Genomic DNA, 72,089 nt, shown 5'->3' on the forward strand with positions numbered 1-72,089 from the left:
TGTAGGGTTTCTTCAGCAATGGGGGTCTTATCCTCCAGAACCGATGGACTTTGTGTTTATTTTAGCTCGATTTTCCTGGAACTGTAAAACTCTGAGCTTATGAGTCCTCAGAATATCAATTATTCCCAAACCTCCCTAGTAATCACTTTGGACAGTTTGAGAATGCATAAGTCTCCAAGTTTGGCTACAACTCTAGTCACTGAGACTTCTCAGAGGCGCTCACTGGTCACTGTTCATTTGAAAACATCCCTCGATAATTCAGATAACTAAGCCATTGGTCTGATGCTTGTTGAATCATCATGTGGGGTGTCCTCTTGGGGGATCAACCTCTATTTCCCTGTGAGCCTCCTTCAACAACCCTTTGTGAGAAAACCAAAGTAAACCAGAAGTTGCCTGCTGCTGTGAGCCAGTCAGACGGAAAGAAGCCTTTCAGAGTTTGTTATGTGTGGAATCTTATGAATTCACTGTGCTGGCCCTGAGAAGTAAGGAAAGAGAGCTCCAGGAGATGATCACAGTGCTGATTCATATTCTCTAACAAATTCATAAAATTGTATCTTGCTTTACACTGAAAAAAGCCCATGCAATGCTTTGAATTCGTGCTTCAGAATCAATGAGTGGGAAAGGCCCAGGGCTGAAACCTAAAGGGAGAAGTGATGGTTAACATTCATTGTCAACTGCGTTTAGAATTGCTGGGAGATGCATTCATGTCTGGGGGCATCTCCAAAGAGATTTAAGTGAGAAGAAAAAACCCTTCCCCGAACATGGGTGGAGCCATCTCGTGGATTGGAGCTTTCAAAGGTAAAAGGTAAAAAGAAGTCAGCAGTGTATCAGCCCTCACCACTCTGCTTGCTGACTCTGGATGTAATGCCATCAGCTGCCTGGCGCTCCTGATATAGCGTGCCTTCCTGCCATGACAGACTGTTTCCCAAACCACAAACCCAACAATCCATCCCTTCCCTTAGCAGCATTTTCCCTCAACAAGGGGAAACGTAGCCACTGCAGGAGGTATTGAGATAATGAGAAGCCTATGGATGGATCTATCTGCTCCGAAAGAGCTTCCATTTCTGAGTTTGCCCCTTGTGTCTTCGCCATATAAGGACACGGACTTCTCATTTCGAGGATGCAGCAATAAGGTGCCATCTTGGAACCAGAGGCAGAACTTGCCAGTGTCTCTATCTTGGATTTCGCTGCAACCAGAAGTACCGGAAATAAAAATCAGCTGGTGGTAAATTACCCAGCTTCTGGTATTCTGTTACGGCGGCCCAAAGTGGAGGAAGACAGGGGGCTTGAAATCATTAGCACTGGAGCTGCTATGCCCACGCTCTGCCTCGAGTTTCTCCAGCTGAATAAAAGTGCAGGGAGTGATGGACAGTGAATGTCAGAGCTTGAAAGTGGTTTATGGCCAGGCAATGGTGGCACACGCCTTTAATCCCAGCACTTGGGAGGCAGAGGCAGGCAGACTTCTGAGTTTGAGGCCAGCTGGTCTACAGAATGAGTTCCAGGACAGCCAGGGCTACACAGAGAGAAACCCTGTCTCAAACAAACAAACAAAATAAAAACAAGAAAAAAAGAAAGAAAGTGGCTTATGAAACCAGGAAGGGTGATAATATTCAAAATGTAAATAAATAAAGTAACCAATACAATTATTTTATTTATTTATTTATTTATTTATTTATTTATTTATTTATTTATTTGGTTTTTCGAGACAGGGTTTCTCTGTGTAGCCCTGGCTGTCCTGGAACTCACTCTGTAGACCAGGCTGGCCTCGAACTCAGAAATCCGCCTGCCTCTGCCTCCCAAGCGCTGGGATTAAAGGCATGTGCCACTACTGCCGGCCCAATACAAAATTTAAAAATAAAAATTAAAAAAAAACAAACAAAAAGAGGAACCGTGGGAGGGATGACTGTGAGTCAGGACAATTAATTGGATTATAAATAAATAAATAATAAAAAAAGAATATTTAAAAAAAAAAAGAAAGTGGCTTATGACATCTAAGACTTTGTCTTCCCAATTCAGACTTAATTTCATAGAACCTTTTTTTTTTTTTTCCTAAAAATTGCGTTTAAAAAACAAACCAGGATCCTGAGGACCAGATCCATGTCTTACAATGTCAGAATTTAGCTCTTGAGGATGGGCTAGGCAGGGTGATTGTGCCTAGTCAACTGGACCACAGACAAGAAATACTTCTGCATCCCACAGGGCCATGCTAGGCCAAGTGGACAAGGGACAAGGCAAGAGCAGCCTATAGGCAATATCATTACTTTGAGCATTTATCTTCGTGTGTGTATTGTTTTTGTGTAAGGTACCTGTCAGAGGATGACTTGCAGAAGTCGGTTCGCTCCTTCCTCCATGCAGGTTCCAGGGGAAGAACACAAGTTCCTTAGGCTTGTACAGTACATGTCCTTTACCTACTGAGCTGTCTCACCAGCCCCACGTTACTACTTAATATAAGATCTTGCTATATTTCCCCAGTTGACCTTAAATTTCGGTCCTCCCAAGTTCTGGGTTTACAGAGAGGCATCAACACAGTTACTTTGGAGTTACTTTTCAAAGAATTTTCACACACATCAAGGGCTATGTGTGAAATACATATGATCTGAATGCTGGCTCAAAGAAGTCCGGAAGCATGATCAGAGAGTCTTAACTTATATCTAGTCAGGGATTGTGGTCAACTGGCAAAGTCCGGCTTGCCCAAGATCCCTTATCTCTCAGGGGTAAGCCACTTGGATGCCAGGGAAATTCCTGAAAACAGCTGAGTACAGTACGTGCACGTTGTTTGTCCTTTGGAGTTTAAAACAGTTTCAGGTAGAAAGAAAAGTGCAGTTGGAAAACAAAAACCTGGGTGGTCCTAGCTAGTGAATAAAGGTCAGGTGACTGAGATACTGTGAGATATTTACAAATTTTTTTTTTTTTATTGCAGAGAAAAACATTGCTTGAAGATGATGTTAGAACACAAGACAGGAAGCTGAAAAAGGATTTCAGTTGACAAGACACAGGGGCCCGAATGCTGTGGTATAATTACTCTAGATTTCTCTTTACAAGATGAGCCTTTGAGCAAACTTCACACAAGACGGCTTGGATGTGTGAGGATAAGCCTGTATTATCTTAATGGATTTTTGATGGAATACCAAAATTTGGGAGCAACTGGGCTGTGCTTTAATCAAGAAGTAATTCTCTCTACAATTCATTTTTCATTTTAATGTGCAGTGTGGTGGCTTGCACATCACACTTTTCTTTCTTTTTTCTTCTTCATGATCATCTTGAGTGTATTTTTTTTTTCCCAAAGAGCATCGCTGACAGCCCCTGGAGGCCTGGTGCTGAGCACTTATTCCTACGACTGAGCGATTCAGGTGATATTGTTCTTAGAGCTGTGCCATCTTTCTCACGATTGCATCTACTTTCTCAGCTGCCAACAGCCCCCCATTTATCTGTCTGCTTCCTCTCGTGCCAGACCATTCTGAGAGGCCATTTTTTCATCTTGTCAGCTTCCTTATCCAAATGGCCCATTCATTTTCCTCAGCCTTGTTCCCTTCTTCCTGGCTCTCCCCTCTCGACAGCCTGGCTTGAGGGAAGTTTTAAAGTGTTCAAGAGTTGATAGCAGAAGATGGTGACTGGGCTGGAATGTAAAGATGGATTGATTTTAACAGCGGTGACAGGGTTTCAAATCAATCATGGCTCTTGGTAGTGAATGATACTCAGCTTACCTTAAGGAAAGGGGATATAGTGAAGGACTTACTAGGAAATGATTGTAGGGTGTCTGAGAGTTTCTATGGCTGGGATGAAACAAGGTGACCAAACGCAGCTTGAAGAGGAAAGGGTTTATTTGCCTTACACTTCCATATTACAGTGTAGTACCAAAGAAAATCAGGGCAGGAACTCAAACTGGGCTGGAATCTGGAGGCAGAAGCTGATGCAGAGGCCAGGGAGAGGTGCTGCTTATTAGAGCGCTGTTTGTGGCTTCCTTGATTTACTTTCTTTCAAAAACCCAAGGCCAACAGCTCAGGGATGGCAACACCCACCATGAGCTTGACCCTCCCACATCAATCAGTAATTAAGAAAATATCTTACGCCTATAGCCAGATCTTACAGGGGCATTTTCTCGATAGAGAGTCCCTACTCTGAAATGAATCTGATTTGGGTCAAGTTGACGTGGAAACTGGCTAGCTCATGGGGTAAGCAGAATAGAAGCAGCTGACAGAGGGATAATCATAAGCTAGCCCCAGCATACAGTGCTCCTATGTCTTGGTATATTACTTCTCTTGTTGCTGCAACAAAATAACCAATGAAAGCAGCTTAAGAGATGAAGGGTTTATTTGGGCTTACAGTTTGAAATACTACAGTCCATCATGGCGGGGAAGTCATGGCAGCAGGAGAGGAAGGTGGGCGGTTATACTGCATCCACAGTCGGGAAGCATAAAGTGATGCATGCTGGTTCTGCTTACATTTCCTTCCTTCCTTCCTTCCTTCCTTCCTTCCTTCCTTCCTTCCTTCCTTCTTTCCTTCCCTCCCTCCCTCCTTCTTTCCTTCCCTCCCCTCCCTCCTTCCCTCCTTCCCTCCTTCCCTCCCTCCCTCCCTCCCTCCCTCCTTCTTTCCTTCCCTCCCCTCCCTCCCTCCCTTCCTTCCTTCCTTCCTTCCTTCCTTCCTTCCTTCCTTCCTTCCTTCCTTCTTTTTCTTATTCAGTTTAGGACACCAGCACATAGAATATTGCCTCCTAAATAAATAAATATTGTATTTAGAATGGAACTTCCCACCTTAATTAATTTACTCTAGAAATTTTTCTCACATTATATGCCCAGAGGCTTTTCTTTTGGATTATTTTAGATCTTATTGACAATCATTATTAATCATACACAGTGAGAAGGCTAAGGTAATGCCATCCTGTCTTAACTTTGTTTTGTGCCAGCCTGGTCACTTCTCGGCATTCCACTCAACTCCCACCCCAACAGCTACATTTGCCTTAGCTGTGCTTCTGAGACCATCCATAACCTTGACCATGGTCCAGATATATAATGGAATGTCTGGAGAATACAATAAAGCTTTACAAAGAAAGCAAATATCACTGGGCCACCCCAAACTCCTAAGATAGCTTCCACAGCACTGGTATGAGTATGTATTTACCTCTAAAAAATGTTGTGCCACTGAGTGTGGGTACCAAAAGACTTCTCAGAGACATGATCCTGCTGTTGGTCTGTTCATTAATAAAAAGACTCAAAGCTTTAATTGGTTTAATCAGCATGGTTGTCAATAACTATCTCACATGGACCATTTTAGCATGCCTTGTTTTTTTTCCACCCAGCCGGTTTTATTCTGTAAGCAAGATGTCTCAGTGTCCTTTCTTGTTCCAGATTTAACTTCTTCCAGAATACAGCACCTCTCAACCTTGTTCTATAAATTACTGCCAGGGAAGACAGCTGATTGATTTCACTGGTCACCTGCACCTGACTCTGATTATCAACCAGCTCTGAGCCATACAGTGGAGTGGAAAGGGGGAAGATGTAGCCCGATGCCTCACACCGTATTGTAACCCTGTCCTGGAGAACAGTGGATCTCCACAGGAAAGAGTGATAGGGGGACAAAAATGGCACATGGCTATCACAGAATGTAAACTCTCTTTTAAAAATGTTTTCTGGGGCTGGAAAGATGGCTCAAATAACAAACATAATGCAAGGCAGACTCTTCATAGTCCTGCCAAGCCATGGTGAGACTGCTCAACCATAAAGTACATGTGGTGAAGTAGCGTCTGCCATCATTGAAAACTACCATTTTTTCAAAACAACCATGGATACATGAATGATACTTTCAACCACAGGCCACTACAACCATACAAGTGAGAGTTTAGCTGTCATCTCATAGATATGTAGCAAATTGTTAAATTCAGGGAGGCTGACTGGATATGAGTGGTGGGTCTGGGATTCTTTTACATTAGGGATTAAAACCCTAAGTAACAGTCAAAGGAATGACTGATTACACTGAGACTAGAGAACTATCTTCATGGTGTTGTGTGGGTAGCAGTGATTGGTCATGGGATTTGTATCCATGGAAACCATGGGAGAGGGGAGAAAAACCAAGTTATAGAATGCTCTACTAGCTAAAAATTTTTGTACAAACATTTGAAGGAACTGTGAATGTAAGATAACAAAAGTATTTGCTTGCATCTGACTTGTTTGACTTACAGAACGTCCATAAGGGCCATCCATGTTGTGACAAATGGTACTTCATTCTGAATACGAACTCCATTTTCTTCACCTATCCACCTGTTCGCAGATACTCAGGCTGATTAAGAGAAAGGCCAATGACTACATATTCTAAAAAAACTAACTGTAGGGGCAGCTGCTCTGCGCTCACCCTAGCCTAACCTGTTTGCTGGCACTTGCCATGATGCCTGTCAGCTGTCCAGTGGCTCCAGTATTCTCTGATACTGGCTGTCATTGGGAGACCCTGCTGTAGCCACAGATGTTACAGCTTGGGTTTCTGGCAGTAAGCTCCCAGCTAAAGAGAGCTGTTAACAGCACTTACCATGGAGCGCTACTCAAACAGAAAACTCGTCTCTGCTTTGCTGATGTAGATAACTCCATATAACCTGAACAAAAACTGATTGGGAAACGCAGAGGCCGCATTTGCCGGAATAACATGTAGTATTATAGGAAGGAGAAATGAAGAAAGGAGCCAACGGTCTCCTTTGTTTTAGTGCATTCTGTCCTCGTGATCATGTTGGCTTCGAATCCTTTTACTCAGGCGTCCACATCAACCCAGCTCTTCCTCATGTTCATGCCCTTCTTCCGAAGACCCTTCCCTCCCTCTTAGGTTCTGTTCAGTCTGTGAAAATCAAACTATGCTCTTTCTTCAAGGTCCTGTCGAAATTCTACTCGCAGCCTCGAGCGACGGTATGGTCATACGTCCGCAGCACTTAGCACAGCGTCTTCTCAGCAAATGTCTAGTTGCAGCATTGCCCCTTTCTCCACTGATTTCATCCTTTAGGGAATATTTTGGAGCACAGCTGTGCCAGAATTTCAGGGTGTCTGTGGGAAGCTGCTTCTGCTGGATTCCCTTTAAGAAAACCTTTAAATAAACTGAGTGGTGGTGGCGTCTTCTTTCTCTACCTTTCCTCTCCCTCTCAAGGCCCTCTTCAGATCCCCACCTACCTTTCTTCTGCACAGCTCTAGGCTGTCCACTCTTTATTCAATCAATAGTTTGAAACTAAGGAACAAGTTCACTTAACATTACCGCCCCAAGGGCAGCCAGGCCCAGTATTTAGCAGTACAATACACAGCAATAGAGCAAACCTCAAGAAAAGCTGATTCTTTTGTGCCTAACATTGTAAAGTGGGGAAGGGTCTGATTTGTCAGTCATTCTTCATTCAAAGAGAATTCATTCAGTATCTGTGGCCTATGAAGCACCTAATATGCTAGGGTTGCCGTGGGCCAAATGCCAGTGGTGGACCTCTTTCCTTGCGCTGTGCTAACCCGGGAGAAATGTTAAGTTGTCTAAGAGAACAAGATATAAGAAGGTAAGGTGTTCACAGTGGTTTCTAGTCAGAGGGAGAGGCCGCACTGGACGCTCGTCTCCCTTGAAGAGCTCAAATGGTCTACTGTTGTTACTAGCCATCCACTGGCACCCTTACTCATGTTCATAGCACACTTAGGGCACTGTCAGCAGCTGGGACAATCAGAAAGGGACATGAAAATCCGTTTGACCATATGTCTTCTGGAACTAACGCGGTGCCAGTTGCTCATCTTGGCAAGCCACACCACATTTGGCAGTTGTGGGCCAAATGAAAATGCATGAGTCTCTGAGCATCACTGAGAGCGGACCAAAGGACATGCTCCCAGCTGGAGCTCCTGCCAGTTGGCCAGGCGGTCTCACTTACGAATTGCCTGCCTCATTTTCAGGGGAGTGCTTGGTACCACTCTGGACCAACTCTTAGGACTCCAAGACCCAGGGCCTTGCACATGCTTACCAACACGAGGAATCCCTGTGCTGCTTGGCTTTGGAGATTTGAGTAGCGATTTCCTCTCTAGGTTCAAAGTCTTGCTTTCTCCTACGTTGGGAATGTTTGTACAAGAGTTAAGAAGATCATAGTGTGTGTGTGTGTGTGTGTCTAATATCAAAGCAAATACAAAATACGCTGAATCTGAGGGCGCATCTGCTTGAAACTCTAGAACTCTGAGAGACCATGGCAGCAGGAGGGCCCAGAGTTTGAGGTCAGTCAGTCTGGGATACATAGTTGAGACCCTGTCATAAACAACACGACATAGAGAGACACATGAGGCCTAAATTTACAGGTCTGTCTGCAGTATGGCTTACACGGCATTGAAAACAACTGTGATAGGAATTCATGTTTAAGTGGGAGTGTCCACTTTATTTGCCAAAAATAAACGCTGATTATGGCAAGATGTTTTAATACAGACATTTAACACATAGTGATCAGAACAACTGGCATGTCACCTCTGGTGTGTAGCATTTTAATCTGTAACGATCAAGATCCTGTTTTCTATTTATTTCAAACACCCAACTACTTACTGTCTGCTATAGCTAGCACACTGCTACAGAATCTTGGGCAGTATTCTTCCTACCCAACTGCATTCCTGTACCAAGAAACCATTCTCTCTCTAAATCCTCCCTCCATCCCAGTGTCCCCAGACCAGGCAATACCAGAGTCTATCAACTTTATAGCCTATGTATATGGAATATGTATTCGTGTCTGGCTTTAACTATGTATTTACCTATTTCAATATATGTATTTCATACAATGCTTACACATTCCCCAACTCCTCCCAGATCCATCCCTACCTCACCGTACCGCAACTTCATACTTTTTTTTTTTTTGATATCCCACACTCCCAATTGTGCGGCTCCTGCATATGGAGCCACTCACTAGAGTATGGTCCACCTACCAGAAACCACACCCTCTAAAAAAACCTGACTCTCCTCCTCCTAGAAGCCACCAATTGCCCAGTTTTTCAGCTGAGGGTGTGGGCTTATGAACCCCTTCCCACTTGAGGCTTATAAGATGAACCGACTGGGTTCATCTTATTCAGGTCTAGTGCGATGTGATGTGCCCCACTTACGTCACTCAGTTCTATCCACATTGCTTCACATGATTTCACCCCTTTTATGGTTCAATATTCTACCATGTACATATACATTTCTCGTTTATGCAGTGGCCTGTCAATGGACACTTACAGGTTGTTCTCTCTTTGGCTAGATGTGCTTTTGTAGACTTGTGCATCTCTTATTTAATACACTGACTTCAGCTCCTTCAGCATTGGATCACACTGAAGTTCCAGTTTTAGTTTTCTGAGGAACCCACGCCAGGCGCCTAGCAGCTTGACTTAGACTTTTATTTCTATCACCCATGACAGTGTTGTGTCCCCCAAGGCTCCTGTATTTTAACACTTACTTTCCCACTGCTTGGTGAGGTAGAGACTGGCTGGTGGAAGCTTCCTCACTTTCATTCAGCTTTCTGTCCTGGAACTCACTCTGTAGACCAAGCTGGTCCTGAACTTGGAAAATCTGCCTGCCTCTGCCTCCTCCCGAATGCTGCTGAGATTAAAGGCCTGTGTCACTGTGGCCTCAAAAGCCGTATTTTGAGAGGAGACATTGCCAGTTGACCCTTTTATGTGTTTCTATAAAGTGTGGATGGTTAACCTGCCTTTGGGGTAAGATTTTATCACAGATGACTGACTACTCAAGGGCCAACCCTGAGAATTCCGAGTGTTTGGGATATTTCACATATACTTAGTTTTTACATAGTCAAAACTAAGCAGAAGACTTTGAAAAGATCTTAAACTGCTTCAAGTATTTGTCAATTACGTAGTCATTTGCTATTGTTTTCCGGGAGCCTAAAGAGCATTCAACCAAAAAGCCTGACCTAGTGTCGCAACAGGGCGTGGATCAGCATTTCCCTTGAGGAATTTACCCTCAGCTGAAATCTGACAGGTAAGCGGCATTTACTGCCTGCATAGGCTATTCGCCCTGCAGACAGTGAAGGCCATATGCTCAAAGGAGGGAGTCCCAGCAGATAGAAACCTTTAGTCTTTCCAGTCTCCGTAACAGTCCACCATCATCAGTCCTGGGAGCAGCCTATTTCAGTTTCTTGTTTTAAACATTTTCTTGAGGGCTATCATTTATTGAATACCTAGTTGTAGACACTTCCCTATTCTTTATGTCATGTGCCAAAATGTATCATTGAGAAAACCAAGACCCAAGACCACACTAATGCTAAAAACCAGAGTGGAGTTTCAAATCCTGGTCCGTTTTATCTACAAATAAAGTTTCTTTCTTTCTAGTTGGCACTTTCTCAGATTCAGGCAATGGTGGCATGGTACCAAGGATTACTCACAATTTATTGCAAAAACACTTTCAGAAGTATTAATATTACTGCTAGATTGTGGCAGCAGACTCACAAGCATTAAAGCTCCTTTCATCCATTCAGTTATTACTGACTAGGAAGCAAGAGGCCAGAGAACACTTTGCAGGGAGTGTGCCATCTAGCCAGTCCGTCCTAAGGTTCACTGGGTGTGTGACTGAAATGGCAGCAATGTGAAACATACCATACAAAACCTGAGTCGTGGCAGCTTTTGCTCCACCTACTGATATTCCCTCTACATTTCCAGCTATATTGGTCTTTATCTGTCCCTAGCTCTGCCTTCTGCAATACTTTACAAATTACCTCCTTCCCTGGTCTAAGTCTTCAAATCTTTTATTGCTCAGAGAGTCACCTTCTCGAAGAGGTTTATTCTGACTACCCTACACTAATACTGCAGCCTATCCTACTATCTGAACCTATGACTTAAGCTTATTGTGACTTGTCTCCCTGTCAGAACATAAGCTCTAAGAAAGCACAGAAATTTATGTATGGACTCCAAGCACTTTGCCTAAGTTTAGAATTACTTTAAGACAGGGCTGCCTTAAACACAAGCTGTCAGACAATGGTCACTATTATTCATGTAACTGTTGAACGTTAAAAAAATTCACTTAATTAGTATGAAATATTCCTAGGTAAAGCAAATGAAATACTCAGCTGTGTTAACTTTTTCGGTCAACATTTCTCTTGTGATGTATCACCAACTACATTCTAAAAATGTACAGCTTGAAACACAACTTTTATTAGAAAAGTTATACATAACATAGCATTGACTATTTTCAAGAACAATATTAAACCCAATAAGCGACACAAACCGGACTAACAAAATGTGTAACAAGAAACTAATGACCTTTCTATAATCAAACATTCAATTATCTACAGTGTCTTTTTACAAAGGGGATATCCATGGTTTACAGGCACGTTCGTATTGAAAAGAAAACGGCAAGAGCAATTGTATACAATTACCATTCTCAGGAACTGAATCATTAAAATAGTAATTAGGAGTTCACAAATTTAAAATATTTCACATAATTTTAAATTACTGGGTATACATGGAAGTCTTAGTTTTAAAACTGATTTCCCCCCCATAAAAGTGCCAACACTTATGCTAGAACTTTCAACATGATTTTGTCCTACAAAGTGAACACGTTTTCATATTTATATAGTTCCATAATTTCTGGTGCTATCTGGTCTGTTAATAATAAAGCCTTTATTAGGATGTTTTTCTCCATTTAAATGATAGGAAACTGATACAGGATTACAGTTGCAAAGTTATTAAAATAAGTTTCAAATACAGGAGTGTGCAGCATCGGACAAAGATGAGTACTAACATTTATAATAAATATCAGAGAAGCCATCGGTTTTTACAGCACTGTTTGCTTAAGTCAATCTGCTGTAGTTTCTCATTGGTTTGCCCTTCGGCAGGCAGGGGAATTTCTATTTTCATGATCTCATTACTCAAGCAAACATCCAAACACTTTTGAGAAAGTGATCTGCAGCCCCCGAGGAGTCACGCCACTGTAGAAGTCTGATCATTCTGAGCTGCACTAGCGTCAGAGTTCCTAAGAATCACGGAATGATTTCAGAACGGAAGAGTAGAAGAGGATCAGTCAGCACAAACTTACAAATTCTTGCTCATTATGGACTTCCTTTAAAACATGATCAAGAAGACAAGCACGATGCTTCACACACTATCCCTAGGTACAGTGGTTAACCAGACTGTTGGTTTCACTGATGGGAAGACAGTTTTCTCTTCCTGTCAAGGGACTCAAACCACAGTTCTTAAAGTGTCAGGCATTTTCCTAGGCAAGTTTTCCTTTTCAACATAGTAATGGAAAACCAAGATAAAAATGGCGACTTTTGACTGTTACTCCATATTCTTACATGCACCAATATTGCACACATCTGTTCTGAACTGTTAAAAGTCTTCTGGGTTCTTGGGGTACTGTCTTCTCCAGGAATACAAACCCAACCCAAATAAGCAGTTTCCCTTAAAAGATGGTCGACAAAATTAGAAACACTGGGGGAAAAAAATGAAGAAAGAAAAGGCAAAGATTTTGTACAAACAAAAATCTAAAAACTTCCTTAAAGGGTTTCAGTGCCCGACACATGGGGGCAATTTGTATGTACTAGTGAGTTAACACTAGCTCTAACGCATCTAGCTCCTCAGATAATATGGAACCTTGGTCCCGGTGTTGCAATGATGTCACTGTACGGCTCTTCCTGTGTGAGCTCGATGGCTTGCTGCTTTTTAAGAACCAAAAAGCTGTAGAACTTTGCTGCTGCCTGCTTTCGGTTTGTGTTTCGACATAGCTCAAGCAAACTGATAGACTCTGCTCCAGTTTTAGCAAGAGCTCGCTGAAATAAAACAAAACAAAGCAGATGAATTCATGTAATTCACACAATACAGTAGTAACTGGATGATGCAATTCCGGCACTAGTAAAAGTAAGCCCCATTTAGCTGGAACGGGGACTGGACATTCATGTAGTCATGCAAGTAATCACCACGCTAGCTAATGAGGTAAAGGGCCACAACATTATCTAAAGACATAAAAAGTCCAAGAAGTAAGCGAAGTTGCTACAATATAGATGTGACATAGCAAAAGCCAAACACCTAGCAGATTTTAAAGTGAAAACAAAACCACAATCAAACTAGCCCTGGCTACATCCCAAACCCTAAGCATCAACCATTCCTTGAAGAAATAAAGGAAATTGCCAGAAATTTCATGGGTGCTTGAGCTGAGGTTACTGACATCTGGCACTCTATAACTTAGGACATTACCTTTGCTCATCAAACAGAAGATAGAAATGTCCATACACAGGTGTGCTCTGAACCACAGCACCACAGGTCTGTTTTATAGGATAACTATGGCTATGCACCCTAGATGCTCTAAGTTTACTTGTGGCTTACACTTCATGTATGTAATTAAGATACTTTAAAACAGTGTAGCCCTGGAGAAATGTGCACAAGGGCATGCTCCAAGGTGCTTTCTGGGAACGAACTCTGTGTAGACAATGCTAGCGTACCTGAAGACCATGCAGCATCTGCTGAGTCCTTTTGTTCCACCTCCTTTCTTCTTGATCCTGATCACCCCCTGAAGCATCTTCATCCTGAATAAATGGTCACCAGAATTGAAAAAACTGCCTGCTGAAATGACTACTTCCCCATATCCAGAAACCTTTGGATTAACAATCAGACTTGACAGAAAACTGCCATCTTGCTTTTTCAAAATCATTTGCCATCTGCTATGAACTTTGATCACAAAGGATAGCTCTTGTCAGCAAACACTTGTACATAATGACTCTGCAACAGTCTACAAGTTATAAAACACTGATTGTTGCAGGTCTCTTAGTTAAGAACCTTGTGTTAGGACTCAAACCACATTAAGCATAATGTTTCTTTCAATTATATACAGCTGTAAATAAAACACAGCAAAACACTATGATGGGCAACACTGGATAATGCCAATTTAGATACTGGGAAAGGTTAATTAATATTGGATGCTAACTTTGTAGTATGATATCCAATGTCATCACTGACTAGTACCAAAGAGTCTGCTTTCTATCTGAGCAACCTGGATTGTTTCCATATTAAACGATGCACACTGTTAACTATTCATATATGCTTTATCTTACCCTAACTGTCCAAATGGCTTTTTGAACCCTAAGGTATGGGATAGGAGCTATGTTGTCCAGAAACACTGCTATTACACAGCATGCTCTAAGAAAAGCTAGCAGTCAGCAGCTTCACCTAGAACAGCAATAGTGTTTTAATACTGATTCACAATAAAATCTGAGATAACAGCATAATCTAACAGTTGGGAAACTAAATTTCAGTTTAAAATAGTGTAACATTACATGAAAGGAAAGCATCTACTTCTGTCACTGATATGAAGATAACTAGAAGCAAGTGGCTGTTAGTAAAACTATATTCAATATATAAACAACAGGCTTGAGAAACAATTTTAACAATTTCATTTAGTTATCTGGAAAAAAATTTAAAGGCAAAGGTTTAAATAGATACATACACGATAAAAATGTCAAATGAGGAGTTAAGTTACTCTGTCTCAATGATTCAGAAATAAGCCAGATAAAAACTTTAGAAAAGGACCTTAACATAGCTCAGGGGGAAAAGGGGAGCAGTAAAGCATCTCCATTCTGTAAGAAGCACCAGTGCTCCAAGCTCCACTTCACACGAGCCAGCTCTTACTCTGGTTTAATTAAAACTAAACCAAAACTCAGACAAATGGAGTATGTCTGGCTATTTGATTTCCAGGCTACAGGCAGGTTAGACCAGAGGCTGGCTTTAATAGCAGTAAGAATTGACTACTGACCACAAGATAATAAGATGTAGCCATAAACAATTCAGACGCCTAGCAACAATCTGTATGGGCAGTCCTCACCTTTCTTTGGAGGGAAACATGGAATTACAACAGCACAAAATTTGATGATTCACTACACTAAGAATTTAGTCTAATTTTTATTTTTTTAAACTTTTATTTATTTTTAATAATTTACTTTATTCATTTTAAATCCTGGTCATAGCTACTCTCTCCTCCCAGTCCCCTCCCCCCACCCAGTCCCAACCCACCCTGGCTCATCAGTCACCGCAGGACCACTTTCCATTGACCAGATACCCAACATAGGCTTAGCTCAAATAGGAAGTCAGGCCCGGGAATTTTTATGACTGAAGATCTTTTCTTACCTCCTCCTCTTCCTCCTCTTCCTTCTCTTTCTCCTTCTCCTTCTCCTTCTCTGGTAGAAGCTCTAACTCGGGGATCAGCTGACAGATATTTGGAGGCTCTTCTGGGGGAAGTTCTACTGGTGGTATTTCCATTTGCTCTACCTGCTGTGGCTTAAACAATAAAAGAACAAAATTTGAGATGCAGGTTTAATGGTAGCTTCTCTAGAATGCAGGATCATGTCAGCTACTTTAAAGCTATTACAGTAACTTACTACCCACTCCACGCTCCTTCCTCACAGTAACTTACTACCCACTCCACGCTCCTTCATCACAGTAACTTACTACCCACTCCACGCTCCTTCATCACAGTAACTTACTACCCACTCCACGCTCCTTCATCACAGTAACTTACTATCCACTCCACGCTCCTTCATCACAGTAACTTACTATCCACTCCACACTCCTTCCTCACAGTAACTTACTATCCACTCCACGCTCCTTCAGTACAGTAACTTACTACCCACTCCACGCTCCTTCCTCACAGTAACTTACTACCCACTCCACGCTCCTTCCTCACAGTAACTTACTACCCACTCCACGCTCCTTCCTCACAGTAACTTACTACCCACTCCACGCTCCTTCCTCACAGTAACTTACTACCCACTCCACGCTCCTTCCTCACAGTAACTTACTACCCACTCCACGCTCCTTCAGAAAGACCTTTGGACTCAGCAGCAGGTAACATGGAAAGGACACTGTTGCCTGAGTTTGTTTGTACTATTTCATTTTGAGTTTTAGGTAAATATTCGAGAGCATTACAGTCTTTAAGAAGAACAGTGTTGCAGCTCCTGGTCCTGACCTGTCTAAGGAAGAGCTCTCACTCAAAGTCCTTTCTACCACAGGGCACAGAGAACTTCTCCAGGCTGGCCATCAGCTGTCCTGTCAGTAGCTTTTGATGAGGACTGAAACAGGACCCTAGTATCACAAAAGGCCCGCTTTCCCTTTACTCCACAGACTTAAAACTGGAAGTCCTAAACCAGATGCAATGGCTTCATTCTAAACTAGTTTTTCTATTTTATCAGGACTCATTGGTAGCCAAAGTCTGGTATTGCTTTACTGGTTATCAGTTAAGTATATATTAATCATTTAATAACTCGCCCAGTACTTGAGAGATGTAATACTTTTCATATAAACCAGCACAGTTTAGAACCACTGACCCCACAAATTAAGGTCACTCATTTTGGACCACTCTGAAGCGAGACTATTCACAAAAAGCCAAGAAGTATGCTGAGTGCATTAATATCCTTTCCCACATATGACAAAGACTGTGCTCCTAAATTCTATTGTTATTGTTCCAAACCCACTTCTTGCTATTCTCTGCCTAAACCAAGAACCTCCCAAATCATACTCCTTAAATGAATGCCTCTTGCAACCAACTGCATGACTCTCTTCCAATTTTTTTTTCACTTACAGGTATCGCAGGCTCTGGGTCTATTTGCCCGGCTTTTCGCTTAACTCCTTGAGGGGGTGGTGGGGGCATGGTGGACTCTTCTATGTTTGTTCTGCTGGTCTCCATCACTGAGTCCTGAAGACGGCTTGGCTCTTCTATAATGGGCTCATCTGCAATTATCACAAGAAAAGAATTTAGCTTTCAACAGTATTTTGGAACAATCTGCTTTTAAAATTGGTATATTAAGACCCAGCTAAAGTTACTTTCCCTAATGAAGAAAGCCGGTAAAGCACAAAGATACTGCAAGTATAGCAGCTGGGGAGAAGTATTAAGAGTGGTTCACTCTCCAGTCCTGTGCAGACATACATGCCTTTAATTATCAATCCAGTAAGCTGAGTCCTACAGCTTTCTGAAGAAGAGTTTCCAATCCAGCAAGGCGAGCAGACTCATGCATCACCATGCCTCCAAACAGAGCACACCCCTCCATCCCAGAGCACTGCTGCTCAGACAGCACAAAGGTGAAGTTTAAGACATTTCAAATTTCATCTAGGAGCCCCCAGGAGAACTAACCAATGACATCTCGCTGCGGCTGCGGCTGCTGCTGTTGCGGCTGCTGCTCCTCTCTGGGAACCTCTGGATTCTCAAACTCTTTGAGGAACTCATCCAGATTATCTGCCTCTCCTCCTTTCCTTCTTTTCCTAAGGTCTTCTGGTACAAGTGGAGTAAGGCAGCGTGTAAAGAGCTGCCAAAACATAAGGCCAGCATCAACTCTAGAGCCACGGAGCGGAAGACTCACCGTCTACTCTCTGTTCTCACTGAGGGATGCTTTAGCACAGCTTGTAATCAGTACGCAGCATATGCACATTTTACCATTTTTACCTCCCAGTCTCACATTTGTTTTGAAAAATAAGTGTTCAAATTGTAATTTCAGCCATTCAGAAAGTGGAAAACAGTATCTATTAAGCTTCAAGGTTTCCAATTTATTTGCCTGTAGTTATTTTCATTGATAAAATGAACACTCAACCTGTCACAGTACTCAATAGTTTACATCATACTTGTCTTCACATGGTTTAACCACTATGTGAAATCTTACACAACACCACATAACATATTCTTACTATTAACAAGCATGTCAAATACATGATTATTTCACGGATGAAGAGCACCTCATATTTTGAACTATAAACAGCTACATTTGCAGAACTGGTTTTCCTCAATTTTAAAATTTTTGCCTAGAAAAAGAATAATGAATCTACTGAAACAAAGACTAATTTTAGATTTTTATCAGCCTACATTCATATAAACAGGGTTTATCACGACATTTTAATATAGGTATATGAGCTAGTTCTTCTACATTCAAGTTTTTCTTTTTTCTTTTGTGAGACAAGCACAGTAAGTTTAGATGCGTATATGAGGGACTATTTATATAAACACAGGCATATGACCAGTGGTTGTGCCACTCATAAAATATATCTTTCCAAAGCATAAACATTTTTAGGGGCATTCTTCAAAACTATCTGACAGTGTTTCTATTAAAGAGCAGCCACCATAACCTTGCTGCTTTTGAGTATTGCAGAGGAAAACAGCTGTTTCTCTGCACATTTTAGCTCATAAATCTAACAGCACCATATCCAGGAGCAGGTGCCATGCAGTTTATAATAGTTTGGGACTCAAATGAGCTTAAAACTGCTAACTAGTATGTATTTAAGGGTGTGGTGGGCATTTCCATAGAGCCAGGATTCTACTGCAGGAGCAGCAGGGCTAACTGCTAGTGGAAGCACTGGAAGCACGCCGCCCTGAAGCTCTGAAGCCACCAGTGCACATCAAGACTGTAGAGCTGTGTAGTATTCTCCACAATGGCATTCTACAGCTGGGAAGCCATCCCATCAGTACCTACGTAAGGCAGCACCCAGCATGCTTGATGTAAGGAAGCAAAGAACCGCATATCTAAAACAAAAATGATCTAAGCAAAGGTTTTAGAAATCATTGTTTCTAGAAGACAAAATGCACACAAAAATAATCTCTGCCAACTGCACTACCTTCAGTAGTCGGTTATTCCATAGTGGCTGCGCTGGTAAGGAGAACAGCTTCTCCACTCCTCCCGTCTCTTTCCACATCATTAGCTTCTTGGTAGGAGGAGCCAGGTCCAGAGTAGTAACAATATCAGAATAATCACTAAGTTGGGCTCTAATTGTCTTACTATCCAATTCTTTGACACTGTCAACAATCAGTTTCCTCTTCCTCTTGGCTTTTGTTTCTTTGACTAGAATAAAAGAATATATCAGGTCATTTTCCTCAGAGGCCAACACAGAACACCTCATCTTGGGCTGGAGTTATCTATCCTCTGCCTTTCTAGACACAGAGCTGAGGAGCAAGCCCTTCATAAGGACAGTATGTATAAACTGATGTTTTTCAAGCATTATTTACAACAGAGATATTCAATAGAAATTTTGCTGAATGCATAAGTAAGTCCACAGATTTTTACTATAAAGTAGGTAAAATAATTCAAGGGTCAATACCTTGAAGTCCACATAACTTTATTCTGTAAACGGTACAAATAGCACACTTGTCAGACTCAAGTTCTGACATTCTTTTAAAAGCATGCTTATTTATCTTTTAATTAAATCTCTGCTTTTTGAGAATTACACCATTTCCCCCACCCCTCCCCATGTGCTTTCTTCTTCCTTTAAATTCATAGCTTCCTTTTGTTACTCCGTGTGTGCACACATAAAATATAACCTGCTCAGTCTATATAATGGTACTTGTATATATACATGTTTTCAGGACTGATCATCTGTTAGTGACTGGCTAAGTTCTGAGGGTTTTTTTTTTTTTTTGTTTTTGTTTTTGTTTTTGAGACAGTCAGGGTACTTGATATATAGACCAGTCTAGCCACAAAGTCAGAGATCTACCTGCTCCTGCCTCCCAGGTGATGGAATTTAAGGCATGTGTCAGCATGTCTGGCTACTTCTAATATTTTAAACTATGACTATGAAAAAAAAACTAACTTCTAAACAAACTAACAAAATAAAAAAAAATCTTGTTTGTAATAGGCCAACTATTTATATGAGTTATAAAATACTCAGTGTGTAAAGTAGACTCTAAGTTGCCTAGAAACGGTCCCAGTACTATAGTAACTGTACTAGTTATGATTTGTAAGTAAGAGCTATCCAGAGCTGCTTGATCAAGGGGAAGAAGCCCAGGGTCAATCAGGGTCTGGAAACACATCCTGACATATCTCAGCTGTTTGCTTCTTGTTCATACCACTTTGGAAAGTGAGTGCAGTGCCTGCATCTGCAGAGACTTCTGGGATTGATTCAATCTCACTCTGTCACACATTAGCCCAGGTTTCATAAAAAAGCATTCACAAGGTTAAAAACATAAAAAGATGGGTCTGTCTTCATAAATGTCCTCCAGCTACAGTGCCTTCCCTTCTCCCAAAGTGAGCTATCATTCTTACTGACTAGAATTCTCTCCACAGAAAACACCGACATTATATAAAGAGGTATCATGTATGTGTGTAGGGCACACGTGCAGGCCGGAGGACAACTTGGGGGCACTGCTTCTCCTTTTCCACCACGTGGGGCACTGGGACTGAAGGAACTCAGATCCTCAGGCCTGCTGAGAAACATCTTTACCCACTGAGCCATCTCGCTGATTCCAAGATTACTGTTGTTAGTATGTTAGGACTCCCAAGGACTAAGACAGTTACAGAAAGCCTGTCCTGTAATTTTACACCTTGCAGCTCCCTGTGTAGAGCTCTTCTACCAGACATCAAATTATAATGGACAGAGTGACGACTGTGATAATGTATGAGCAAGGAGCTTATCTTCAACAGCAGAGAAAGAAAACACCTAGGACCTCATGTTCTACAAACTGAAATCTATTTGCTCACCAGTTATATCAATGGGCTCCAATGCGAAAGCTTCTTCCTCATTTGGGACGAGTGTTGTCTGATCAGTCATAGTTGGCATCGGTTCAACAGGATCCACAGAGTCAGGGCTATCAGGCCCACCCACTGTAAAAGCAACATGGTTGTAACAGGCTTAGGTATAGCATGTAAACTCTACAAATGGAGAAAAAAGTCCCTTCCAGGAAGTAGAACCAACCCAAGGGTTTGAAGAAAACTACTGATGTATTTGCCAGGCAGCCCCTGCAGAGCGTAACTCCAATGTACAAATGAGAGGAACAGCACAGAGCACAGAACACTGTAAACCAAGAACTGGCAATCAATCCTTAACCAAGCCAGTCAAGAGTGCTGACAGCTACCAGGAGGTAGTTCTGTTAGCATCTGCTTTGTGACTGCTATGCCACCAACTCCAAGATCCCCAAACATCAAATGCTCACATGAGCCATTGTCATCTTCATCCATATCATCATGTGCAGGCTGCTCTGGCAACATGACTCCTGCCTCAGACAAGGCAGGGGGATCATCGAAGATGCCACCATCATTATTACTTATAAGTTTGTCATCTGAAATAGAAAACATAACAGTTAAAAACAGTTAAAAAGAAATACTATAATCACATTAAGTAATCCAGGGAAAAATAGCATTAGGTTTAAGGGGATTACATTTAAATCCATATTCAATTTATTTCTTTCAAGGTAGTTTATAGAAGCAGAAACACTTAGTATCTGAAAAAAATTCTGCCTATTACTTTTAAGTCATACTTCCAAAACAATCTATCTACTTATATTAGGGTGTGGTAACACATGACTTTAATTCCAGCACTCAGGAAATAGAGGCAAGTGGATCTCTGTGAGTCTGAAGCCACCTCTGTCTACAGGTGAATGCCTGTCTTGATCCTCCACCCGAAATCTACTTATTAGATACCAAACACAGCAGCCTGAACAGCTAGTGAAACTCAAACTCAGATTAAAAACATGTACACAAAGCTCAACGTTTTTGGCTACTTTTCTAGGAAGTGTGAGACCACTGACCCCCATTCATATACTGTCCAGGCACCTGGCTAAGCACCCAGAGTTAGTGACTATTCTGAAGCAAAGCACAACAACCCACCTAGTATACCGCCATCATTTCCTTCTCCAAAGTTATCGTCTTTGTACTGGTCTTCATACTCTAGATGATTAACCTTTTCATTCAGGCTGCTGGAGCTCTGCTCAGGCTCCAGGAGGAGGTTGGAAGCGCTGCTGCTCACTAACATGTCGTCATCCTCAAAAGCACTGCCTTCTCTCAGTATTTCACGGTCGTCCATCCCGAAGTCACCTCAACACATTAAATATGTCATTAGCTGAAATGCTACTGTTATCTTACAACAGTTGTTATTTTATCACAACTATGATGCTGTATTGCTTCCTGAAACCTTATTTGGTGGCAAATATTAAAATATCTGATGTAAACTTTGTACCTCCGGGAAATGACTAACAAAAATCAGATTGCATGAGGTAAACTAAGCATGCACAATTAACATTCACAGACTTCAACTTTAACAGAAAGTGCTGCTGTGCATAAATGAATGTAATTTAGTGCCAATTTGACCACTTAAGGTTTTGAATAATGTTTATAGTAATACAACCAACTGTTCCAAAATGGCTAGTTCAAAAGTAAACATTACTATAGTGCTTGAACTTTCCACACAACTTCAAATAACAGGTTCTCTCACTGCACAGCGAGCAGGAGGAATAAGAACCCCAACTCTGGTACAGTAATTGAAAAGATGTCTGACAGACAATAGCACAAACCAGACACATTCAGTTTTTCTGTCCTCAGGGGAAGAAATGTATCCCTAGTGTTCTTTGTAATTCCTGACAATGTAACAATATAATTAAAACATAACTAATGACTAGCAATTTGCTTTTACCGAAATCATTTTCCTGTAGGATACTGATGTTTCCAACTTCTTCTCTCATGGTTATCTCTTCTACTCTGCTCTGGTTCAGGCTGAACTGCTGGGCCACGTCAATGTCACTTTAAAAGAAATTGAAACAAATAAAGTTTCACAAAGTACCCTAATTTCATCTAGATAATCCCCCTTTGAAAAGTTTAATACTTTATTAAATATTAATACTAAAAATTAATATAATCCAAATTTAATTTGTATTTAGAAATTTAAAGTCATTAACGACAGGAAAGAAAATATCATACATTAAAACCATTACCTAAGGTAATTTGATAAAGACTTAGAGATTGTAAGCTAGGTGATCTGTATGAACGCTAACTTTCCCTAGTGTTTCTGAAACTTGTTCATTTACTAACAAACGACCTTCTCTCATATAATTTGAGAACATAATGCTAAACACCGATGAGAACACCACTGGCAAATGCAGAAACAATGATCAACAGATGGAAAGAGATGCAGAGCTAGAATTCTAAAGACTGGTATTTATTGGATAGATCAACCAAATGCAGTCTGTAGACTTCATGTAGCCCTCAACCAAAAAGAAGAAAGCTAAAATGTAGAGGAATCAAGTGGGTCATTTAAATGCTAACAGCATCTATTAAGAATCACTGGCATTTCTTGTGATAGATGGTGGTGTGCACACCTTTAATCCAGCACTCAGAGGCAGAGGCGTTTGAGGCCAGTCTGGTTGACACAGTTGAGTTCTAAGGCAGCCTAAGCTAACTAGTGAGACTTGAGACCTTGTGAGAAAACTCCACGCAAGTAAGACAAGAGCCTTGTTTTGACCTTAGTTTCTTCAAAACAATGAATTATTCTTGGAATGCGTTTCTGTGCTCCTCTCAGGTATAGCAGATAGGACTTTACTTGAGCTAGTTTTATTCATGTACCTCTATGGAAAAGTGTATTTTTGCCTATATAGCCTTTCCTTGTGATTAGACTTTTTTGGGGGAAGACAGGGTTTCTCTGACAGCCCTGGCTGTCCCCGAACTCAAAGATATGCCTGACTCTGCATCCCCAGTGCTAGAATTAAAGGCTTACATTATCACACTAAGCCAGTTGACTCTTAACCCTCAGTCTAAACTGTTGGATGCTTTGAATAAAGTTGGCTACTTCATGAAACTTTAGTCTGCCTCATTTTTAGATGCAACTCTCCCAAGTTCACACTGACCAGAGTGGTAAATCAATAGGCTGGCTGTCAACTGTGTGCCCAAAGACTTGGTAAGGTAAGGTATAGTCACATCTGCCATCATGTCATAATCGCTAGGTTTTAATGAGCCGAGAAGGAAGGAGGAACATACAATAGTTCTCTACCAAAACAATCATCACCATGTAACTTTTTCCTCTTAAATGTGTGTTTTAAACAATGACACTTTTGTATTCTTTACGGGATAATGTAAGTCATCATATATATGTATTTTTTTTTAATTGAAGCTTTCAGTAGTTTGAATAACTGTAATATATAGCTCTGGAAAAAAATCTTGAAACAAGTCCCAAGCTTCCTAACAGCACCATGTAAAGAGTAGACCCAGACAAGTCTTCAGCTACATGAACCTTGCCTAAGTCTATCACTCTTCTCAAATTGTAGCTGTGTTAGAAGCTGATACCCACATGATTTTCTCAGAGAAAAAAACATTTCCGAAATTGTACACCTTATAACTAACATACACCTAAATCAAAGTATATGTGTTTCAGATAGCTGGTACCTTAGTATCAAATACTCTAAGGAAACAAAACTGGAGGTCAGAAATGCAATCTAAACAATCTAAAAGAGGAAGGGAGTGAGAAGGGAGGAGAGACAAAGACATACTCTAAGTCTGGCAGTGGCTGGTCAAAATCGTGAAATTCCTCAGGTAAAGTAATGGCATTATAAGCCGCTTCCCGATTTTCCTCAGGTAGATCGACAACACCTGGAAAAGAGAGATGACACTTGAAGGCCTAGCTGCGTAAGTTCCACGTGGGTCAGAGGTAGTACATGCAAAGTATCTGTATCTCCAGAGGAAAGCACGCCTTTGTCTGCTGTCATGTTAGCATGAGCCACGGCCCTTGTTCTACAACAGTAGTGCAGGCACTGAATATGCTGTAAGCTAAGTTTTTCAAACAGCAAACCAAAAATCAAACATTGTTAGTCTTCTACTTTTTACCATGAAGTTAGTCAGGGGTAGTATCAGTGGTTACAAAGAAGTAGAATAAATATAAACTTTCTTATTCTAATTGTGTTCTCCTTGTGAGCAGTGTGGAAGCCAGAGGTCTAGGTCAGGGAACTTTTCCAACTGCTTGATACTTTCTTGACACAGGGTCTCACTGCACTTGAAACTCAACAATGAAGCTGGACTAGCTGTAAAAAGTCCACAGGATTGCTTCTTCTTCCCCAGCACTGGGGTTACAGATGCCACTGAAGCCCGTTTTTGTTTTCGCATAATGTAGGTGGCAAGACTCATGCCCTTCATGTTTACAGAACAAAAGTAATAACTAAGTCATCTCCCCAGGATAGGAGTTGGTTATCTTAGCTATGTTCAACATTTTCCATGATATATTAACTAGTGTTTAGCATGCTATATGTAATAAATACACGTTATTAGACAAAAATAGTAGGTAGATTACTGTCATGTATTAAAATAAAAGTATTACAATGTAGCCTCAAGCCAAAGTTGTTGCTATTGTTGCTGAGATAGGATCATCTCCCTCAACATATACCTCACAGATTCTGCACGGCTACATGGTCAGAGAGCCCCTGGGATGAGGCCATCTCCTCCACCCTACAATAAGAATTGGAGGCAGGGTCCAGCATTCCTAACCTTTTCCATGGGCACTGGAGACTGACCTCAGACCCTCCTGTTTGCCTCTGTGCACTTGCCCACTCGGCTAACCCCAGCCCACATTCTGATATTGAAAACGGCAACGTTTCATCAATGTTAAAATTGTAGAATGTGAGTTCAGATGAATATCCAGATACTATTTACTTTGGTCAGTAGAATCCAATTCTAGAACAAACCTAACCCTAAGCAAAACAGTAACAATGACATGACAAAGACCATTAAATAAATGATGTCTCAGAATTAAAAGTGCATGTGATTTTAAAAGTACATTAAGACTGTTCAAGGAAAAAAAACACCCAGTCCCCCTCCAGTCACATTTTCTGAGCCACCTTTGATAATTCATCACATACCAACAGTTTTCAGCATTTCCGCTCTGAGGACTCGGCTGTTGTACATTGCTGAGACTAGGCTGAACAGCTAGTCTAAGAATGGAAACAGTTCCCTATGAAGTGATGCTATGAAAATAAATCACACCTATCTACAACACACAATTAGCAGTTTCCACCGTGGTATGGGAAACCTCACAGGTTAAAAATCAAAGAAAGGTACAATACCTGGCCGAAAAGCCATCTTTATTTTAATAAACGCTTCATTACAGTCTGCGAGGAGGTATTTGGCTTTCCTGTGATAGATGCGGACTACACCCAGGAGGAGGTGTCCTGATGTCCGCAGCGCCATCTTCACCTGAGTGAGACAGGAGTATTAAATTCATTGCCTTTAAACATTAGACGTAGGACGTAAGTGTACTTTAAAGTGCATACCCTGTGCTATTCATAAGAACCTTTTGCTTTTTCTTATTTTCTGGGTGGTTTAAAGTTGGTTAATAAATATGTGCACCTTACCATTCACTACACATCAGTTTTGTGGGACGCCCCTAACACAGATTGAACAACAGTAATTCATAAATTCTCTTAAGACATAAAGGTACTATGAAGCAGATCTTCCCACCGACGTTACCATCAGCACATCAAAGATTATGAGTTTGTTTCAGAAGCAAACACTTTTGGCCTTTAAAAAAAGATAATTTCAGACCTGTGTGTCAAAACTGACCAGGTATACTTCAGTCAACTGAGAAAGAAGGGTGTGGTTGGCCAGCGAAGTTCTGAGAAAGACTTTCAAAATAACAGAATGTCTTTGTCCTTCTCCCTTTCCTGCTGTGTGGAGACAAGGCGTGATGGCGCACAAGGACGCGCACAAGGACACGTGTCAATGAGCTAAGGCTTTGGGTCATCTCTGAGCTACAGACCAATTAGATCTGTCTTGGATTGTCACTTTAACACTTTTTCTTTTGTTAAGCACTGTTCATTACTTTCTATTACTAGATCAGAAGACACAACAATGACCTAAGCAGACACAGTATTAATGACCAAAACAGAAATATTCAAAACTTTCCTGGCTACAAGAAAAAAAATAATTCAAAGAATAAAAGATATAAACTAAAGAGTTCCCCAGATACTTCTTCAAATCATACCACAAACTTAAGTTTCCCAATTCTATGGTAAAAACACACTCATTAAAAGGTATGCTTAAAATTATGTTCATTTTATGTGCATGCTGCATCTGTCTAGGACCCCATCTGCAATCTAGTCTCTGTATTTATGATCATCTTAAGTGATTAAAGCAAAACCAATAAATTTGCTACTGTAAACTTTTAGACATCTCAAATGATAACAAATCTAATCAAATCTAGGACACAGAAAGAATGACAGCACCTTTCCATGTCTACAATTAGCAACTTCCAAATGTAGTGCTTCCAAATGTAGTTTGGTTCAGAGTAGGTAAAATGAGGCAGGACATGCTTTCAAGCAGAAGGATGTAAATACAGTGAGTAGGCCACAGGTTGTATGCTAAACAAAGGGGACCTGGTCTGGCTCTTCTAATGGGAGGAGTTAGGAAAGTCCATAAAAGCTCCCAGATAAGGTGGAACAACCCCAACCTCAACAAATAGACACTTCCTCCCTCAGCATGAAATGTGCATCAGTTTCAGGTCAGCTCCCAGGTCAAAATAGCTTCATACCATATAAAAGCTAGTAACGACCCGCAAAGAAATGATTTCAAATGTTAAGTGAGTCATTTGTGCGGTCCAACAGTTCTCTTTAATGCCAAACTGCCGACATCTCTTAGCACGCTCTCATCTCTCAGGCTTTCTGTAGTGTACAAAGTACTCAATACACATTATAACAACTATCCTTGAAGCCTAAGTAGTTTTGAGATCTATGGATATAAAGAATGCAACCTCTCCAGTTCCTTCTTTAGTCAATAGCACACTGAATTTAAAAAATTTTAAATTCTGTTTAGAGCTCTTGTACCAATGTGCGACAGCAAGCACATACATTTTCAGACACCTTTTGCTCACACACGAGTAAAGGCACGTATTTCCCATACAGTTCCCAGCTGCAGCAGGAGTGGCCCACTGTCAGTCTCAACAGGCATGCATTTGTAACTGATAAACTATACAGCAACACAAGGTGACCCAAAGCCCACTTTAGTTTTCGAGTGCCTTTAAGCTTAGAGGAATTTAGTGGACAGGGCCAAGCCCTCACCATCACAGCTAAGTGGTCTGCCCAGGCATCCTGCCTTCTTGCCCCAACCCTCATCTTTTCACTACCTTTAGAGCCGTGCCTTTCCAGGAGTGTCCCGCAGTCAGAGCCCTGCAGCAGGAAGCCTTTGCAGAGCAGTGCAATGCACAGGCGAGTTTTTATCAACACATCTATTGAGGATTTCCTAAATGCTTTGTATGTTGTGGCAAGTGTGAGTAAAGTTGTTATGAACATCTCTTTGTTTTTAAATATAGAAATTAAGTTTTCAGCTACTTCTTGTTAAGTATCAAGAAAAAAAAATCTTCAGGCTTACAATGCAAAGTGACTAACAGTTGAAAAATAAATTTTTTTTTTCTCTTTTTTTTTTCGTTTTTCGAGACAGGGTTTCTCTGTGTAGTCCTGGCTATCCTGGAACTCACTCTGTAGACCAGGCTGGCCTTGAACTCAGAAATCCACCTGCCTCTGCCTCCCAAGTGCTGGGATTAAAGGCATGCGGCACCACTGCCCGGCAACAAATGTTTTTCTTAAAGGATGGTCTTTTTAAAATAAACAGTGCTAGAACAAATGTATCAGCATGTACAAGAACAAATCTGAAGACAAACCTTATTTCTTGCAAAAGTTAACTCGGGGTCGTAGACCTGTATGTGAATGGAACCATTTACACTTCCACTGAAAACGCAAGTTTCCTGTTGTTCCATCTTCTCCCCATCAGTTAGTTCCCCAGGGCTTTAGATTTTGGTTGTTTCAACAGACATGTGATGACATTCAGTTGTTGTAATCTTTTATTTATTTGATCACACAATCTCGAAATACCTTTAAATATATTTACTTGCTTTCTGCATATCAACCAACCTCTAAAATTTTTGGCATATTTTATACGAATAGGCTTTTTTTTGAGTCTTAATAGGTTATTTTCTAGTTTTATAGTTCACATTTTAGGTCTACGACCCCGAGTCAACTTACTTTTGCAAGAAATAAAGTTTGTCTTCAGATTTGCTCTTGTACATGCTGATACATTTGTTCTAGCACTGTTTACTGTTTATTAAAAAAAAATCCTTTAAGAAAAACATCCTACTGAACCACTGTTGGGGCTCTCCACGTTTGTCTAGCTGTGTGTCTTTTTTTTTTTTTTTTTTTAAAAGGTAAACAAGGGCTCTCTGCTAGTTTACCTCTGTGTTGTGAACTCCAGTATAGCTAGCCTATGAGCCTTTGTTCAGTGGGGGTGGTGGTGGTGGGGCAGGTGGAGTTTCCTCCTTTATTCAACTCCCTCCACGCCACAGGATCAGAGAGCCACCGCAGTCTGATTCTATATGAATGCCAGGGAACTGAAATCAGGCCACTAGGCTTACACATCAAGCACTTTAACTCATCATGTCACTCCCTGGCCCAACTGCATCATTTTGCTGCCATCGTCCTTACTGGCTATATTACACAGGAACAGAATTAAGAGTTCAAAAAGTGAGAAATAATAAAACTATCCCAATAGAAGAAGGCTTAGGAAAGTCACATTCAACCCAAACAACAACTTATGAATGACTTCCCCTCCGCTGAGGTTGGCTTCAAATCCTCTAATTTGGCTGATAAGGGACCCTGGTGCTATGCAACAATTAAATGAGCTATAAATATAGTTTCTGAATGTAGCCAACTGCAAGGCAATATAACTCACTTATTTAGACAATATATTAATACCGTGTACAACATAATTCACCTACAATATTCTAGCAGAAAAGCAAACACTATGAAAGGATTCTCTAGGTGATATGGTTATTGATATTATTTCTTAGCTGTCAACGTTTTCATGTTGCTAAAAATTTCGAATTAGAACTGTCCTAGGAAGGGTATGAAGAAATACCTTCAATCCCACTAAAATCCATGAGCTGTTTAAATCCTAAAAGCAACCAAATGTCTACAGAACAAATGCAAACTGTAGCCTCATACCCCTCACCTAAAATCAGATGTTTCCTCACCACGTTTAAGAACAAGCCTGTGCTCATGCTCATTACCGTCCAGATCCCTCACGCTTCCTACAGGAACGATCAACTCTTTAAGCATCAATACCAATGTGGGTGAAGCTGGCGATTCTAAAGAGTATTTTTCAATCAGTCTATACATTATGATCATTATTATCTTGAATGGTAAAAATTAAAATAATGAAAGAAAAATAGAGAATCTACCTATGGGCTTTTCTTGCTTCTCATACACAGTTGCAACTGTTTTACAAGTTCCACTTCACACACGAGTACATAAACTCACCAGCAGCACACCTACCTTAGGTGAGATGATACTCTCCACACTGCTCTCCAAGTTACACTCAAACACATGGGCTTTCGTTAGCTTCTTGTCCCAATGGGCCGCCAGCCAAATTTTGGCCAGAGGCCCTCGTTTACTGAGGACAAAATGTGCGTAGAACATTTTTCTTATTTGCTATGAAACAAGAAGAAACCTGGAGAGAAAAAAATATTACGTTTCATATGAGGAATGAATTATTTATTAAGATATGTAGAAAATATGAAAACACTAGTTTCTTACATTGAGTATGAGAATATAAAGAGCCTGAAAACATAGTAAGCATTATTACAAATAATAATCCTATTATTTTAGTATGAGGGCAAGGCCCACTGCCAAGAATTAAGGCAAATAGGAAAAAGAGGCAGGGGTCAAACTGCTTTTATGAATTGCTATTTTAAAGACTGTCATCAAAAATCTCTTATTCTAAGTCCAACCAAGTATTAAATCCTGTTTCTAATCTAATTACTGATGGCAGACATAATTCTGCTCATTGGCCAGTATCTACATGGAAAGAAATGTTTAAGCCTAACATGTATGAGGCCTTGGGCTTAATCCCTAGTATCACAAAAGAAAAACAAAAACACAAAACCCAAACCTCCAAGTCTAAGCCAGGCACTCTGTCCAGGCAGCAACACATCTGCTGAGGTGAGCCGGACAGGCCCCCTGGACAGGTGGGACCCATCAGATCTAACTTTTTATTACACTAACACTTTTGTTTATGTTATTTAATTCTCCCCTTCACAGAGGATGTTAAGCCCCATCTTTTTTTGTCAAATGAATTTTGTGCCCTTTTTTGAAATACCAGAGGCCCACTTTTAAGAAATAAAAAGTATACCTTTAACAGACTATGAATAGTTTTGGCCTTTTAACTTTGGAAGGATTATAGATTCACAAACAGCTGATTCAATAGTGATATCCTGTAAACTAAGACAGCGAGCGACACTGGCTTAGTGTGCTTCTCTACGTCATCATGCCGAGTGTGTACAAGTGTACTCAACACTATAAACGAGACACCCAACCGTTTTCCCAGACAACTGACTCGCCTACCCCTGGCCCCTATGCAAATAATATGGCAAATAAATTTCATTTTGATATTTTCATATAAACACATTGACAATAAGTCACACAGAATGGGCTTTCTTTCGGTTCAGCACAATGTTGCTGAGATCCACTCACCTCGCTACTTATTCCTAGTACAGTCCCTTTATTGCTAAGGAACACTGGGAGAGGAGAGAAGCTACAGTCTACTTAGCCACTCACCCACTGAAGACCAGTCAGTTACTTATTAAGTTTGAGCTACTGCTGATAAGCGAACCCGCTCTTCTCTACAGTGGAAGTTCTGAAGCATGGTTGCTAGGCAGTACAATAAGATTACATATGGTTTCAAGGATACTTTAACACAATGAGCAAAACAGTGTATTTAAGAACCATAGGTAAGATTATTCTAAAATTAATAGGGAGCAGCAAAGCAGACAGAAAAGCTAGAACGACTTCAAAAATAAAGAATATAACAGAAAGGACAAGCCCATTCATTCAGCTTTACACCTTACAACAGAACTGTACGTCCACCATGGAACTGGCAGAAAGATACACATAGGGATCATTGCAACCAAACAGAAAACTCAGATACAGCCATGTATCTCCAAACTGGTTTTTCACAGAGATGCAGAAACAAGTCAAAGGCAGAATGATAAATCCTGCTACAAAATGGACTGGAAAGATGAATGAGTCAACACACCAATCCAGAACAGAAACAAAATGCAAAACCAATAAAGCTAAATTTGAACCTCACAAGCTACACACAAATAATTATTTAAGAAAAAAATCAAATTACATTTATCTGACCCGTGGATGGTGCTACTGTGCAATCAGCATGCAACCTGCCTGCTCTCCAGATGAAAGGAACAATTTGTAGCACATTCAACAACCCTAAAGAGAATGTTTTAGCTTTAAATCATTCCATCTGGCCATTTTACGTTAAACCCAATTAACTGCACAGGAAACAAATTACATCTGAATAAAAATCTCTCTAAAAAAATTAGGCCACGGCCTTAAATGTAAACTAGAGCACTTTTAGACAAAAGGTACCAATATATGGACTATGTTTTTTTTTTTGGGGGGGGGAACAAAACCACACTGTCCATAATGGACTCTGTAAACTGGCTTTCACTAAATTAAAATCGTTTGCTTTATGAAAAACTGCTGAGAACTAAAACTGAAAAAGTTAAAAACTCCATTATCTAGCTAGAACGTAATCTAGAATATGTAAAGAACTGTCAAGACCGGTAAGTAAACAAAAAAAAAAAAAAAAAAAAAAAAAAAAAAGAGGAAAATCCAATAAAGAAAACAAACAAAAGGAAAATTTCACAGCAAAGGAAATCCCCATGAGAAACAAGAACATAAAAAGGGGTCTAGTATCACTAAGCCACTAAGAAAATGTACCCTTATCACAATGGTTTAAGTTAAAAAAAAAAAAAAAAAAAAAAAAAAACAACAACATGGAACGCTGGAGAATATGTAAACATTTTATATTAACTGTAAAAACAGAGTAACTGTAATTTCCTATTTTTACATGAAAGGGAATAACAAATTTTAAAATGAAAATTTGCTTATATTTTAACTAACAACATGCCCATTCTTCCTATTGATGAAAAGACACTTTGTTTTAAATCATAGCCAGGAAATTTCATGTATACCAAAAATATTATTTGTGGCAAAGAAAAATGAAATTTGCAGGTAAAGGCATAGAACTAGCAAAGATCCTGTTGAGTGAGCTAACTCAGAAAGACAAACACTGAATGTTTTCTCTCATGTGTTTCCTAGATTTAAGTGTATTACCTAGAGTAACTGCTGAAATCAGTACAGTAACAACGGAAAAGAAGGCAATAGAGGGAAATAGCGGGGTGTAAGTGATCTGAAGGGGGGAAATGGAAATATGGGGGGTGTGGGGGTTAATTAGGAAGGAGGTAGGGAAACAATACAGAAGGATGTCTGAAAGTCATCAGGAATCATATTATTATCTACCTAAAATTACATATAATACATAAGTTGGTGTAAAAATATACATATATACTTTACATAAAAATCTCCCATCTGGACTGACAATGCTTCCTCCAAGAGCCAAAAATTGCCAAAACTCAACACAGGCACGACAAGCCCCTCTCTTCTAAATTGGTCACGGTTGTCCAAGAGACTGCCCCAAACATTACGACTACTGCCATTGCCCTTGGCTTCCCGGGGTAAATTCTAAATGCTATTGCTAAAGACACCATACACTTTGGAGGCCGGGCCAGTGGACCCAAAAAGAAGCAACCAACAATCCTACCTAGCTACAACGCCTCTGAACTACAATGATGACCAGAATGGCGCAGTAACACTAAGGGTACAGGAGTGGCATGCAAATCTTGATGGTGACCACAGCTCTCTAGCTGTGCTTAAGATGTGCTCGATAAGAGGGAAATCAAATCCATCAAGCTGGTACTGGAAACCTAGCCAGTCCCTGGGGCTAGTGAAGTCATGGATCTTGGAGAACCTACAACTGTCATTTTACTAAACCAGCACAATTCTTAACTACAGTCTAAATAAATTATCCTTAGACCCACAGATAAATACAGTTCTCACCCCTCATTAAAGAAACTTCTCTTTGCAACAAACCATTAACAGAAAGCCACAACTTTCAGAATCCAGAATAGTGGGATCCAGTCCTAAATGACACCCCTACAACACAACTCCTCTACCCAAGGCTCAGGGGTCATTGAGGAAAAGTGGTGGGACGATTTTAAGAGCCAGGGAATGTTAAGTTTACCATTAGACTGTGTCTACAAGAAATGTCACAGAAGCCACACCCATGAAGTCTCACCAAGAAGTCTGCCAAAACATGATCCAAACAAGGACAACACAGACATGCAGACATGGATGGGGGAAAGCTTGGGAGGCTTCAACCCTAGACAAAGAACCAGAGAAAACTAAGGAGTGCTGAGAGTAGGAGAAACTGCCTTCCTCAAGGAAGAACAAACCAAATGGACAGGCCTGAAAACATACAAGTAATATACAGACTAAACAGGTTTTATTTTTATATTTAGGAACACACACACACACACACACTCACACTCTTACTCATACAAAACAAAGAAAAAGAGGCCATGAATTTGAAGGAGAACATGGGGTACAAGGGAAGGTTTGGAGGGATGGAAAGACAAAGGGAAAATGATATATTACCTATGGGACAGGCAAGACAGAGTCAGGTTTGCTTCAGCTCCCCGCCTTCCAATACTTAGTAACAAAGGATGCTGAAATTCTTATTTTCTGAGTCTAATGTTCCAAGTGCATCATTAATTTACAGTAGAAAGTTGCCTCAAAGGAAAACAAAAAACCAAGCATCATCAACTATTATATTGTAACCTTTCTAACAAATACCAAGTTGAGAACTAATGAATATTATAACAGAAAATAATAGGTTAAATGCTCTGTGGTATATGAAATAATATTTCATGAGTTATGTTTGCCACTTAATATTTTATAGAATATGCTCACCATAATCATGGAGAGCCTTTCATTTGCAATTCAGAGATTTCAAGCATTAAAAAGTCGGTTACAGAAAAACCTCAACTAATAGTGTTATAAAACAAACCTAGAGAGTTTATGGGAATTCAATATGGCAATGTGTTCTTAGCAGTCACTGTCCTACATGAAAATCCCCCAAACAGTGTTCCAAATAAGAGAAAAACTTGCTACAATAATGTTGGCCATAACAGTTACAAAATAAGTGCTTATTAAGAAAATATGACATACTAACTGATCTCTTAATTTAAAAAATGTAAAAAAAAAAAATTCTAGAGAGTCCAGAAATGAAAACTACTACTATGTTTCAACAGGTGTCAGTAGTTTATGGAACTACTTCAGCTGCTCGTCAGAGGACTGTGCCTAAAGCATTCCAGCTATGCAGAGGCAGATTCCTAAATAGATTTTGGCATGTGGTGGGAGATGATACGTAAAGCAGAGGAGTACTAAAATTAATCTGGGAAACAATTAGTAACAGGACAGCATTCTACCAAAGGAAGTCAGAGCAACTCCAGTAAGTAGTCACTCAGTTGTAGCCTGTATCGGAGTTATCATTAACCACCTTCCCTCAGTAATCTAAACTTTAAAACACGGCTGTTTAATCTGTAAAGATTTTGGAGATTCTAAATTCTGTTGTCCCTTGCAAAAGCCCTTTGCATTTGATACCAAAGCAGAGCTTGTCATGATTTTGAACCAATGTTTTTTATTTTTCTAATGCAGCAAGCAACACTCATCTATTAGGAAAGTGACTGAATAAACTAGTCCACCCCCTTTCAAGAGAAATTTGGCAAGGTCTTTGGAAATTTTCACATATTTATGCTTTCTGGACAGAAACTACAATTTCAGTAATCAATATTAAAGACATACTGGAAAGTGTGGAGACAGACAGAGAGAGAGAGGGAATGAACTAAGTATATAATCAAATGTTTTGCCTAATTTCCTAATGACTAAATCCTAGCCCATTTTACATAAAGAGTACACATGATAACTGTATTTCCTAAGTGTAGCTTTTGTTGCTTTGACAGCATAACTTAGAATACTAAGGATGTGGTCTATGTATATACAGTTGCCCCTTCAAATGTTAAGGGTCCATATTCTTAGATTCAGCCAAAAGCAATAAGAAATAGTTTTTAAAAGTGTGTCAGAGCTGGGCAGTGGTAGCACACACCTTTAATCCCAGCACTTGGGTGGCAGAGGCAGGTGGATTTCTGAGTTCAAGGCCAGCCTAGTCTACAGAGTAAGTTCCAGGACAGCCAGGGCTACACAGAGAATCCCTGTCTCGAAAAACCAAACCAAACCAAACCAGTGTGTCAGCAGTGAACATGTACACCTTTTATCCTTTTTATCATTCCCTAAACAATATGGTGTATCAGGGAATTTAAATATGTCTAGAATTTTTTTTTTCTTGGTATGGGAGGGAGCTATAATGCCAGGGGCACAGTGTGCCCTGGAACCAATTTCTTACAAACAGCAAAGCACAATGGTCTTCTCAAATTTTACAGGAACATATGTACATCTCAGAATTATTGCAGGCTTGGTTTTAGACCATTTTTACTGCGTCAAACGAGGCTTTCGCTTATCAGTGTATATAAAGTTATTGTTTTAGGATATCAATTGTACAACAGCTTTGTGTCTAAAAGAACCTAGGTGCACACTGTAAGTAAGTAGTATTCTACTAACCAAATGACCTGATCATGATCTGAATGTTGGAAAAAAACCAGTATCTATCTATAGGTTGGCTGGATAAAAGGGTTCTTATAAACACCCCCCCCACACTGGTTTAACAAAAACTGTCACAGTAAATATGAAAAACAACAAAAGATGTATGATAGCATTTTTAATCTGTGGCTGGTTAAGTCCCCCTATGGAAAGCTAAGAATATGTAGTCATTTGTGTATACTTAGGGAGTTTGCATAAGCACAAAATATCTGTGGAGAACTTAAGAATCTGGTGACAACAGTTCTCTCTGGAAAGTGGTTCTTCACCTTTGTACTATTTTGCGTTTATGTGAATATTTAAAAAACAAAACAAAACTTAGGCCTACTGATGCAAAACTGAAACTTACCACACTAGAAGTCAAGACATAATCCTGGTTTGCATTAGTTATCAGTTAGCAAAATGCCCAACTATGATCTGTATGTGCTTTTATAATAAGAAAAGTATACTACCTAAAGGTTAGGTTGCTAACGATGGGAAACAACATTACCTAACTCAAATAAAAATAGAGTTGTCTGTTAGAGGCCTGGAAGGTCACAAACACACATATAAACAAAACAAAGAAACAAACAAAACGGGGGGGGGGGGGGAGCTTGCATATTACTGCTCAACTCTCCTTGGTTCTAATACCAACAGAGTGAGTTTTATTTCAAATTTAACTCCTTCTTTACTTAGTTATCTGTAATGGTTAAAAAGTCATTTCATGTCTGAAGTTTAGCCTGGGATTGGTGTCTGTAATCTTAGGGTTCCTGAAACTGAGGCAGGAGTATCTTCAAGGTCAGCCTGGGGTACATAATCAGATTTCTCTACGTCTCCTAACAACAATAACAAAACATAACCCCGATTTTCAGCTAAATCAACTACAAAGTGAACGCAATATTCATTAGGGATAATGACGATTAAATGACACACATGTAGTCCCAAGTAGATTCAAACAGTAGCCTCAAAAAACTTGCACAGTTAGTATGATCACACCTTTAAGATAAAATGAAAAAAAAAATGTATTTCTCAAGAATTAGTTTTCTCAACTACCCAAGTATAAAACAATATTTCTCAGAATCTGCATGCTTTGCTAAGTCTGAAAAGAAATTCCCAACTTACTTGTGCATAATACAAAAAGCACCGAGTCCACCCCTAAAACAACTCTGTAACTTTGGTTATACAAACTCTAAAATAATTCAAACACTGGACAAGGCACACACGCTCCCTCATCAATACCTTCTCAAAAAAAAGTTGCTTCCAACCTTCTAAAACTCTGCAGTCTTTCAGTTCATTGGCATTTGATTTTTTTAATAGGATTTTGCACCCTGGGGGGTGGGGGGTGACAATGCTTTTCCTATACAGTTTAACGAGAGCAAATATTAACTTTCTTTTGTAAAGAGAAGCCCAAGTACAGAAGCCACTTCCATAAACCATTCAAACACCAACGCGTTTTGGGACGCTGAAGACGGCTTAACAAATCAGAGAGCACGAAGAAATCGTCTACAGCGTTTCCCTCTTAAATTTGAAGAAGGCCACTTGGTCTAGTTGAACAGCTCGACAGTGTCACCTTACACTATCCTGGCAGAGCATTCTCAAAGCCTTCCTCTGCCACGAAAAAGGCACCCAGCCTCTCTATAACACTCGATCCTTAACCATTAAAAAAAAAAAAAAAGTTTAGAAAAGTTAAGGGGAATACCAATTAAACTCGTGTTCTTGGAAGCGATGTTACTCGGTCGTGTTTTAAAACAGCCTGATCCATTTCTGAGATCCCCAACATACAAAAATATATACTATAGAGAAAATCGGCTTGAAGGAGACAGCAGTATAGGCTGGCGAGTCCCCGAGCCCTGCGGCCAGCACACGCCTGGCACGACCCGGACCCCGGACCCCACACCCGGTGCACCGCGACAGCCCGCCCAGGAGCCACCCTGCCGGCTCCCGCCCTGAGTCCCGCGTCTTTGCAGACAGCCATTTTCCCCCCGAGGGGGCGGCCAGGTCCGAGAGCGGGCTCGTTCAAACCTCCCTCCTCTCCCCCCGTAGCCCCGTGTTCCCGCGGTCGGACCTCCGCGCAGCGGAGGGGCTTTGTGGGCCGTGGAATGCAGCGGAACCATTAGTAACTCAGCAGGCGCGGAGCACGGCCCGGGCAGGGAGGACCCCAGGCGAGGGCGGACCCGGGACGCAGGGGCCCGGGCGCGCCGGGGAGCTGGGCGCTGCTCCGGAGCTGGCAGCATGCGGGGGCGCCGCGCCGGCCGCCTCTCACCGCAACTCCGGGCCGCGGAGCCCGCGCCCCTCTAGCAGCACGGCGGGGAAGAGCACGGGGGAGGGAGCCGGAGCCCCGAGAAGGGATCGGCCGGGTCGCTTACCTGTGTCTCTGCGGGGAGCTGGGAGGGGCGGGTGGCCCGGGGAGGGGGAAAAGGGTCGGGGGAGGGGGCGGGGAAAGGGGGAGCCCTTGTGCGGTGTAGCCTCGGAGTTGCTCCCGCCACCGCCACGGCCGCCGCCTCCTTTCCGATTCACTCAAACAAACAAGATGGCTGCCGTTACGGCGCGGCTCTTCCGGCCGCCCAAATCCTTGGTTCAAATCGGCAGGATGTTTACGGTCAAAAAGGTACTCGTGCGCCTGCGCAACCCGCCGGAGCCGCAGAAGGGGCGGCGCAGGCGCGCTGACCACTTCCTTGTCTTTGGACTAGCCGCCTACTGGCCTTGGAGCAGGCGCAAAGGTTCCTCCAAGAGGTTTTCGGAGAGTCAGAGTTAGCAGATACAGCGCATGCGCAATGCATTGTTACTTGGGTTTAACTTGAACTCGACTTAGAGCAGATCTTTCCTGTTGGCCAGTTTTCCATGCGCCCAGCAAAAAAGTTATTTTAATGACCTTGTAGAGCGACGAAGGAAACAAAAATCTTAAGCTGGCTGCTGGGAAAGTAAGGGCTAACTAGTTCGTTCAACCTGTGTTTATAGATAGCCTTAGGTTTGCAGCAAAACATGCTAGAAATTTTTTGAGAGTAGATTCCATTTACACGCAGTTCTCAAACTAACTCTGGTCTCCCATTCATGGAGTCTCAAATATGTTTTTGGAAGTTTCCTTTAACAATATTTGATTTTCTGGCGGTGGTGACACACGACTTTAATCCCAGCACTTGGAAGGAAGGCAGAGTCAGGAGCATCTCTTGAGTTCAAGGCCAGCCTGATCACAGAGTGAGTTCCAGGACTGCCAAGGCTACACACAGAAACCCTGTCTCAAACCAAAACCAACCAACCAACCAAACCAAAAACCAAAACAAACAAACAAACAAAAATCCCCAACAAAACATTTGATTCTTTTGAACAGATGCTTGAGATGCTTGCTTGTGGCTCATGCCATTTCATCAGCACACTCGTTTTTCTTGTACTGAAATGCCAAGTTACTGCGGGAGTTAGCTACTGATTAGTGCTACCTCTATTTGGAAACACCTGCTGAAGGTACCTGTGTCAACTTTAGGCAGTTTGTTTAACAAACCATTGACTGGACAGATTCAACTGAGAAAGCATTTGTTTAATAAAGAAACTCCTGGGCGGTGGAGGCTCGGTGCCTTTAATCCCAGCACTTGGGAGGCAGAGGCAGGGGGATTTCGAGGCCAGCCTGGTCTACAGAGTGAGTTCCAAGACAGCCAGGGCTACACAGAGAAACCCTATCTCGGTAAAAAAAAAAAAAAAAAAAAAAAAGAAAAGAAAAGAAAAGAAAGAAAGATCCCCAAGTGAAATGCCCTTAAGGTTTTCGACTAAGCAGAAGAAAATGGACTTAAAGTTACTGATAAAACATTAATAATGATTATGCAGTCTATCTGGATTTTGATAAGAAAAGAAATGTTTAAGGATTAAAATATGTCATAAAATGTCATAATCAGGCAGAGATATAGAGAAGCAAAGGAATTAGGGATAACAATATTTGAAATACCAACATATATGAATTAAATGAATGATAACATCTCTCTCTCTGTGTGTGTGTGTGTGTGTGTGTGTGTGTGTATGACATTTATGTTTAATTCATAGGTACACCTACCTCATAGGAAAGGCAAGATCTGAGTCAACTCCGAGAACGGGACTTCACAAACCATGTCAAGGCTGGGTGTAGGATCTGCCCAGGCATATGGGTGAATCACCAAACCAAAATCATCTGGGTTTAGGAGTGGGCCTAGAAATGATGGAGAGTGCATATGTCGATGTGAGATTACGAAGAACTGAAAAGACCAGGGAAAAGCCTAGAGGCAGAATCTGGATTAGAGCCTATGTAGATCACTAAAACTTTTGTCCAAAAATCTCATCATACTAACATTTCAATACCAAGAACATTTTAATTACTTCCCTGGGAGTATTTGACAGTGACATTTTGATAACAGACATTTAATAAAATAAGATTGACTATTTTTCCTGGTGTATCATTGTTTTAGTTTGCTGTATATTGTTTTTCACCCAGCAAAATTGCTTAGAAAAATTATTGACAAATGGGGAAGTAGAGTTGAAGTGGAACTCTTAAAGTAATGTAACAAACAAAAACCTTAAGATGCTAAAAATTTGCAAATTAAAAAAATGTATTAAATTACTACCAGTTGTGGAAAGGATACCACCAATATAGAACTTTCACTGCAAAAGAGATGAACGAGTGTGATGAGGGGCATAAGGAAAGAGAGAAGCTGCTAACGTTGGTAAAGGAGAAAAATGGAGTGATAAGACAGACTCCAAAGACACTTCTAAGGTTGCATGAGGGTCAAGAACAACAACTGGTTCTTGTCCCTTGGTAGGAATAAAGTTAATTACTGCAACTTCTGTGTTCTTGGGAAGTCATTATGTTCCAAAAACCATATTAAACAGTTGGTGTAAAGATTTGCCCTATATTAGCACGCTTAACTTTTTTTCCTGAAGAAAATGTCTGCTTATTATCTTTGTCTCTGGTATACTTTTGCGGGGTACCCCACAGTCAAATTTTATTTGCTTACCACTTGTTATATTATTTCAACTGCAGTTGAATTAGAGGGTTTAAGTAGGCCTGAGAATATGGTTTATAAACAGTTTTCAGGTAATTACAAGTCTTCTGCTATATAGATCCTATTTTTTTGAAGACAGAGTTTGGAATCATGTAGGCCTGAGATTTCATTAGTCTTCCACTTAGTAGATGCTGGTTTTCAAGTTGCTCAACCCCTCTGGGGTTAAGTTTATTTATAAAGTCAGGCAAATTTTATCCATCCTGTTGGTGCTGTGGTGCTTATTACATGTGATAATGAATATAAAGGTCTTAGCAAAGCATTTGGCACATTGAAGCAAATAAATCATAATTGTTAGTGTTATGATGCTCATAGTAGATTTGGGTATCTGTTCAGAGACTTATTTTCCTCAACATTTACTGATTCATCTTCTCTATTGGTCTTTTATTCATATTGAATTCTATAGTAAATCTGAGAATTGACTCCCAACTTCTTTACCTTTAGTTTGGCACATGCCAGTAACCTAATAGATTATATTCCACAATCAATTTTCCATGTAAATGTGTCCATAATTATGGAGTTGAGTTGGGTGTATTCCTTTAATTCCAGCACTCAGGAGGCAGGGGCAGGCAGATCTCTGAGTTTGAGAGCATCTTGGTTTACAGAGAAAGTCCCAGGACAGCCAGGAATATACATAGAAACCCTGTCTTGGAAAAACAAAGGAAAAAAGAAAGAAAGAAAGAAAGAAAGAAAGAAAGAAAGAAAGAAAGAAGTCTATGGCATTGATGTTGAGGACTGAATCAAGGGCCTTGTATATGCTATTCAGTTGTTGTAACATTGAACCAAAGCCCAGCTTGAATATGTTTTAGTCAAGGTTGTGTGTAGACAGTCTAAGTTTTTTTGTTCTTTTTTTTTTTTGTTGTTGTTGTTTTTTAAGAAGGGAGCAGGCTGCTCTTCTCTTTTTTCTTTCTTGCTTCTTGGAACACAGGTTCAGTGGTTAATACTCAGGCAATGCACTTGGACAATGAAGATACATGTTGATGTAAGAATAGAGAAGCTTGGAGATGGAAAACTGGATGTCTGCATGTAAAAGAATGCAAATAGATCCATACCTATCACCCTGAACAAAACTCAAGTCTGAGTGGATAAAGACATCAACATAAAACTGGATACACTAAATCTGATAGAACATAAAGTCGGGAGAAGCCTTGAACTCATTGGTACAGGAGACAACTCCCTGAACAGAACACCAATGGCTCAGGCTCTAAGATAACTGATAAGTGGGACTTCATGAAACTGAAAAGCTTCTGTAAGGCAAAGGACAGTATCAGTAGGACAAAATGGCAGCCTACAGATTGGGAAAGGATCTTCACCACCAAACCTACAGTCAAAAGAGTGCTAATATCCAAAATTTATAAAGAACATAAAGAAATTAAGAAATTAGACACCAACAATTCAACTAGCCCAATTAAAAAAAATGGATTACAGGACTAAGCAGAATTCTCAACAGAGGAATCTCGAATGGCAGTGAACCAGTTAAAGAAAATTTCAATGTCCTTAATCAGCAGGGAAATGCAAAATGTCCCTGAGATTCCATCAGAATGGAAAAAAAAAAAACAAAAAAAAAACAAAAAAACAAAACCTCAAGTGATAGCACATGCTGGCAAGGATATGGAGAGAGGAGGACTGCTGGTGGGAGTACAAACTTGTGTAACCACTTTGAAAATCAGCTTGTTGGTTTCTCAGAAATCTGGAAATAGTTTTACCTCAGCACCCAGCTATATATACCACTCCTGGACATATACCCAAAAGATGCCCCACTGTACCACAGGAACACTTGCTCAGCTATGTTCATAGCAGCTTTATTTATAATAGCCAGAAACTGGAAACAACCTAGATGTCCTTTAACTGAAGACTATTAAGCTATTAAAAGCAAAGACATCATGACTTTTTCAGGCAAATCGATGAAACTTGAGCTTGGTAACTCAGAGCCAGAAAGACCTGCATGGTATGTGCTCACTTATAAGTGGACATTAGGCATAAAGGGCAAGACAACTACGTTACAATCCACAGACCCCAAAAGGCTGGTAATAAGGAGGTCTCAAAGGAGGATATTTGAATGAATCTCACTCAGAAGGACAAACTAAATGGTCATTAGAGGTGGATGGAGAGAGGGAATGGGGTATGAGATGTGGTGAGGAGGGGAATGGATATGGCAATCAGTTTGTGGGGAAAGGGGTGTGAGAGAGGGCTGGGAGTGAGAATTGAAAGGGGGCTTATCTGGTGACTAGCTGGAAGAATAGGATGGGAGAGGATATGGGGTGACCTAGCTGGGATTCCCATCAGAGGGTCTATATAGAGATTGAAATAGCCATCTGCAAATGTGCAGGGATAAAGACAGAGCAGAGACTGAGGGAACAGCCAACCAATGAATGCCCCAAGTTGAGACCCATTCCATATGAGAGCCAACTCCTGACAGTTGTTAATGATACTCTACTACGATTGCAGATAGGAACCTAGCATAACTGTTTCCTGAGAGGCTTCATCCAGGAGCAGATGAAGGAAGATGCAGAGAGCCACAGCCAGACATCAAGCTGAGCTTAGCCTATGGTGTCTTGTGGAAGAGTGGGGGCTAGAAGTGAGCAAGTCAGAGGGGTCAAGGACATCACAAGAAGACCCACAGTGTCAACTAACCTGGGACCATGGGGGCACAGGGTCCCCATCCAGGGACCTTAGCCACCAACCAGGGAGCATGCAGGAGCTGAACCTAGACCTGTTACACGTTTGTAGCAAGTGTGCAGGTTGGTCTTCATGTGGGTGCCCTAACAAATGGATGAAGGCTGTCTGTGACTGTATTCCCTGCCATTGGATCCCCTTCCCCCTACTTGGACTGTCTGGTTGGGCCTCCATGGGAGAAGATGTACCTAGTCTTGCAGGAAGTGTAAGCCCAGGGTGGGGTGGTACCCAAAGGGGGGGGGTGTCTCCCCTTCTGGGAGGAGAGGAAGGCAGGGCCTGTAATCAAATGTAAAATGAATAAAGAAAAGAAAGAGAAAATAAAGAAAAAAAAAAAGAATCTGTATTCACTTTCGGTCAACTGGTTGCTTGCTCTGCCTCTTGAGCTATGGTTCACTTTATTTAATCCTGTTTATAATATTCAAGCAGAAAGCTCTTGGATTAAAGCTGTGTGCTAAGGCTGAGCCATACCACAACTAAACTCAGGTTTTCCCAGTAAATAATACAATCTTAGGGTTCACAGTATAATCAAATATCCTGCACCAATGAGCAGAGGAAGGAAGGACAGGTACACAGACACAGAAGTGATGTGATTAGGTTGCTGGGTTCTCAGCTGGAGAAACTGCAGCATCTAGACCCTCAGCCTGTTTATCATATGCAGTTGAACAGCAGGCAGGGATCATTGCACACAGCTGAACAAGGAGGCAGAGTGGTTACACGCAGTGAGCAAAGAGGCAGCTTTAGTCAATCTTGAGCAGCAGTCTCTGTAGGAGAACAATCTTCAGGCTAAAAACATCTAGGGCAGTGGTTCTCAACCTTCCCAATGGTGTGACCCTTTAATACAGTTCCTCATGTTGTAGTGACCGTCAACTATAAAAATATTTTTGTTGCTACTTTATTACTGTAATTTTGCTACTGTTATGGATTATGATGCAAATATTTGTGAAGACAGAGGTTTGCCAAAGGGATAGTGACTCTCACGAGTTGAGAATCACTGACTATAAAGAGATAGTTACAGTAGATAGTTACAGTGGACAGTTATTATGCATGCTGTCAACATTCCAACTTGGACCCAAGAAAGGCTTTGTCCTCCTTCTGAGCTTCATTTGAGTAAGACTTTGCCACTCCTGTGGGACTGAAGCGTTGGGGTCCTTGTTCACATCAACAACACCATGGACTTTGGACTTCATTCACTTCCTGTTCTCATACACTATGTACTTCTCATTTGAAATGAACTAAATTCTAAGTTAAGATGGTAGTTCAATGATAGAACTTTAAGTAGTAGAATAAAAGAATTCACTCTAAATCATTTGGAACTATCCAATTCCATTAGATGCTTGGCTCTGAAATTCGACAACAATTCAGGATAGGATTTATCATTTACACATCTTTCTATTAGCATATGTTACTGATTTTTGTCCTTTGTTTCAATATCAGAAGACAATCTGTGGTTGAATCTAATTGTTGTTTGAAGAAATTTATCAGTTAAGATGTGTTCTCCTGTGGTTTATTGGGCCTGATTGCTGCTGTTCATTCATTTATTAGCAAATGAGTGTTAATGGATAATGTAGCTCAGGTCATTAGGAGCTAAAACATTCAATGGCAGTCTTCATTTGTTCATCCTGAGGTGAACTTGGCCATCTTCTATACTTCGATAGTCATACATTTATTCATGAAGCATCTTTTAATAATTACCATAAAATGGTACAATATTCAATGTTTTAAGCATCTTTCCATCCATTCCACTTTTCATATCTATTTATAATACAACTTCCAGAAAGAATTGATCATGTTCACTATGTCCAGTTCTTCTTCTATAGTCTTTTTGTGATAAATTACATGTAATACTCAATTCATTACATTGGTTATATAAAATTGTATAATTTAATGCCATTTAGTACACTTACAAAGTTGGGTAACAGTCACCACTATCTAGTTGCAGATTAATTTTATTATTTCTAAAGGGAGCCCTCTACCCTGCTTAGCAAATCTGTCTTCATACCCCATTTCTGTAACCTCTAGAAATTAATTAGCTGTAAATTTGCCTCTTCTGTGTATCTATTTCAGGTGGTATCATTTGGATTAAAAGCATTTCTTTTAATTAATGACCTTTTTGCATTGTGGTGTCAAAAATACATGACAGAAAACAACTTAAAAGAGAAAAAAAGACTTACTTCTGTTCATAGTTTCGGAGATTTAAACCCATAGCTGCTTGGTTCCAGGCTCAAGGGTAGGACATCATAATAGAGGGAGTGTCTGCCCTAGGGCAGCTGTTGACATCAGAATCAGAGAATGCTGAAATAGCCAGAGGCCAAGGATTATTTTTCAAAGCCCCTCAATCAGTGACCTACTTCCACCAGCTAGGCTCTGCCATCTAAAGATTTCATGGGTTCTCAACATGACGCCACCAGCTGGGGAGCAAGCGTATAAAATGTGAGCTTGTGGGATCGGTCCAGACTCTGACCATAACAGCTTCTCAGAGGCTTATGTGTTGAAGATTTGGTTCCCAAAGCAGCGTTCCCTAAGATGTTTGGCAAATGTTTGGGTGTGATCATTGACCTTATTTATGAATTGATGCATTAAAGTATTCATGGCTTAAAAGACTTAGGAAGAGGGCCCCTGAAATAAAAGGAAGCCTCTCTTCCTCTCTCCATCCTAGCTACTTTGAGGCAGCTTTCTCCTATACATTTCTATCATGCTATAGGCCTAAAACCAGCCAGCCTAGGTAATCATGGATTTAACTCTCTGAAAGAATGAGCCAAAATAACAACAACCACCATCGCCTTTCCTTCTTTAACTTAGATTTCTTACCTGTTTTGTCTTAGAAACACATCGTATAAAAATGATCACACAGGATGTTCTTTTTGTACTCTGGTTCTTCCAATTAGCATTTCTATCCAGTTTCATCCACATCAAAGCATGTGTCTGCATTTAATTTCTTTTCAAGGCCAAATAGTACATTTTATCTGTTTGTTAGCTGGTCGTGGAGATGTTTTCTGGTGATTTTGTGGTGTCACTATGAACACTTGTATACACGTTTTTGTTTGAATATTTGCTTTCAGTTTTTTGGGGTATACATGCCTAGGAGTCTAATGGTTGAGTCATGGCTCACTTACTGTGAAATCACCAAACTCTCTGCCATAGCAGCTGAACATTTGCACTCCACAAGGAGTGTCCTCAGGAGTCTAGGTTTTTACATCTCCATCAACATTTGTTATTTTTATTATATTTATGTGAGTAGATAAAAAATTATCTCACTGTGATTTTTAATTTTTATTTCTGTAGTTGCCAAATAACACTGGATTTTTCTTGTTAATGTTCATTTGTGTACCTTCTAAAGAAACAATGTCTCTTCAGTTCTTTGTCTATTTTACAGATATTATTTATTCTTATTTTATGTGTATATGTCTCTGTGTGCATACCACATATGGGTGTCTGAAAAGGCCAGAAGAGGGTATTGGATTTTCTGGGAATGGAATTCACATCCCCTGGAAAAGCAGCAAGTACTTTTAATATTAATCTAGCCTCTTTTGCTCATTTTAAATCAGTATTTAAAAAGCTGCTGAGTTGTATTAGTTTTTAATGTATTCTGGAAACTAATATTTCTCTCTCTCTCTCTCTCTCTCTCTCTCTCTCTCTCTCTCTCTCTCATAGTTTTGAGACAGGGTTTCTCTGTGTAGCCCTAGACCAAGCTAGCCTTGAACTCTCATGGAGATTCACCTGCCTCTGCCTCCCGAGTGCTAGGATTAAAGGTGTAAGGCACCACTAACCATCTTTGGAAACTAATTTCTTAATCAGATTTATTTTTGAATATCCTTGAGAAACAATAATACAAAACTTAATCCAAAATCTTCTGGTACTCATTTGTGTGAGCTGAAGTTATGTTAAAATGTAGTTTGTCTATGGGTTCACTGCTCATAGAACTAGAAAAAAAAATTAAACTTTGAGTTATAGGAAATCATTTAACTTATTACTCAAGCATTTTTCTAAAGTATTAAACACTGAGGTTTTAGTGTATTTGTTTTTCGACAAGTTTTACTATATAGCCAGACTGACCTGGATTCACAGCAATTCTCTTATCCCAGCCTCTTGAATGCTGGGATTACAGACATGTGCCACATTCCTGATTAAAGTATTGTTTAATTTATACTTTTACTATTGTTCACTTTTGTGGTTCTGGAGTTTGAATTTGGACAAATGCTCTAACACTGAATTATAACCCCATCAAACATAGCAGACAAACATAGTTTTAGATGTCTAATTTAATCCTTGGGCTAACATTTAAAATTTTATCATGAAATCTTGTGGGGAGCTGACAGAAGGCGGCTATCATCCTTGCAGCCATCTTGAGCCATATACCATGAGAAGAGATTTGATTACAATAGCCTACAACAGCTGAGCACACTCTGATAACATCTTGTTTTAGGTACCCAGGATTTTCCTTTGGGTGTGTGAGACTTAAAGGTGTGTGACTTAAGGGCATGACTTAGAGATCAGATTTAGAGACAAGGCCTAAGGGCATGACTTAAAGGTGTGACTTAGAGGCGTGGCTTAGAAGTGAGACAAATAAAAGGCGAGAGGCAGACAGAAGAGTTCAGTACAACTTAGAGTACAACTTGGAGTAGGAATTAGGCATTGAGTAAGAAGACACTTGGACTAGAGAACCACAAGAATTATTAGACATTAGACACTTAGCACTTGGAGAAAGAACTTAGAACTTGGAGGCACTAGGGACTAGGAACTAGGGATTAGGAACTCAAGACTTGGGACTTGGAGAGAGGAAGAGAGACTGAAAAATAAATGGGATTGAAACACACTCTGTCTGGCCTCCATTCCTCAAGTCCATCCTCACTCTCTCTCTTGCTGAACCCCAACCCGAGGACTGGAGCAGCTTGGGGCAGTGTGGGCTCTAACAATTTAGCCCCCAAGGCTTTTAGCAGTGCAGGTTCCAAAATTGACAGCTTGGGCTGCAACATTTTTGGAGCCTAATATGGGGCAGAGTGGTCCTTAACAGAATCCCAGTTACAAAATGTTAATTGACTTAAAGAAGGTCAATATAGTAGAAATTCAATGTTCTCAAGTCTCTTGATTCTTGGACCTTTTCAATACTACATTTTGGTTAAATTAAACACACTAAGTCACCAAGCTTAGCAGACTGACCTTTCATGTCCAGCATTACAATCAACATTTACAAACAATTCATTCCAGAACTTAATCAGCTCCTGTCATGTATACAAAATAAAATTACTATATGAAAAATTCCTATGAATGATCTAGATATGATGTGCCACTCTGGGTGAAGTTAGGAGGCAGAAATCTCCCAGTATCAGAGTGGAATATTGTTGCTTCAGGCAAGGTCTTGCTGTGTAGCCTGGCTTGTCTTTTGGAGTACTAGGATTTCAGGAGTGCACTCCCACACTGTGCTTAAATGAAAGCTCATATGAATTCAGGACACTGAAGCAGCAACCACAGGGCCTGCACAAGTCTGCACAAGATAATCTGAATGTATCCTGAGACTTCCAGTTTAGCATCTGTTTTTTGTGGGACACCTAAATGTGTGAATGAGAGGGTCTCTAACTCTTGTGCCTTTTCTTGGGCTCTTTTCCTTCTGTTGGCTTTCTTCATCTGACTTCAATATGATGGTTTTGTTTTATCTTATTATATTTGTTTTGTTTTTATTCTTAGAAGTCTGCTCTTTTCTAAAGAGAGACGGAATGGGCGTGGATCCGGTTGGGAGTGGAGGTGGAGAGGAACTGGGAGGAGTAGTAGGGAAACTGTAATCAGGATACATTGCATGAGAAAAGAATATTTTCAATGAAAGGGAAGAAAAGAATTACAATGAATGGATAATTAACTAAACAAAGATAACTACTTGTCCTAGTTAGAATTTCTATTGCTGCAATGAAACACCTTAGCTAAAAAGTTGGGGAGGAAAGGGAAGGTCTATTTGGCTTACACTTCCATATTGCTGTTCATCATTAGAGGAAGACAGGACAGGGCAGGAACCTGGAGGCAGCAGTTGATGCAGAGGCCGTGGAGGGATTCTGATTATTGGGCTTGCTCCCCCATGGCTTGCTCAGCCTACTTTCTTATAGAACCCAGGAACATCAGCCCAGGCATGGCACCACCCAATGGGCTAGGCCCTCCCCCATCAATCACTACTTAAGAAAATGCTCTAGAGGCTGGCCTACGGGCCAAATCTTGAGGTATATGAGGTTTTTTTCTTAATTGAGGTTCCCTCCTCTCAGACTATGGTTTGTGACAGGTTGAGATAAATCTAGCCAGCACACTACTGAACAATCAGTAACGATTTGGTAATAAGAAGGGATTAATCATTAAAGACAGTGCCTCAGAGTGTAAGAATAGCAGATGTGGTGAACACATGTTTATAGTAGCTGAGCCTACATAGCCATGGTAGAAGGAAAAGTCAATGGTAACCTTGAGGTTCACAGCTTGGCAACAGTGTAGAGTATGGTTCGCTTAATAAACTACAGATTAAAAAGTGCTATAAATAAAAAAAAAAGCAGAAATGAGTAGAAAGGGCAGGGCACCAGTGGAGGAGCTGGGATTCTGTCCACTGAGATATGGGTAGAACTCACAGGAACGTTTCCCTTTATGGTGTTCATGAATCTGTGTAGTGGGGCTAGCAAAACTAGCAAGAAGACGACTATTGGAAGTTAAGCTGTTTGTAAAAGAGAGTTGCCTCAGCAAAACCATACAGGGAAATCAGCCTCTTCCTCTTTGCCTCATCGCTCTATCACTGTCTGCTGGGAAGGGAAATGTGCACAAAGGAAATCTGTATTATTACATCAGACTCTTCCATCGCCAAACAAGAACAAGGCAGATTAGGAGCTTACCAGCAATAAGCAGACAACTGGCAAAGATGGTCATAATATTTGAAGAAACAACAACAACAACAACAACAACAATAAAAAGACTTGTCAAGAAACATTTCAGATTTGGTTAAGTGGTTATTCGTGTAACCCAGCATAATAGTGTTATTTCTCTGTGTACAAAAGTTTAACAATGTTTGACACTGATAGTAATAATTAAATACTAGGTGTGTTGAGTTTATCTGAAGGAATAGCCTCCCAAATTGGAAGCGGTCTTTTGGAGAACATCTTCAAACAATGCACATGGCAGGTGTTGTAGAGGCAAGTATGAGTCAGTACTACGTGTCCAAGATGAATATTCTATTAAGTCAAAAATTGCAGTTGTCAACAAGCCAGTGCCCCAAAATGTTTCTTCAGGGTCGGGGAGAGTGTTGTAGGGAAAAATCTTTCAAATCATATTTGGCTATTTCTGAGGGCCTTGACAAAAATAGAAACTCTTCATTTTAGGCTTATCTGAGTTAAGATTATTTTTGGTTGCAAGAGATAAATGACAAATAACAGTAGTTTCAGAAATAAGGATGAAGATATTTAATAATCTCATGCAGCCAACTATCTCGAGGAGGCTCATTAATAACTTCCAAGTCTCGGATGCTCTTGCATCTTTCAGATCTGTCATCCTTACAGTATTGGCTTTTTGCTTCATGGCTGGAAGACAGGACTTTTTAATTTAGACATCATTTTACCATTTGGACAAGAAAAAGAGAGAAGAGCTGTGTTCCACATCTGCATTCAGTAGATACTAGGTGTCAAGCTATTTGACAATGTTTTTGGAACCATCGAATGTATAGAGTGTGTCAGGCTATATAATTTAATTATTAGTGTAGAAATACATAATCTTGGCTCTCCTGCAAGCTCTTGAGACTCCATTTCTGCTTCATACACATGCCTCACTCTGCAGATACAGAGAAAGGTTGGTCTTCAAGCCCATACATCTACCAAAATTCTTTTTCCCCAGCCTGCTTCGTATATACTCTGGGAGTTATCCTATTTACTTGTAGTTACTATATGCTATATTTATGGGTAATATTTTATGTAGCAGTGTTTTGTGCTGTAAAATCCCTTTAAAATATAATTTCTGTTAGTAGAGTGAAGATTTTATTTTTTTTCAGCTTGTCCCCTCAGACTAATAAAACATCAAATGGTATGAAGCTGCCCTTTAAAAGGGTATTCTCAGCTTGGCAGTGGTGGTGAACGCCTTTAATCCCAGCACTTGGGAGGCAGAGACAGGTGGATTTCTGAGTTCGAGGCCAGCCTGGTCTACAGAGTGAGTTCCAGGACAGCCAAGGCTATACAGAGAAACCCTGTCTCGAAAAAACCAAACCAAACCAAAAACAAACAAACAAACAAACAAACAAACAAACAAACAAACAAAAAAACCAAGGGCATTCTCTGTGCTGCTAGTCTGGTTTCTGTTTGATGTGAACAATTAAACATTGGCTGAATGAAAAAAATTTTTTAGTAATGATTAGATAATTTCTCATTGTCCAGCTTGTATCTTTCCTGGGTTTGTTCTTCATGCCTTCTCTGCTGTTTTGGATCAATTTTTTGAGAATGGAAAATTTTTTTAAGTAGAAAATTTTAGTGTGGTTGCAAAAATTCAATGAAAGTGAATTAACCTAGTGTTATTTGATAATTGTGTATTGCTAACTTTCTAATATCACTAGCAAATATAATTTCTCCAGTCATCTTCTGGCTCCTCTGACTCTTTAAGGTTTATGAAGTAGATTTTTTTTTCCTTTTTAAGATTTATTTTATGTATATGAGTAGACTGTAGCTGTCTTCAGACACACCAGAAGAGGGCAAAAGAACTTATTACAGATGGTTGTGAGCCACCATGTGGTTGCTAGGTATTGAACACAGGACCTCTGGAAAAGCAGCCAGTGCTCTTAACCTCTGAGCAATATCTTCTCCAGCCCCTTTCTTTAACTTCTTTAGAGGGGGAAACTGCCTTTGAGTTGTTTATATATAAAGTTAATTAAATAATGGAGAAGACTTTTTTTTTTTTGCCTATGTTTTTCTGAGATGGTGTTTTCTTAAAAAAAAAAAAAAATATTTTCAGTTTCAAAGGCTCAAAACAAATCCACAAGAACTCACTAAATTCGGAAAGAGTTTAGCTTCCTAAACAGACTGTGCAGAAGGTAGGAAGCAGCAGCCAGATCGACAGTCTCTGATTGTCCCAAATCACACGGCTCATCAACTGAGTACTCTGAAAAGGAAAACAAGCCATTTTCAGCTAAAAGATATGAGCATAATATGTACCATAAACTCACAGTGGATGTTTTGTAACCAAGCATGTTTGTGAATTAATTTGAATTTCTCAATGCAACCTTTCTCAAAAATTCCTTAAACATCATAGATGATCTATTATGTACGGAACATGACTGTTGGGAAACACCATTTCCTTGCCTTCTGGGAGGAGCCTTAGGAAACAGCAGCAGCAGGTGCAAAGTATTCCACAGAGAGAGCTGGCTATAAAGAACAGATTTATTCATCAGTTTCAAATGTCCCTGCGTCTGAGGGCTTAGAAAAGAGGGATTTCTTGAGTTGAGGAAATTAAAAACAAAACAAACAACGATTCTAAGGTGGTGGAAGAGGACTAGAAATGCTCCGTGATATTGTGAAATCTAGACTTGAAATTTGTTCTCATTTCCTCATGTACAGCTTCTAACATTTAAGGGTTTCTTCAGAGTAAGAAGCATTTTGTTTCATGTTAATGAAGTGGCTTGTAGCTGGAAGCCATCAGGTAGCTCCAGGATGAGTAGTGGTTTCAAACGAGTAAAGAATGATCAGAGTTTTCAGTTCTACCTCTTAATCCTTGGAAAGGAAAGAGAGACTGCAGTTTAAATTGGGCACTGGGACCAGTAATACAGTCAACTTGCCTTTGAAATGAAGCCTCCACAAACAAGTCAAAACGCACAGGGATCAAAAGGATGGCTGAACATGTGGAGGATGGCAACCCAGAAACTCCAAGTGTCTACTCACTCGCCTTGCATTTATATGTCTTTTTTCCTGTGGTTATTCACCCATATCTTGGTAATATTTTAGAATTTGGTTTTGGGGAATCATAGAAAGTTGAGTTTGATATGCCGTTATCATTGAAAGTTTTTAGTGCTCACTGTTCTTTTGACTATACAGTGCTGTATTTGTCAGGGCTCAGTTGTAGAGACAATTGGAAACATTTAGATGATCTAAGAAGCCAGTTGTTTGTGAGACTCACCGGAACAGGTTATGTCTCCTGGATAAATTCTTAGTGTATTATAATGAGCGCCTCCCGCCTCACGCCCGTGGACGAGAAACACTAGAGACGCAATTTGGGTAGTTACTGCAAACGAGGACTTTACTTCTTCAAACGGTAAAGCGGAAAGACAGAAAAAGCCGGAAGCGGCCTAGCTTAAATACACCCTAGAGTGACGTATTCACTTCTGATTGGCTGTTCGCTCACCACCTAATATTACGCCTCGGGATTGGCCAGTGACTTGGCGGTCTTTCTGCCTTAGCAGCTGCGCAGATGATTGTTTACTACAGGGAAGACACGAGGCCAGCGCCATCTTGAAATGGAGCCACTGACCGTGGCTTCCTACAGTGTATCAACTGGAAACCTGTCCACCAAAGTAAGGTCTGTGCTCCTTCTGCAACCTTCAGAAAGCTGGAGTCAGGAAGGCACTGTTTCAGATCCTTGATTCCAGCACCATGCTGCTGTAAATATGCAATGGAGTAAGAAGCCATCACTACGGGTATAGACTCCTTCTAGGCCACACTCCATTTCCTGTATCCACTCCAGTGAAACAGATGTCACTTGTATTCCACTTTTTATTTGTTAATTACTTTATTGCATATCTCCTGAATACTTATTAAAACAAATAATGATGCAGTATCTTTGAAGAGGATGAGAGTAATGCAGGAAAGTTGTCTAAGTAGAGGGACTATAGATCATAGATGATAGATAGATATAGGTCATAGATGACCTTTCTGAGGAGGTGATGCCTATGTGAAGACTTGTAAAAGCTAAGAAGGTAATCCTAGGGGTATTTAGAGGAACAGGTTCCTACGGCAAGAGTACAACATCACTCTGAGACAGAACTTGTATAGAATGACCAAGTGATGGTACCTGAATGGCTAGCACCAATGAACTCTCTGCTAGAGTGTCATACTTATTCTAAAGAAAAATTTTAAGTATTCCCTTGCTTGGTTTGCTATGCAAAATGTATTTTGAATTATGATAATCAATAGTTTTTGTAGCATTCAGACTAATAAATGCTTCTTAAAAGACAAAGAGAAATCTCCTAATGGTGCCATATTTGGAGCTACTATGCTGTAAAATAATATTCTTGCTACTAAAAATACCATTATTTGGGTTAGTGTGTTTGCTTTTCTTTTTAAAATGGTAAGCATAAAAATTAAAAATGCTGATTAATGGATGGAGCGTCTGCTTTAAAAGTAATATTTTTAAAATTACTTTTTGAGGATTTCATACAACACATTTTGAATACATTCACCACAAACACCTTCTTCACCTTCTCATCACATTTCTTCCCCCACCTTCTGCATGTACATTTGTCACTCCATTACTCAAACTTGGAATCTATTTCTCCTCTTGCCTTGAGTCTTAGGGTTTCATTGCTGTGAAGAGACACCATGACCAAAGCAACTCTTATAAAGGCAAACATTCAACTGCAGCTGGCTTACAGTTGCAGAGGTTCATTCAGTCCATTATCATCATGGCAGGAAGCATGGCAGTGTCCAGGCAGACTTAGTGCTGGAGGAGCCAAGAGTTCTACATCTTGATCCAAAAGTAGCAGTAGGAGACTTCTGCTGACAACTAGGAGGAGGGTAGAGCTTAAGCATAGGACCTCTCTCACCCAACAATGACCCATTTCCTCCAACAAGGACCTACCTCCTAATAGTGCCACTCCTTGTGGGCCCAGCATTAAAACACATGAGTGAATAGGGGCCATACCTATTGAAACCACTATACTTTGCATCCGAGCTGGCGAAAAGTTCAGCAGAAGTAACATCCTGCAACTTCCAAGGGTCCTATAAGGCCTCTAGGAGTGTGTTTAAAGAAAGACCAAGTATGATGAGGTCACTATGATGCAAGAAAATGCTAGCCGTCTATGTAGTAAGACCATAAGGAGAAGGAGTTGTGTCACTGAAGAGACCATCTTGGGCCGAACAGCTCCAGTGCTGTTGTATGGACAAGAGTCAGGAACACTGAGGCAAAGCCTCCCCTTCATCTTCAACCGTTTGGGAAACCTCAGATGAAGTCCCAGGTTTTGTGGAATACTTAGAAGCCTTTTCTCCAACAAAATTTCTCATGTAACGAAGTAAGAGGAAAACGGATTAATTTATCAATGCAGCCATGTTGAAGAACATTACACAACAATATGTCCACAATCCATTTGCGTTGCAGAAATCAAGAAAAATTTAAATATCATGTGTCACTTTGACGACAGTAACGATGATGATCATAATGATGGCAATGAGAGCAGTGAACATGCTGATACTCTTGGAGATCCATGGCTCTTCTGCTAAATTCACTGTTTTATATGTCTGAATCTCACATGATAATACCGATAAACCTGGACACTTTCATACAGTTGTTGAACTCATCCAACCAAAATTCATTTTCTCCCCCTGCCTTTTTCTAGTGCTAACATGTTTGAAAGGTCTTGCACTGAAGGTCAAGAATAATGGTTTTTATCAAATAAGAGGCCACTGAGATGGTTGGAGATGTGATCATTTTGACTTCCAGGGGAGCAATACCTTGTAGTGCCCAGGTGGCCTTTCAGTAACGGCCTTTCCACTACAGGTGGAGCAAGTTGAGATACAATAAAGGAAAAGGGTTGACCGAGTCAACACAGGTGGGTAAGTATTGCAAGGCTTTGCTTAGCACAGTTTGGTCGAGTCAACACAGGTGGGTAAGTATTGCAAGGCTTTGCTTAGCACAGTTTGGTAGACGGGGTTCTCTTCTAATTTTTAATTTATATAGTTCCAGAAAAGCTTCATGAATTGTCCCATGTATCAGGAATGACCTGGTCCATTATGTGAAATTTTATTTCCCTTACTATCAATCTAAGACATAACTTTATTTACAATTTTATTGGGAGAACAAAAAGGGAGGACATAATGTTTTTGAATTTATGAACAGTGTGGCTTTACTAGTGTGGGGAAGGGATGAGGCAGGAAACCTGTCCGTAGGCTCTTGCTTTATTGGATGCTTGGCAACAGTGACAAACTGTGATTATAAAGCCTTACCTTATACCTTGCCACAGAAAAATAAGGTGATACTGTCTCCATTCCCAGATGAAATCAGGAGGGGGAAGCTGGCTGAGGCTTCCTTTTTTTTTAGGAGGGAACCGTGACTATATAGTTGGCTTTTGAGGTGGCTGGAAGCTCTGTCCCTCTTGTCACCACACTGCTCTCATCTGCTGTACAACAAAAGGCCAGGATTTATAGCCTTCAGGAGATCCTTTCAAGCGACGACCTTCTTAGAAAATGAAATTGATAGTTTCTCTTGTCTTGTTCTTGGGCATATGAATTAATTTGTATTTGATCTTGAATTTTTCTAATTGCTAACTACATTTACACAGTGCGTTCTGCATGCCAGACACTTATCTAAGTACTATCTTCAGACTAATACATTTACTCATTAGGAAAACCATAAGGAGTTAGTTTTCTGGATTCAACTATATGGATGCAGGCACTGATAATATTTTTTAATGGAAAATGGTGAGAACAGCTGGTTACCATCCTCCAGTTTAAAAATCAAAAGTTTCTCATGATGTCTTGTTTCTCAGGAAGCAAAAAACTTGGTCCTTGTGAACCAAGGTGTCAGAATAATAAATACAGACAAGAAAACTGACAGCACAGAAGTTTTGTAAGTTATCCAAGAGCATCATCAGGGAACTCCTGAAGGGTTAAGAATGTGGCTTAAAATGTGAAAAACACTTGGATTTAAACACTAGCACATGTACATTTCAGACACTTGGAACTCTAGCTTTTAATTAGTGAACTGATATTGGTAATTGTTGCCAATAATAATTTAGATAATCAATTATATTTGACATTTGCTTTATGAAAGACATTTTTGGGTAGTAAGTGAAAGTAGACATTGACTTTCTAGAAAGAAGTAAAAGAAAATATTACATACAATATGTATTATAATTCATTGTTTATTCTGAAGTGGACACTATCTTATCTCAGTTTTCAGAGGGGAAAATCTGAGAATTGGGAAGGCTTGGATATAATAAGTTAGTAACTGGAAGACTCCTCTTAGACTCGAGGCCCGTTTGCAAATTCCTACATGGGCACTGAAGATTTGACCTTACTAGTGGCTTTTGCTGCATCCTACAGATATTTCTAATACTAGTAAATTCTTTTGGTAATGAACACCTCTCTGCTCTAAGCCCGCAGATTAGCGTTTCACAACCTGTGGGTTTTGATGTCTTTGGGGGTTGAATGACCTCTTCACAAGGGTTATATCTCAGATATCCTGTACATAAGATATTTACATTATGATTCACAACAGTAGCAAAATTATAGTTATGAAGTAGCAACAAAAATAATTTTATGGTTGTGGGGGTAACTACAGCATGGGGTACTTTATTAAAGGATCACAGCTTTAAGAAGGTAGCAAAACACTGTTCTAGAGATGGATTCCACAGAAAGTATGTCCTGTCAATTGTGCAGTCCTGGCCTTTTTAGATACAAGGTTACATTTATTACTCTGATGACTTGCTCAAATATAAGCTATTGAGATAAAGTAGTTGACCAAGCCAGCTCAGTCAGTCAATGAATTCTTCAGGAAGGGAGTGAGGATTAAAAAGGAAAAGACAATTAGACAACACTGTAGCATGATTCCAGACAGTTCTGAGGCTGAAGCAGGTTTATTTTTTTTTTCCCAGTCTGCTTTAATACCATTTTAAGTACATGCAAACAATAAAGTCAGTTGTAGGTTAAGGAACAAACAAGGCAATAAACACAAGTAGTCAAGGAACAAACAAGGCAATAAAGTCTCTTGATCACTGTTTCTAGGAGCTTATCAGGATGACCAAGATATCTGAGCCTACATCCCTGTCCTAGCCCAAAGTCAAATTCTTGCCTGAAGCCTGCTTCTTTGTTCTTGCCCAAAGTCAAATTCCTGCCTGAGCTTACTTCTGTGTCCTGGTCCAATGTCAAATTCCTGCCAAGTTTCTAGAAGCAGCCCCAAAAGCTCCTCACAAGTAGTACAGTACAGCATGAGAAACCTCTAATAGAGGTGAAGGATGTAAGCAGTAAGTACCCACGTTTCTATCAAGACAGATTATTAGTATCTACATTCATGTAGCTGAATCCATTACACTGCAGGAAATTTTCTCAAATTTTCTTAATCTCAGAAGTCAAAAGTTTCCAAGCAGGAAACCAAATTGACTCTCATGCAATTTTCTCAGTTCATTTAAGCCAAGGAAACTTGTACTATGTGAAGTTTTCTGAGGATAGCTCAGAGGCAAATGCCTTCTTCACTTTAAATAGCAGGAAACATCTGGGAATTAGTTCTTTATCTGCTAATAGTTCACAGAACTACATTTTGTAGGGTAGTTCTAATTTCAGGGTGACAGTTCTCTTCTCCAATAGAGAAAACCCTTTGCTGCTGGTCTGAATTTGGTCTTGATGAAGGCTGCAGTTTGTTCATTGCTTTAATTACGTGCTACTCATTCCATCTTTAATTTTTCTTTACAGGATTCAGTAAATGCATTTTAACAGATGATTCAGACATGGATGACTGATTGACTCTTTTCACAGATGGTTGATCTAGTTATTAACCTGGCAGGCTGACAGCACCCCTCTTTTCAAGAGCACTCTCATTACATGGCAGAAGTACAGACACTGTGCCACAGACCCATTTTCTTTTAGAAACAACTTCACCTTTACAGTGAATGGTAAACATGAAATTCTTTATTAAGAACATTTTATAATTAACATTTTGTTGAACATTTTCTGTGGGGAATTTATTCACCGAAGGGTTGCAAGCCCAAACATACATCCCTAACACTCAAAGCTTGTCTCATTTATTTTAAACAGAGAGATATTTTCTAGATAAGTAGTTTAACTTGCCCACAAGAAAACTCATCCATTTTTTTCTCATCCTAGAACTGTCATTGGAGTGTCACTGTCATAGTGTCATTGGAGGCACAAACGTAGTGAGAAATAACCACTTACTAAATTCTAGCTGTATTTAAAGAGTGTGTTAGCTCATATTTTTTTCTGTAGTGTCCTACGTTTAACTTATACTAAGCTTACCTATTAAAATCCCTGTAACCAAAAGAAAATACTCGGTGCTAGTAAATCACATCTTCCTGTGTCTTTTTAACTGTTTCTTCCATCTATCTTTAGTTAATGTATTATTTGTAGATATTTGGGTCATGGCTTTGTAGTTTTGAGTTTGTTAATCTTATCATCTGAACTTTTTGGCTATATTCAAATTGTTAGCAATAAATAAAGAAGCAAATGAATAATAGCAAGTGTCAAGGACAGAAACAAAAGTAATTAAGTTGATTCTACCTATCGTGTGTGCACACGAAAACACACACACACCACACACACACACACACACACACACACAAACACACACACACGTGCATACAATTACGTACACATACTTATGTATTCTGGTTCATGAGCCTTTGACTCTAGCATTAACATTGCTTTATAACTTTCTAAGTGGTTAGCTCAATGCCAATGGATTGATTTGTAAATGAAAAATCCGACTGCTGAAACTAACGCTAGCATTATGTTTCAGCTTTCCAAAATACCTGCCTGGAAGTTCAATTTAGTAACCAAAACTCTCTTGCTGAGAACTATACTTTATAGCAATGCTTTAATTCTTTTATATTATCCCAGAGTCCCAGAAAGATCTCAACTTATCAGTAGAGTGTGTTTGAAATGTAGACCAGCATTATTTCATTTACAATTTTACTTTTTTTTTCCTTAAGGACGATGTTATCATTAGTCATTGTTCCAGGGATCCACAATCCCAATGGACTCTTACTATCTGTTAAGAAACATTTTGTTCAGACTGGCAAGATGGCTTTGCGGGTTAAGGTATTGGCCATCAATTCTGTTGACCTCTGCTGGACTCCCAGACCTACATGGTAGAAGGAAGGACTGTCTCCTGCAAGATGGCTTCTGATTTCTACACATAGCATGCATAGCACATGTAGATAAATGCACACACATGTAGATAAATGCAATAAAATTTTAGCTAAGAAATTCTACTTTTTATATGCTGACAAAAATGAGCAAGTCTTTTTCTTTTTTCAATGAAGTACCCTCAACAACCATGAATATTCGACTTGGAATTTAATGAATAAATTACCTGGCAATTGCCACAAAAGCTTGTTTGAGCTGTAATTTGGCTAAAAAGAACACTTAAAAAAAAAAAAAAAAAACAAGGTAGAAAATGGTGGCTGTATTACAACTAATAATTTTTAAAGATTTATTCATTTTATGTATGTGAGTACACTGTAGCTATTTTCAGACACTCCAGAAGAAGACATCAGATCCTATTCAAGATGGCTTTGAGCCACCATGTGTTTGCTGGGAATTGAACTCAGAACCTCTGGAAGAGCAGTCAGTGCTCTTAACTGCTAAGCCATCTATCTAGCCCCCAAACTAATAATTAACCTAAACAAAATCATTGAATGAAAAGCAGTGTACAAAAATAGTTACAAAACTTCCATAAATTTAAATGTCTCTGAAGGTGACCTGGCCCTTGTCTGCTTTATCCTCATGGCATAGTTCTAAAATGGCAGTCATCACACTGCACTGTCACTATTGACTTATGTCAGTTGTCTTCACTAGGACATTCCTTATGAGAGATGACTTATTAAACCTGATGGACAGTTTTGAGATAGTGAAAAAAATATTCAGAGTACAGAATCTCAAGCACAATACCAGAGAAAGACTTAGAATTTCAATTCAAATATTCATGGTTGCTGAGGGTACTTCATTGAAAAAAGAAAAAACTTGCTTGCTTATTTTTGTCAGCATATAAAAGTAGTATTTCTTAGCTAAAATTTTATTGCATTTATCTACATGTGCTATGCATGCTAATGTGTAGAGATCAGAAGCCGTCTTGCAGGAGACAGTCCTTCCTGTAGTCCACCATGTAGGTCTGGGAGTCCAGCAGAGGTCAACGGAATTGATGGCCAATACCTTAATCTGCAGAGCCAACTCTCCATCTGAACAAAATGTTCCTTAACCATTAGTCAATTGAAGTTGTGGATCCTTGGAACAAGTTCTAAACTCATCAAACCTCGTCAGAGAGTACTTACGTATTTTATTAAAGAATATAATTTTTTTTAACAGAGAGAGAGATCCTGAGTAACGTTAGAAAACAGGCATCAGTTCCACACTAGCTTTTGAAAAACTTCTCATTTTCTGTCAGAGGTCATGGAGTTTTAGGGCTATAAACAACCCAGATTTAAAAATATGTTCTATTTCAGTCTTGTTAAAGAACTCAAATGTAGCTCCTTGTTCTTGATCATCACTTCTGTGCGTGCGTGCGTGTGTGTGTGTGTGTGTGTATGTATGTACATGTGCTCCACTCTGTTAATATGTGGATACAGGATGTGAAAAACTGCACCCTCAAGCAATGTGATCATTGATAATAAAGTGGTGTTACAAAATCATGTTGAGACAAAACAAGACTCAATGAGAGTGTTAACAAGGTTCTGTTTCAGGCCAGTAAGAGCAAGTCCCAGACTTGGATGATGTAACTTGTCTTCCAGTGAAATCAGCTATGCTTGTAACCAGATCATACCACAAAAAGGTACCCTGAACAAAAACAAAAAGATTAATAAGATGAGTTCATAATCCAACCATGTCTTAATTATCTGAATCTGGTTTGCTTTGGAAACAGATCTCATTTTTTATTTTTTGGAATATTTATTCTGTTGAAATACATTTAACGTAATTTAAATAATTTTAATACCTTATTTTATGGGAGATCTTGATTTGTGCTAAGACTTTTCAGGAATGCAGACTGGAGAGTCTGACCTGAGGTTATAATCTAAACCAATAAGAATTTTTTGATAATATTTATCATTAGTAGGTCACCCAAGAGTAGAAAGGATGTGTTTTCCTGACAGATTTTTGGAAGTCTTCCTACGGTAGGAGGGCCGGGCTGCTGCTGTGTGAATCAGATGTTGTTAGAACAGTTTGGTTTTCTGTCTGGATTATTTTCTTCTTAGATGACATCTTAACCGATAAGAACATTTTGATCGGCTTGATAGCTATGTGTTTCTATTGCAAATTAATATGTGGCTCCTTTAGTTTAACAAAACAAGAGACCAAAGCTCTGGGCCATTACATCACAGCATTAGACAGTGACTCAGAGCAACTTTCCCTGCTGCAGTATCTCTGTAGACTTCACATAAAAGCGGATTAAGGAACTATGTATGGTCTTTCTTCAAATACCAGCGCCACGGATAGGCTTTATCTTAAGAGTTTTAAAATCATCACCAGATTTGGAACATTTCTACTTGAAAAGAAATGCTATTAGCTAAGGATATTTTCACATGTTATTTTAGTTATTAAGTTCCTTCTAGCAGATATTTATGATTCTTGGAATATAAAATGAGACTTTGTCTTCGTAACGAGTGCTTACAATTATAAATCCAGGAGCAATAATTTTTTTGATTAAGAGACATTGTAGCGACATGCTTAATAGTAACAAGGATCAGACAGTATTATTAAGGATCAGGTGAATACATAAAATAATGCTATTCATGATTAAAATTTATCTTGATTCACTTCCTAAAAATTATTCTTGGTATATTTCATTTCTCTGGTAGTTTTATTATAATAGTCTATGAATATCATTTAGCTAGGTAGGCTTTTTCATTAATAAAGAATAAATTCTACTAACCCAGGGCAGGAAATAATAAAGCTACATGTAAGTTTTAACATATCAGGGAATAAATGGTAAAGTTAATCTAAAAAGATGCCAATAATAAAATTAAATTATACGGGCTAAAGAAAAATGTGAGAATCAGATGAAAAAAAATTCCATTCTAAGTCTGAGACAAGGTGGATGATCAGGGTTGAGTTTCAAATGAAGAGAGATTTGAGGTCAAAACCATAACTAAAGTTTATGGGAAGCAAACACATCTTCATTTACATTCATCCTAGCTCTGAGCTGCAGCTAACATGCCTGTATTTTATAATGTTCTCCAGAATGATAATAGAAGGTATGGAGAACCACTGTGAAGCAATGGAATGTCACCTAGGTGAGTGGAAGAAGACAAGTTGGGTAGACAAGAGGGACCAAGTCGTTTTTAAACAGCAGCTTATTAATAAAAAGCCCATTGATAAAACATGAGTGAGGTTGTAAGAGAGGAGGTTGTAACAAAGAGGAAATTGCAGGAGCAAGGAGTTTGAGGGAAAAGACTCAGGCTGGATGCCAAAGAAATGATGTGGAAGCAAGCAAGGCTTCAGATCTTTGCGGCTATGGTGTCTAGCTCAAGCCTGACTTCAGCCTTTGCCCTGTACTTTTACCGTTGTAAAGTTCACTTTTCCTTACATTGAAGTGAACGTAACAGCTCCAGCAGTGTTGAAGGCAAATGCCGTGTAATGCATAGGGAGCACCTAGCACAATACTTGGCATGAAAAAATTCAGTACAGTGATCTTGTTGGAGAGTGGTTTGAAACCAGTGGTGAACCATGAGTGAGCTCTTGAATCAACGTGATTTGGGTCGCGATGGTACCTCTAGGATCCAGAGGAGGGTGGGATGATTTAGGGGAGATTATAAAAACAGCTTATGATGACAATCTGGTGCCAGAAATGGTAAAAAAAAAAAAAAAAAAAAAAAAAGTTTTTAAGGTTACTTGTTGAATGTTCAACCCTGCCCTGGTAGCCTGGGGGGGGGGAGACACAAAGTATTATGTTTCTTTTGGACAGCAGGGGGCTCCCAGGCACTGGAAAGCAGTAAGCACAAGGGTTTATTCTTTTCTGTCTTGTGCTCAGTTAAACCTACTGCTAGCCAGCGAGCTAGCGCTCATCTGGTGCCACAGTTTAAAAGAAGTTGTGTATTTCTGTAATCACATTGTATGATTTTCGCCATAAGGTAGATGAAGTCCATTGCATACTATAGAGTGTATCATGGTACTTACTGTCCATCTAGCCATTCCAGGAGCACATTACAGGATGCTGGATTAGAACCCCATAGAAGAGGAAAGGTGCTTGCATCCAAAAGTCTGATTAAAGGCAATATGCTAATATAGAAAAGGGGAAAGTGTGGGAGCCGTGAATGTAAAGGAAGGAGCGTGTAATGGAGGCGGCTGTACCCCATCTGGGGCCATATGGTACTCACTAGAAGAGGGCAAGGAAGGAAGAGCAATGTATAGGGTCAGCATGAGCTGTAAGCCGAGATGCAAAACATCCAAGAAATGTTCTGGGTGAGGCAAATGCCTTTGTAGAAGTGTAACAATGGACAAAGAGAGGCCCACAAGCAAGGAACGAGTCTTGTGCAGACTCAAAAGTCCAAGTGAGGGAAGAGATCTGGCATCTCCTATTTCTTGCTGCTTGCCTCTCTATAGGGCCACAGGTCACAATGTTGCTTTGATACAGATTTCTACCATCAAATTTGAAAGTTACTAAGTATTTCCCCTTTCAAAACATCACTTCTCAGAAGTCACATTTTGTTTGCCTTCCGATTTTCGTTTACTGGTGTCTGGGCCATTTCTTTAACTTTAAAGTGGAGTTATTTGAAGGCAGATGTTTTTGTGGACTTACCTGCGAGTAGACTGCACACGAATATCTCATTTTCATCACCTCTGTTCACATCTGCTACTTACTTGCTCTAAGGAATGTGAACAAACCTGTAGCCAAAGAAAATTAATCATCAACCATCAAGCCAAGCCCTGGCAAAAACTTTGGAGCAGCAATTCTCAACCTTCCCAGTGCTGTGGCCCTTTATTCAGTGCCTCATTTTCTGGTGACCTCAGCCAAAAATTTATTTTGTTGTTACTTCATAGCTGTTACTGTTATGAATCGTAATATATGCCACGCAAGGGGGTCGCAACCCACAGGTTGAGAACCATACCGCCTTACCATAATTCTTATAATTTCGGTTCATTACAGTGACTGAATGTTGCTTTATTAATGGCATGGTTTCATATGCATGTGCTAATTTCTGGGATTAGCATCTTTTAGGACTGGGAAATTCATCTGTTCTTCATGGAATATAGGTTTTTAAAAGATTAAAGGAAATGAAAGTTAGTGGGGAAAAGGAAAATCAACTGAATGCAAAACCAAAAAAATCACAGTAGAAAACCTAAGTTTAAATCAGCAGGAAGCACTGCACTTGACAGTCCAGAATAGTTCTTAAATGAACAAATGTTGCTCTGTTCCTAACTTCCAAGTGCCTGTAAGACACAGTGAATTGCTGTGTGTAATGTTAGATGTCAAGCTATTTTTATATTATGTAGAAACCTGCCCTCTTTTGAGAGCCTCTTGCATTTTCTAAAACCCAAACCAACTTGAAGTGGAGCTTGCTTCTTTTTAACCCACACCCCCCCTTTTTTCTTAAAGCATTTGTTTATTTTATGTATATGAGTGCATCATAGCCATCTTCAGACATATCAGAAGAGGGCTTCAGATCCCACGACAGATGGTTGTGAGCCACTATGTGGTTGCTGGGAATTGAACTCAGGACCTCTGGAAGAGCAGTCAATGCTCTTAACTGCTGAGCCATCTCTCCAGCCCTTAACCCACATCCTTATAAACACCCAGCTCCTTTTCTGAGTTAAACCCATTGCCACTGCCACTTCTTTATTTTATTTATCTATTTATTTATTGCTTTCCTATTCTCTCACACAGGTTGTTTGGACTCTTATTCTATGTAGAAAATTCTCACAGTACTGGCAGCTGCCTATGGTAATACATGCCTGTAACCACAGGGGAGGCAGCATGAACCCAAGGGCTGGGCTGCATAGAGAGATCTGTCTCCCAAACATGGCACAACAAAATGAAGGTAACTGAGACATAAGATGAGTAACATAATTCTTCTGGAGAGTCTCATGTTTTTTTCTGATAAAGCTGATGCAGGTGAGCTAGAATGTAGGGCAGTGGGCCGTGAAGCAGCTGGGTGTTTGGTTGAGCATGAATTTCGAACCACGGAACCTTTATCAGACGGCAGGAGTTCAGCTCTGCTCCCAGGCCCTGGTTCTTTTCACTTAGCTTCAGTCCTCCAACAGCCCCTCCCACAGAGAGGTTTATGACCATCAGTCACGAGGATCGGTCCCTCGGGCTCTCCCACATGCAGATGAGGTATCTTCAAGCTCTCAGGTCAAGCCAATAGACATTATCTGCTGTCAGACCTTAACCCACCCCAAAACTGTATATAAGGGCTCTATTTAGGGGAAGTAAAGCTCGAGCTCCAGAATCATCCTGGTGTCCGAGAGTTTTTGTCACAAGAGCTGTAACACTTGGGGAGAGCCTTGCTCTCCTGGAACCTGCCTGGGACAACAAGCTGCCTCCTTGCCAGCTAGCCGGCTCCTTATTGGCCCAGCCGGGGCCTGGACCATCTTGGTGAGGAGAGACAGGGGCAACACCTGGGAGAGACCAGTCAGCGACAGGGCGCCAGAGGCAGTGGCAGGGGCAGGCAATCTCCCCTCCTGCTTGCACTCTGTGTCCTTTGGCCTCGACCTCCCGCAGGCCGGGCCGGAGACCTACAGACAGTGGAGACGCAGGCCAGAGGCAGCGCAGAGACAGTAGCGAGCCCTCCCTGCTCTCACCCTGTTCCCAGTAGGGAGATCATCGTGGGACACCCTCCAGAACAAGGAACCCACATTAGAAGTGATGTCCAGACAGAAGAAACAGCTCTTCAAATTTTTTCCAACAGAGATCAGGAGATAGCTAAGTGCACTCAAGTATGAAGACCTGAGTTCAATTTTCCAGCACGCACATCAAAAGTTGAGTGTGGCTGTAAATGCTGGGAACCCCAGTGTTGTAGGAGGTGGAGGCTACCACACCAGCTCCAGGTTCATCGAGAGACCCTGTTTCAAGAGATTAATGTGGAGAGTGATAGAATGGCATACTTGACCTTGTCTCTCTGGCCTCTCATGCACTGTCATACATGAGTGCATACACCACTTAAACATATATCGCTCCATACCCCACAAGTAAAGAAAAAATTAAATAAAATAAATCTTTTCAAACAAGCAAAGCCTATGTGTTCCTAATAAATCTTTCTTGGTTCTGCTTGTTCCTGGGCATTGCTAGGTTAGCTTGTATTTAAATGTAACCAGAATTTTTCCTTACTAGAAACTTATTCTTGTATTTTAAGCATCTAACATTAAAATTAGGAAGAAATGACAGCTTTCAGTCTATAATCTTATATTTGGATATATACAACTTGAATTCACTTTTCCATCAGAATAAGCCCTATAAACCTATAAATACATAGGCTTATAGCACATAAACTAAGATGTGCTTTTATTTCTATTCAGAAATGTAAGAATAGGTTAGCTCCTGGCTTTGCCCAGCCTCTTACAAAGTAACCAGCTAGGAGTGTGCTAAGAACATTCCTGCACAGACTTTGTATAACTGGAATTGATTCAAAATCAATTCACAGAAACATGGTAGCCTCTGTGTTTTGCTCAAATGACAGAACCATGCTACTCTCGTTATGAGCACAACCAAAGGTCAAACAACTTCTTGTATTTACCAATAACTCACAAGGGATACCTTTTGGTCTATTTTCTACCAAGCTCATAGCATCTCATAGCATTTTGAGTTAGTTTTTTGACATGGTGAACTTCTTCTCTGGTTTATTTGTTACTGTAAGGAGAAATGAATGAATCAATGCAAAGCAGCCATGCAGCAGACCCCAAGTTTCTGAATCATAGCTATTAGAACAGATTCAAATTTGGGATCCAGTCAAGAGGCAAGGAAAAAAAATGCAGGTTAATGAGTTGAACAAACCTTTGTATTTTACATTTGTATATAAAATTTAATAAGGCAACAACAACAAAAAAAAAATCAAGAGAAGATTGAAACAAAATACCCTGAATTTGTAGATTAGGTTTTTAACTAGGTGTACTGACAGGTTTAGATCACCGTATGCCATTTTTGGAAAATTGTCCTGTGTGCTACTGAAGCAAAACCCTGTCCAAAGAAGTCCCAAGAAGTTTAAGTAAATGGGTTATGTTTGAGTTCACACTATTATTATTATCATTATTGTGGTCCTTAGGCTCAAATGCAGTACCCTGTTCATGCAAGATTGGAATTTTACCCGGAAGCTATGTAAAACCAGTCTCTACTTTTATTTTAAATTTTTTCTTTTTTCTTTTTCCACAAGATTGTTTTAAATTTATTCTTTCACAACTTCATCACAAATATGTTCTTTTTTTTATTAAATATTTTTTATTAGATATTTTATTTACACTTCAGATGCCATCCCCTTTCCCCATTCCCCCCCCTTAGAAAACCCCTATCCCATACCCCCTTTTCCTTTTTGCATTTATACATTTTTTTAAAATAATGTTAATCATAAGCGTTATAAGTTTGGAATTGTTCAATCAGAGGTGTAACCCACTGACCGACCTAGATATAACAACTATCTTTGACTGGTGGAGATACATGAATATCTGCCTCCCTGTCTCCCCCCTTTCTCTCTTTCATCGCCTAGCTTCTCCTATTCTTCTCCTCCTCTTCTTACTCCTTTTCTTCCTCTCAGTACTCCTCCTACCTTAGCTCCTCCTACACATCACCCTTCCTGTTAAAATGAAACTTTTCTCTCAAAATACAATTAGAGCATAATTATGCCAATTTGTACCAGTGAGGTACAAGATAGTCCTAATACCCAGTCCATCATTTTGTTGACTAACCAGCACCTCTGTCATCTATCCTAACTAAAACATTTAGTTCTGAACCTGGCTTTAGGATGAATGTCAGCTGACGACCATCCACTCAAATCTTTTCTCTTACGGTAAATAGCTATAAGTTTTCAACCCCGTCAGAAATCCAGAATGACTGAGTTAACTATAATTGTGGGAAGCACAAAGCATAGCTTCTAAAACTTAGCCAATTTATAGAGACCTCTGAACACCTGAAAAGCCCCTATACTACCAAACGTTGGAGCATCAAATCTTCAGCCTTCTGGCCCAGAATCATCTGACAGACCTTGGTGATGCAGGATTATTAAGGACTGATTACTCTGTCTAGGCAGATATAATCAGTCGACTATTCTGCATGTGTGTCCTTTTCTGGACAGTAATTTGTCTGTAGATGGAGAGAGGCAATTCTTGCCTAGTGGCTGTTACCACACAACTGGAGTAACTCCAAGGATGCTCAATTTCTTCTTAGAATCCACGACAGGAAGCTGTCAGGAGCAGACAGGTCTCTAATCAATATGAACATTAATATATAAATATTTGTAGCATCAGTTCTATGGACTTCTGATGTTTTGAAAACCAACTATCCATGTAAGGTAACCTGGACTGTTTTCTGTTAACTCCTCTCAGCTATTTCTAAGTAAAATATGGAAAGCACCCTAACAATAAACTCAAAAATATGAATTTGCTATAGTCCCTTAACTCATAGGTTAACCGTCCCAAATCAGTTAAAAAAGTTAAAAAAGGGCTGGGTCTAGGCATTGTATTCCTAAATGTGTTATACAGGCACAATGCCCATGAGTGTATCAATATTCATCTCATTTTTATATTAATAAGAGGCTCATACCAATGAAAACCTTAAATTTGAGATCAAAGTAAATTTTGTACCATTTAAGAATTTATAACTTCATCTTGATAATAATTATACAGATTTCTACCAGTAGGTTATGGCTATGCAGTAAGTCCTAGCTAATCTCCCCTGTTCCAACAAAACCACTACTTGTCCCTAGAAAGACAGACCATTATTAACCACATTAGTCCCCAAGCTCAGGGAATAGGGGCACTGACTCTTCTTTAACTTCTTCAAGCTGATTAAGGGCGTTGAGATTTTAGAAGAGGGGTGGGGGGAGAGTAAGTTGATAGGCCTCTGATGCTGTGTCTTCACTGAATCCAGATGAAATTCCAGGACATCAGAGGTTTGGGCAGGTCTGCTCAGTATGCTTGATGAGTAGATACACCAAGGCTGTGTATTCTGCAATATACAATTCTCAGAACAAGTTTTAGTATCAAGAAAAAAAAAATTTCCCACCCCCAGGGGGCTGACATTTTTTTTTTAAAGATGTTGGTTCTGAAGACTTTTTCCCGCTTCTTAAAATTGGTTGTAGTATTTACGTTTCAGATTTTATCCCCTTAGCCTACTTCCTCCCACCACCCAGAAACCTATCCCTTCCCCCCCTCATGCTTCTATGAGGCAGTGACCACACCTACCCTCCTCACTATCCCCTCCCCGCCCTCACATCCCCCCCCCCCCACTGTGTGTTCATTCATTTTTCATTCATTTTTTTTTATGGGACCAAGAAACTCCTCTCCCACCTATGTCCGACAGGGCCATCCTCCCCTACATATACCTCTGGAGTCTTGAGTCCCTCCCTATGTGTTCCCAGGCTGGTGGTTTAGACCCTGGGGGGCTCTGGTTGTTTGGTATTGTTGCTTTCCACCTGGGGTCAATAACCCTTTCTGCTCCTTCAGTCCTCTCACTAAGTTCTCCATTGGGAAACCCCTGATCATATCAGTGGTTAATTGTGAACATTGTCCTCTGAGTGTTTTAGTCTTTGGCTGACCTCTAAGGAGACAGCTATATCATGTTCCTCACATTATGCACTTCCAGCCATCCACAACAGTGTTTAGATTAGGTGGCTGTACATGGGGTGAATACCCAGGTGGAAAGGTCTCCTGATGGCCCCTCCTTCAGTTTCTGTTCCATGTTTTGTTTCCCTATTTGCTCCCTTGAGCATTTTTATTTCTCGTTCTAAGTAGAACTGAGGCATCCCCTCTTGATCGTCCTTCTTCATGAGCTTCATGTCTCTGTCTGTGGGTTGAGTCTTCGCTAATCCAAGCTTTTGGGCTAACATCCGTGGAGATATGTTTGTGTAACTATCTTCTTTTGGGGTTTTTGGAACATTACTTTCTTGCTTTTTCTAGGTTGTAGTTTCCCTCCTTGTGTTGGAGTTTTCCACCAATTATTCTTTGAAGTGCTGGATTTGTGTTGAGATACTGTGTAAATTTGGATTTGTCATGGAATATTTTGGTTTCTCCATCAATAATGATTGACAGTTTTGCTGGGTATAGTAGTCTGGGCTGGCATTTG

The 72,089-nt window shown here is 40.1% G+C and overlaps 1 protein-coding gene across 2 annotated transcripts; it reads right to left on the reverse strand.

Moving 5' to 3' along the window:
• Positions 1 to 11,086: 11,086 nt before the first annotated feature.
• Rad21 (RAD21 cohesin complex component) lies at positions 11,087 to 38,871 on the reverse strand. 2 transcript variants are annotated; one of them, XM_076911351.1, is made up of 15 exons: positions 38,628 to 38,845; positions 34,225 to 34,359; positions 29,986 to 30,160; positions 25,732 to 25,861; positions 24,169 to 24,268; positions 22,323 to 22,429; positions 21,521 to 21,727; positions 20,848 to 20,973; positions 20,396 to 20,518; positions 18,540 to 18,763; positions 17,071 to 17,242; positions 16,522 to 16,670; positions 15,072 to 15,221; positions 13,394 to 13,477; positions 11,087 to 12,724 (listed from the first exon to the last, which is right to left on the reverse strand). In XM_076911351.1, the coding sequence occupies exons 3-15, from the start codon at positions 30,127 to 30,129 to the stop codon at positions 12,533 to 12,535; spliced, it is 1,908 nt and encodes a 635-aa protein (XP_076767466.1). In that variant the 5' UTR covers positions 30,130 to 30,160; positions 34,225 to 34,359; positions 38,628 to 38,845; the 3' UTR covers positions 11,087 to 12,532. The 2 variants fall into 2 exon arrangements, with proteins under 2 accessions (XP_076767466.1, XP_034372394.1); XM_034516503.1 differs by lacking the exon at positions 34,225 to 34,359 and having other exon boundaries at positions 38,628 to 38,871.
• Between the last annotated feature and the right edge of the window lie 33,218 nt (positions 38,872 to 72,089).

Source organism: Arvicanthis niloticus, chromosome 13 (genome assembly GCF_011762505.2).
Source record: "Arvicanthis niloticus isolate mArvNil1 chromosome 13, mArvNil1.pat.X, whole genome shotgun sequence".
Lineage (NCBI taxonomy): Eukaryota > Metazoa > Chordata > Mammalia > Rodentia > Muridae > Arvicanthis > Arvicanthis niloticus.

Coding starts and splice junctions, on each gene's coding strand:
- Rad21 (XM_034516503.1), bottom strand. CDS start 30,129: ATGTTCTACGCACATTTTGTCCTCAGTAAACGAGGGCCTCTGGCCAAA. Junction 22,430..24,168: donor CAGCCACTGCCAGACTTAGA/GTATGTCTTTGT, acceptor TTTCTTTTAAAG/TGACATTGACGTGGCCCAGC. Junction 20,974..21,520: donor AAATGATGGCGGTATACTAG/GTGGGTTGTTGT, acceptor TTTCTATTTCAG/ATGACAAACTTATAAGTAAT.